Below are 72089 nucleotides of genomic sequence, written 5' to 3' on the forward strand. Positions count from 1 at the left end.
TGCCTTTCGCGGGCAAGTGCTCTACCAACTGAGCTACCCAAGCACGACTCACGCCCCCTCCTCATAGCTTTACTTTTGCCAGTACCTCGTCTCCTACCTTCCGAACTTCACAGAAGCTCTCCTGCGAGCCTTGCAGAACTAGCACTCCTGAAAGAAAGGATATTGCGGAGACATGGCTTAGCTACAGCCTGCGGGATGTTTCCTGAATGAGATTTTCACTCTGCAGCGGTCCGCAGGAGAGCTTCTGTAAAGTTTGGAAGGTAGGAGACGAGGTACTGGCAGAAGTAAAGCTGTGAGGACGGGGCGTGAGAGGTGCTTGGTTAGCTCAGTTGGTAGAGCACTTGCCCGCAAAAGGCAAAGGTCCCGAGTCTCGGTCCGGCACACAGTTTTAATCTGCCAGGAAGTTTCATAGTCTGATGACCTCAGCAGATAAGTCCCATAGAGCTCAGAGAAGTTTCACATCAGCGCACACTCCGCTGTAGAGTGAAAATCTCATTCTGAAGTAAACAAGTTAAATTCAAATCGGCTGAAGGCCGAAGACTTAAAAATTCAAAATTTTTTTAAAATGCCAAAGGGCTTACAGGAACCAGTACTTTAAACTCAGCTGAAGGCCTTTAAGAGTAAAGCAACTTTAATTTAAAACACAAAACGCGTATTTGTGTGTGAATAAGTGCGTAACACGGCGTCAGTATCGTACGACCAGCTGTATGGATGCGAATGAAAATATTCGTATCACTACATCCACGAAATAAAAGGCGTGCAAACTTAGGATATTACCCTTCTATAGCCACTAACACCCGTGGACGTGTTACTGCCCCCAACTACAACTCCTGAAACATCTAACCGCTGTCTAACCCTGTCTCTACGGGACCTGTCGGCGATGAATTCATTAGTGGCGGGGCAAAAAGTCAGGAGGTGAAGGGATGGGAGAAATTGTTATTACTTTTTTAAAGTAACCATCACGGCATTACCTTTCGATTTAGGGGACCAATAAAAACAAAAATATCGGATCGTCCCATAAAATTTTGGACGTGCAGCCGCATAAATTCAGCTTCTTCTTCTAATACTTCGGCTGAATACCGGCCAGCAATCTTCTGAGTGAGCCGAGGTGACAAACACTGCAGCACTTGCTCCGTCCTTTTAAACCCGAGGACCGGACTACCGCGTTTGCGGCCAAAGATACACAAGGCGTCAGAGACGTTGATAGGTGGCGTAGAGGTCTAACACGCATGGAAATTAAATCTGTGGCTGCGCAGTCGATCCACGCGGTGATATCGATGTGTCACGGAGAGCTGCACCGTCGCGACGTCTTAGTGATTTAATTACAGAAATTGTCCGATTCCATGATTTCTCTAAGCTGAAGCCTCTACCTCTGTTAATTAATTTCGTCGCCAACCGAATTTCAATTGTTGTTTCACTACTGAGTCCCAGAAAGACGAGGCTACATTATCGTAGCCCTCGGCTCACTCTGAAGATAGCTGGACGGCATTCAGCGGAAATATTAGAAGAAGAAGCTGAATTTATGCGGCTGCACGCCCGAAATTTTATGGAACAGTCTTTACGCCGCAAAAACATGAAGATGCACAAAAATATCGGAAGTTGGAGAGGTATTCGAACCATCGCACTCAGCAATCTGTCCTCTGCAATACGAGGCTACTATCCCGTCCTAGCGTCCCATCGTTCGCTGTGTCAACTGGAGGAACTGATGTGATCTCGAGTGCTGCTAGGAACTTCTGTTCGTTGGGAGAGCTCGAACGGGTTCCATTCGGTCTCGTGTCGTCAGTTTAAAGCAGAAAGAATAACATCAGATTCAAGTAGTAACCAAACGATTATTCCGACTGATATGTAGAATTTATCAAACCTTCGGAAAAATATAATCCACGTGTTGTTGTTATTGTGGTCTTCAGTCCTGAGACTGGTTCGATGCAGCTCTCCATGCTGCTCTATCCTGTGCAAGCTTCTTCATCTCCCAGTACCTACTGCAGCCTACATCCTTCTGAATCTGCTTAGTGTATTCATCTCTTGGTCTCCCTCTACTAAATTGGTGATCCCTCGATGTCTCAGAACATGTCCTACCAACCGATCCTTTCTTCTAGTCAAGTCTTCTCCCCAATTCTATTCAATACCTCCTCATTAGTTATGTGATCTACCCATCTAATCTTCAGCATTCTTCTGTATCACCACATTTCGAAAGCTTCTATTCTCTTCTCGTCTAAACTATTTATCGTCCACGTTTCACTTCCATACAAGGCTACACTCCATATAAATACTTTAAGAAACGACTTCCTGACATTTAAATCTATACTCGATGATAACAGATTTTTCTTCTTCAGAAACACTTTCCTTGACATTGCCAGTCTACATTTTATATCCTCTCTACTTCGATCTTCATTAGTTATCTTGCTCCCCAAATAGCAAAACTCCTTTTTTACTTTAAGTGTCTCATTTCCTAATCTAATTCCCTCAGCATCACCCGACTTAATTCGACTACTTCCTTTATCCTCGTTTTGCTTTTGTTTGTGTTCATCTTATACCCTCCTTCCAAGACACTGTCCATTCCGTTCAACTGCTCTTCCAAGTCCCTTGCTGTCTCTGACAGAATTACAATGTCACCAGCGAACCTCAAAGCTTTTATTTCTTCTCCATGGAATTTAATACCTACTCCGAACTTTTCTTTTGTTTCCTTTATTGCTTGCTCAATATACAGATTGAATAACATCGGGGATAGGCTACAACCCTGTCTCACTCCCTTCACAACCACTGCTTCCCTTTCATACCCTTCGACTCTTATAACTGCCATCTGGTTTCTGTACAAATTGTAAATAACCTTTCGCTCCCTGTATTTTACCCCTGCCACCTGCAGAATTTGAAAGAGAGTATTCCAATCAACATTGTCAAAAGTTTTCTCTAAGTCTACTAATGCTAGAAACGTTGGTTTGCCTTTCCTTAATCTTTCTTCTAAGATGGGTCGTAGGGTCAGTATTGCCTCACGTGTTCCAACATTTCTACGGAATCCAAACTGATCTTCCCCAAGGTCGGCTTCTACCAGGTTTTCCATTCGTCTGTAAAGAATTCGCGTTAGTATTTTGCAGCTGTGACTTATTAAAGTGATAGTTCGGTAATTTTCACATCTCTCAACACCTGCTTTCTTTGGGATTGGAATTATTACATTCTTCTTGAAGTCTGAGGGTATTTCGCCTGTCTCATACGTCTTGCTCACCAGACGGTAGAGTTTGTCAGGACTGGCTCTCCCAAGGCTGTCAGTAGTTCTAATGGAATGTTGTCTACTCCGGGGGCTCTGTCCTACTCTTCACGCAGTATCGTATCTCCCATTTTACCTTCATCTACATCCTCTTCCATTTCCCTAATATTGTCCTCAAGTACATCGCCCTTGTATAGACCCTCTATATACTCCTTCCACCTTTCTGCTTTCCCCTCTTTGCTTAGAACTAGGTTTCCATCTGAGCTCTTGATATTCATACAAGTGGCTCTCTTTTCTCCAAAGGTCTCTTTAATTTTCCTGTGGGCTGTATCTATCTTACCCCTAGTGATATGCGCCTCTACATCCTTGCATTTGTCCTCTAGCCATCCCTGCTTAGCCATTTTGCACTTCCTGTCGATCTCATTTTTGAGACTTTTGTATTCCTTTTTGCCTGTTTCATTTACTGCATTTTAGTATTTTCTCCTATCATCAATTAAATTCAATATTTCTTCTGTTACCCAAGGGTTTCTACTAGCCCTCGTCTTTTTACCTATTTGATCCTCTGCTGCCTTCACTATTTCATCCCTCAAAGTTACCAATTCTTCTTCTACTGTATTTCTTTCCCCCATTCCTGTGAATTGTTCCCTTATGGTCTCCCTGAAACTCTGTACAACCTCTGGTTCTTTCAGTTTATTCAGGTCCCATCTCCTCACATTCCCACCTTTTTGCAGTTTCTTCAGTTTTAATCTACAGTTCATAACCAACAGATTGTGGTCAGAGTCCACATCTGCACCTGTAAATGTCTTACAATTTAAAACCTGGTTCCTAAGACTCTGTCTTACCATTATATAACCTCATACCTTTTAGCATCTCCAGGGTTCTTCCATGTATAAAACTTTCTTTCATGATTCTTGAACCAAGTGTTAGCTATGATTAAGTTATGCTCTTCACAAAATTCTACCAGGTGGCTTCCTCTTTCATTTCTTAGCCCCAATCCATATTCACCTACTATGTTTCCTTCTCTCCCTTTTCCTACTCTCGAGTTACAGTCACCCATGACTATTAAATTTTCGTCTCCCTTCACTACCTGAATAATTTCCTTTATCTCATCATACATTTCATCAATTTCTTCATCATCTGCAGAGCTAGTTGGCATACTGTAGTAGGCGTGGGCTTCGTGTCTATAATCCATAGACTTCTGAAAATACCCCGGTATATAAGTGTGAGAATTGTCACACAATCAGTATAACAGTTTATGCAACCCAGTTTCTGGCATGAATAATGTTCCGAAGACTGGTAAAGAAAATGAGGGTCTCTTAGGTGATTATCAAAATGATTCAAATGGCTCTGAGCACAATGGGACTTAACTGCTGAGGTCACCATTCCCCTAGAACTTAGAACTACTTAAACCTAACTAACCTAAGGACATCACACACATCCACGCCCGAGGCAGGATTCGATTCTGCGACCGTAGCGGTCGCAAGGTTCCAGACTGTAGCGCCTAGAACCACTCGGCCACCCCGGCCGGCATTGACTATCAGTTGACTTTAAGAAAGATAAAGACAGCAGAGAGACAGTTCAGACATTGTGCCTGACAACAGAAACAAGACTTAACAAAATCAAATCACGTTCATAGGATTTGTCGACACAGAAAAGTATTCGCTAAATTAAAATTGTAAGGTGGTCATATCATTTTGGTTTTTGTATGTTATCGATGTGCACGTGAGAGAGAGAGAGAGAGAGAGAGAGAGAGAGAGAGAGAGCTACATTACTCTTAAACAATCTTTGGTCTTGTTGAGGCACAGTCTTTGCCATCGCGCAGTCTAATATATTCTTAGTTGAAATTTCTTAGGTGATTGGCGTCTTCAGTAGTGTTGCGTTGATTTGTGATTCTTTGTGTTGGATGAAGAATACTGTAAAGGACGGCAAGGACGAATAACACAGAAATTCTAAAACGTGAAAAGAATACACATTTTGAATAATGCTATGTATTGAAGAGAAGTAGTTTGAGGTAAGACTGTAGCACTGCGCAGCTTGGAATGATTACTGTTGGCTAGTCAAGTTGCTCAGAGCTGAGAGAGAGACTACACCACTTCGCTGTGTCATGCATTAACATAGTAACTGATTAAGCTGTTCGATTTTTATGAAACTCTCTGTTAATATTGTACCATTTTTAAATCGTTGTTCACTTTGTTAATCATAGTACTGTTCAGACGGATGTTATTTGTGAAGAGCGTGCGAAGTTTTTTTATTTTATTTTAAATACATATATCATTCTAAAATCGTTGCTTGGAATACCATTTCATAGGTATTGTTACTCTCCCCTTCCTACTGTTTATCATTGCTCATTATCACATCTCACAGTTTGTATGTAGTTTGGAAATTTTATTTAGAGATAGGAATCTACCTTAGCCGCTGCCTGCTTGCTATTTGCTGTTGTACTTTCGAGAAATCAGCAACAATATTGTCAAGACGGGAGGTAGGTTGAAATTTTGATTGGGGCCAGACAATTGTTTTACTTCAGTTGCGCATTTAACATAAAGAGAAATTGCACTCACACCAGTTACAGTTCACTTCATATTACATTCTGTTTCGTCACTGTTTAGCATACGAGTTTAAGTTGAGTAACAGTTTCTGGGGACAGAGTTTTCGGTAATATGTAGATTTTATAGAGTGGGAGGTAAAGTTGGGCTAAATTCCATAGAGAAACAATATGTACTGGGGAGCGCAAGTTATTCGAAGTTCTCAGAAAAACTGGTTACGATACAGCGAAGGCCATATCATGTAGAAAACGTACAAAACTTAGAGGGCACAATAAGTATGGAAAGGGTGTGGGACAGGGATGTGGTCTTCCTTCCTTACTCCTAAATCGCTGTATCAAACAAGAAAAGACAGAAATACTAGAATTGTTCAGGAGTAGGATTAAAATAACAGAATATCAATGATAAGATCGCTGATGGCACTGTTCTTCTCATTTAAAGTGAGGAATAATTACAGCACACAGTCAGGAATGAACAATTTACTGAGAGTAGTATACGGATTGAGAGTAAACCACGGACGATGAAAGTAATGAAATTAGACATACCATCAAGAATGGGAACCACGAAGTAGACGAAAGAATTCTGCTATATTGGGAGAAGAATACTCAATGATGAGCGAAAGAAAGACGACGTAAGAAGCAGACTACCACAGTCAGCGTGAGCATTCGTGGCCAATAGAAGTTTTACTAGTTTCAAACATTGGCCTTAATTTGAGGAAGAGATTTTTGAGAATGTATGTTTGGAGCACAGCAATTTATGGGAAACCGGAAAAAGAAGAGAATCGAAGCGTTTGGCGTGTATGAAGAAAACTAGGTGGATTGATACGATCGGAAATGAGATTCTCTACTGCACTGATGAAGAAAGAAAGATAAAGAAATCAGTGAGGAGAAGAAGACTCGGGATGACAGAACATGCCTTACGACATGAGGAAAAAGTTGCATAGTACTACAGGGAGCTGTAGAGGGTAAAAATTGTAGGTCGAGAGACAAGCTGGAATACATTCAAAAATTACTGACGACGTTGGGTGCAAGGCTACTCTGAGATGAAGAAGTTGACAGTGGCGAACCGCGTTAAACTATTCGGAGGACAGGTGACGAAATGATATTAATAGTAATAATAAAGGACTCACGCAGTGAGGTTCTAACAAATTTAATTATGAATATAGGTAGTTCATCTACTTTGGGAATCGAGAATCTCTTATCGATATTGATACTAGTAATATATCGGTCCCAGAGATTCCAAGACTTTCGACAAAATTTAACTTTCAAGTTCACGGCCAGATAACAAATGGCAAAAGAAATTTTGTTTATGGATTCTTCTTGGTAGAACAATTTATTTGCTAAGGATGGCCCAATAATCCGAAAACTAGTTTGAAATATACAAAAATCAGTAGAACAAACACAGTGAACTTATTATCCAAACTTAAAAACAGACAAGAGAAATATTCTTTCCGTGTGATATAAATACAGAGAAATGATTTCCTCATTTCTTTTCCTTTACTTGTTCTGTAAAACCTTGCTTCTTGCCAAATTTAATGATTCTACGTCAACGGGAAGTACACTGGCCGATTCGATCAGTGAGATTGCAAATATCACAATATGCGACATAAATGGTCTTATCTTCTGATGGCATTGACTTACAAACTTAAATTTTTTGCACTACCAAAGAAATGTAGGCCTTTAAATGTGACACGAATTTCAATTTGTTACGTCTACCGGTTCCTGAGAAAGAGGATTTAAACGGTGGGACAGACAGACAGACAGACAGAATGAGAGAAAGACACACCGACAGCCAAGTGATCCTACACTACTGGCTATTAAAATTGCTACACCAAGAAGAAATGCAGATGATAAACGGGTATTCATTGGACAAATATATTATACTAGAACTGACATGTGATTACATTTTCACGCAATTTGGGTGCTTGATGCTGAGAAATCAGTACCCAGAACAACCACCTCTGGCCGTAATAACGGCTTTGATACGCCTGGGCATTGAATCAAACAGGGCTTGGATGGCGTGTACAGGTACAGCTGCCCATGCAGCTTCAACACGATAACACAGTTCATCAAGAGTAAAGACTGGTGTATCGTGACGAGCCAGTTGCTCGGCCACCATTGATCAGACGTTTTCAGTTGGTGAGAGATCTGGAGAATGTACTGGCCAGGGCAGCAGTCGAAAATTTTCGGTATCCGGAAAGGCCCGTAAAGGACCTGCAACATGCGGTCGTGCATTATCCTGCTGAAATGTAGGGTTTCACAGGGATCGAATGAAGGGTAGATCCACGGGTCGTAACACACCTGAAATGTAACGTCCACTGTTCAAAGGACCGTCAATGCGAACAAGAGGTGACCGAGATGTGTAACCAATGGCACCCCATGCAATCACGCCGGGTGATACGCCAGTATGGAGATGACGAATACACGCTTCCAATGTCCGTTCACCACGATGTCGTCAAACACGGATGCGACCATCACGATGTTGTAAACAGAACCTGGATTCATACGAAAGAAATGACGTTTTGCCATTCGTGCACCCAGGTTCGTCGTCGAGTACACCATCGCAGACGCTCCTGTCTGTGATGCAGCGTCAAGAGTAACCGCAGCCACGGTCTCCAAGCTGATAGTCCATGCTGCTGCAAACGTCGTCGAACTGTTCGTGCAGATGGTTGTTGTCTTGCAAACGTCCCCATCTGCTGACTCAGGGATCTAAAAGTGGCTACACGATCCATTACAGCCATGCGGATAAGATGCCTGTCATCTCGACTGCTAGTGATAGGAGGCCGTTGGGATCCAGCATGGCGGTCCGTATTACTCTCCTAAACCCACCCATTCCATATTCTGCTAACAGTCATTGGGTCTCGACCAACGCGAGCAGCAGTGTAGCGATACGATAAACCGCAATCGCGATAGGCTACAATCCGACCTTTATCAAAGTTGGAAACGTGATGGTACGCATTTCTCCTCCTTACACGAGGCATCACAACAACGTTTCACCAGGCAATGCCAGTCAACTGCTGTTTGTGTATGAGAAATCGGTTGGAAACTTTCCTCATGTCAGCACGTTGTAGGTGTTGCCACCGGCACCAACCTTCTGTGAATGCCCTGAAGAGCTAATAATTTGCATATCACGGCATCTTCCTCTTGTCTATTAAATTTCGCGTCTGTAGCACGTCATCTTCGTGCTGTAGCAATTTTAATGGCCAGTAGTGTATAAGGTGCCGTTTTTACCGACTGAGGTAGGGAACCCTAAAAATTAAGAATATCGCCTTCTTAAATCGACATTAACCGACGCGAAAGCGGCCATCTAACAGTGCCATAGCACGGATGTGGTAGCGATCCATTATGATCGAAATGTACTTTGGGTCTCATCGCATATTTACATACCGGTCTACCGATTGATCGCATTAATGGATGACATTTAAGTTTTGTTACGAATGTTTGTAGAGATACGGCTAAGTCGCCACAAAAGGACTCTGACTGATCTCGTTGAGGAATTAGACTGTGGCACAGCTGTCGACAATCCGAAGAGGGACCACGTTCAGCCAATGAGAGAACTGTTGTGCTAGATAGCCGCTGGCATTCCAGAAAGCTGTGCGTCGCCAAACTGGGTCGTTACCCCCGCTTTTTCGCCGCCGGCTGCTGGATCCTTCTTCAGTGAATTCCGGAGCAGTCGTCGTAATTTGCGGCCGCTGCAACAACGCCAGCGGATGCCGCCGGCGCCGACCGCGGCCGCTCGGCTGGCGCTGCCGGTGGCTTCCCAGAACCGCGGGGGCCAATTTGGGCCGTCGATTAGCTGGGTCGGTCCAGTGGGCGCCTCGCGCGGCGGTCGCGGGTCCGTCTGAGAGGACTGCGCCAAAAACTCAGCTCGTCAGCTGGCTGAGGGACGGCACGCCATTATCAGCTGACAGCACAAGGGCCGACAGGTGCGTGCTAATCGCGACACAGGACCGCCGACGCCCAGCTACGGTTCGGGAGCAGCTTGGAAACTGGTCCGAGAGTGAGGAGATTTTCTCTTTTACAATGAGCGTAATACCTTTATCCCTGACTCAGGAGTTTCATACAAGCTCAGCTCAAATTTAAAATGTGTTTTCTTTCTGTGTGCAGCTGCTATATCCAAATGTACAGATACTGTATTACACGTACCATCAAGTAGAAAGTGCTTTGAACCGGTATGGTAAAGCGGTTTGAGGCCGACTGGTTTCACTCACCACTAATTCCCTTTCATCACTGAGTAGCACTTGCAACATACGTCCTCAATTGTTTGCTTGACGTATTTCTGACTGTACCAGCCCTTAGAGATTTTACTCGCTACAGTTCCCTCTAGTACCACGGAAGCTCTTCCATGATGTCTTAACGGGTGTTCTACCATTCTGCCCCTTCTTCTTGTCAGTGTTTTCCGTACTTTCCTTTCAATGACGATTCTGTGGAGAATATCCTCGTTTCTTACAAGTCATCGAAATAAGTGTCCAACGAATAGAAAAGCAACTGGAATCACTCAACAGAGGAAAGTCCACTGGACATGATGGGATACCAACTCGATTCTACACACAGTACACGAAAGAACTTGCCCCCCTTCTAATAGCCGTGTACCGCAAGTCTCTAGAGGAACGGAACGTTGCAAATGATTGGAAAAGATCACAGGTAGTTCCAGTCTTCAAGAAGGGTCGTCGAGCAGATGCGCAAAACTATAGACCTATATGTCTGACGTCGATCTGTTGTAGAATTTTATAAAATGTTTTTTGCTCGCGTATCATGTCGTCTCTGGAAACCCAGAATCTACTCTGTAGGAATCAACATGGATTCCGGAAACAGCGATCGTGTGAGACCCAACTCGCTTTATTTGTTCATGAGACCCAGAAAATATTAGATACAGGCTCCCAGGTAGATGCCATTTTCCTTGACTTCCGGAAGGCGTTCGATACAGTTCCGCACAGTCGCCTGATAAGCAAAGTAAGAGCCCACGGAATATCAGACCAGCTGTGTGGCTGGATTGAAGAGTTTTTAGCAGACAGAACACAGCATGTTGTTCTCAATGGAGAGACGTCTACAGACGTTAAAGTAACCTCTGGCGTGCCACAGGGGAGTGTTATGGGACCATTGCTTTTCACAATATATGTAAATGGCCTTGTAGATAATGTCGGAAGTTCCATGCGGCTTTTCGCGGATGATGCTGTAGTATACAGAGAAGTTGCAGCATTAGAAAATTGTAGCGAAATGCAGGAAGATCTGCAGCGGACATTCACTTGGTCCAGGGAGAGCAACTGACCCTTAACGTAGACAAATGTAATGTATTGCGAATACATAGAAAGAAAGATCCTTTATTGTATGATTATATGATAGCGGAAAAAACTGTGGTAGCAGTTACTTCTGTAAAATATCTGGGAGTATGCGTGCGGAACGATTTGAAGTGGAATGATCATATAAAATTAATTGTTGGTAAGGCGGGTACCAGGTTTTCATTGGGAGAGTCCTTAGAAAATGTAGTCCATCAACAAAGGAGGTGCCTTAAAAAACACTCGTTCGACCTATACTTTAGCATTGCTCATCAGTGTGGGATCCGTACCAGATCGGGTTGTCGGAGGAGTTAGAGAAGATCCAAAGAAGAGCGGCGCGTTTCGTCACAGGGTTATTTGGTAAGCGTGATAGCGTTACGGAGATGTTTAGCAAACTCAGGTGGCAGACTCTGCAAGAGAGGCGTCTGCATCGCGGTGTAGCTTGCTCGCCAGGTTTCGAGAGGGTGCGTTTCAGGATGAGGTATCGAATATATTGCTTCCCCCTACTTATACCTCCCGGGGAGATCACGAATGTAAAATTAGAGAAATTCGGGCGCGCACGGAGGCTTTCCGGCAGTCGTTCTCCCAGCGAACCATACGCGACTGGAACAGAAAAGGGAGGTAATGACAGTGGCACGTAAAGTGCCCTCCGCCACACACCGTTGGGTGACTTGCGGAGTATAAATGTAAATGTAGATGTAGATGTAGACTTTCAACATTCTTCTGTAGCACAACATCTCAGATACATAGATTCTCTTCTGTTCCGGTTTTCCCACAGTCCATATTTTATAGTCCATGTTTCCAACGCCAGTGCCAGTGCTCGCCTTATTCTTTGTCCTCCTTGCTCCGTCCATCATGTCTACATAGCAAAATTCCTCGACTTCGTCTACTTCATGATCCCCAATTCTGATGTTAAGTTTCTAGTTTTTCTCATTTCTGCTACGTCTCATTAGTTTTATCTTTCTTTGATTTAATCTCAATCCATATTCTGTATTCATTACACTGTTCATTCCATCCGACAGTTCCTGTAATTCTTCTCCACTTTCACTGAGGGAAGCAATGTCATCATCGAACCTTATCATTGATACCTTTACACCCTCAATTATATTCTTGGCTCAGTATCTTCCTTTTATTTACGTCACTATTTCTTCGATGTATAGACTGAACAGGGGAGCGTAGGACTACATCCCTGTCTTACACCCTTTGTAATCCGAGCACTTAGTTCTCGGCCTCCCACTCTTGCTGCCTCTTTCTGTTATAAGTTACCCATCTTTCCCCATAGCTTACTTGTACTTTTGTTAGACTTTCAGCCATCTTGCTCGATTTGACACTGTCGACCGCTTTTTCCAGGCCTACAAATCCCATGAAAGTGTCTTGATTTTTCTTTAGTCTCTCTTCCATTGTCAACCGCGACGTCAGAATTGGCTCTCCGGTGCCTTTACCTTTCCTGAAGCCAAACTGATCGTCATGTAACACATCTTCAATTTTCTTCTCCAATCAACTGGGATGCATGTGCTGTTTATTGAGCGGTAATTACCGCACGTGTCAGCTGTTGCAATCTTCCTAAATGTGTGGATGACGTTTTTTCCAGAGTGGAATGTTATATCCCCTACCTTATACATTCTACTTAGCACCGTGAATAACCGTTCTGATGGCACTTCCCCCAACGATTTTAGAAATTCCAATGCCATTTTATCTATCACTTCTGCCTTGTTTGATCTTAAGTCTTCCTAAGCTCTTTTAGTTTCTAGTACTGGATCCCCTATCTCTCCCTATTTCTTCTTCTGTCACGTCATGAGACAAGTCCTCCCCCTCAAAGTAGCATTAAATGTACTCTTTCCACCTATCAGTTCTCTCTTCTGCATCTAAGATTGGAATTCCCAATGCATCCTTATTGTTACCGCCCTGGCTTTTAATTTCATCAAGGGTTGTTTTGGCTATCTATATGCTAAGTCAGTCCTTATTAACACGTTTTTATTAGGCAGGACCGGCTGTTAAGAGGGGGGGGCCGGGTGAGGGTTTGGGGAGGGGGTAGGAGAACAGTGCCTCAACTCACGGGGGTAGATTTTTGGAGGTGGTAATATTTTACATTTTAATACGGTTAAAGATGGATGAAATAAACAAGGCAATCCAAGTTTTGTATAAATGAAAAAGTGTGAGAATAGGTTGGAAATATATACTTCGTTCATAAAATATAGTGTCTTACTGAAAATTATCTAGGTTGCAGTAAAACAGGTGACAAGCAATGAAGCTGGTCACTCTACCAGAATGGCAAAGCTTTCTACTGTCATTTTACTCAACTCAGTTTCTACTTTATCCTGGAACAACGCTTAAAATATACGTACATCGGATTCGAAGCCCATAAAGAAGCAAAAAACTTTATGATAAAGAAGTAAAGATCAGTATACGATGGCCTGACAGTTCCTACACAGCAAAGTCAAACACAAACAACAGTATCGCCGAGAAACACACTTGCGAGGTGCCGGGGTGGAGAAGAGTTTGTACCTCTTTAATTCTGGCTAATTTTGCATGAGAAATAGACATGCACTCGACCCCCTCCTTACGCGCCACGTAATTGATTATGTGCAGTACGGTAAAGAAAGGAATTGATGGTGGACCCTGCTAGTTGGTAAAATAAGGAGTGCACACTCACAATTATTTAATAAAAATAATTACCTACTTAGTAAAGAAAAAGGAAATTTTATCATAATAAACGACAGGAAACGGGATTCTACATCTATCTATGAAATGACATGCGGACTAAATATTAAAATGCGATTTATCATAAATCAGAACACAAAGGTACTTGATTGTCAATACAAACTGTATGCTAAAGGGTACGTCATACTTAACTATTATGAGAATAAGAATGGGCTCAAGAACAAGGGCTCCTACTCTCTGTGATGCAACAGATTGACGATAATGACTGAAGGTCCTAATAAATCAAATATTACTCCCCCGACTATGTTGCAGTATCACGATTAGTAGTGAGAGCTCAAATGCGATCACATGGAGAAACAAGCAAGGTGGGCTTGTAAGAAAGCGAGCGCGCGTGCTGCTGAGGATTTCAGTATAAAAATGATAGGTTCTACAATGCCGGAGCCGTAAAATAGTTCACCAATCCTGAACCGTGGGTCACGTCGTCGCTAGGCAGCGTTCTGGTGATGTAGGCGCCGACTTCTGCTGTGCAGCAACTCTGTGTCAACCCCTGGCCTCGAAGGCTGTCCGAGAAATCTAAGCTCCGCCGAAAAAAAAAAAAAAAAAGCGTCTAAGTCGCAAGACCTACCGACTCTGACGAAGATCAGACCCCGAATGCCCTGCACCCGCACAGTGCAAGAGCGAAGCCAACATTACTCAACTCCCCATTACCCTCGAAAACATTCAGGGCTGATTCCAAAATCTCCCACGCAATCTCAGAGCGTCATTCGTGCCAATAGCGACCATTCTCTCCAATTTCGAGCAGGGATTTATGACGTCAACTGGCCTCAGTTTAAGTTGACCAATCATGCCTCTGCTATTTAGCTCGGGGCACTGAACTTGTCGTTTGATCGGCTACGAAAACAACATGCCTAGACCACCGGCCATCCAGCGGCAGACGGTCGCGCCCAGCAGGGCACGATCCACAAGTATGCTTAGAATCATGAGGACAATGCAGTCAGTCTGCGCCAGGAGTCTTCATTCCAGACGCGCCGGAACGGTAAACACATAAACTGCGGCGACACTCAGTCGGCTCGCATGTCATTTCGCCCTGCCTCGACCGAGGTCAGTCATCCCGCCGGTTGCTCAAGCCCATTGATGTACGACCCTCTCGCATTCGCGGAAGTGCAGCCCCCCACCGGAAACGCAGTGTGTCGCGTCCTCTGGTGCTCTTTTCGCACAGGCCACCCAGGGAAGTAACAGAGGCAACTAATACCAAGACCACATACAGCTCCCAACCTGCATAGCAATCAAGTGAAAAGTATTTTGAGCTCTCAGTACAAATACTCTCATTAGAATAACCTTATTTGGCCTGTTACCACCGGTCAATGACAAAAAATATTAATAAAATTCATGAAATCGAGAGGCGACATGCAAAAGAGGGCGTGGAACATCTCACACTTTGTAATAAACCAATAAAAATAAGTAAAATCTGCACTGCCCATCAAATGCCATAGTCTTTTTAAGCGTTTCATTGTCATTAAGCGGCGCTTAGACGTGGAAGGAGGTATGGTGTCGTTTCTTAACTACTCAGTCTCCTTTGTATCTTCCATTAACACCATTTAGATTGCTTCTTCTAGCCACATTCCTCCAAACTAGTTTTTTTCTGCGTCCTCGGCGACTTTTTTCAGGTCTTCCTTCATAACCTATCATCAAATCATAATAAGTATATTGTAAAATTAAGAGTATACGGAAGAAACCTGTGAAATTTTTCTTAGAAGATGTAGCATCTGCACGAACTGTTTACCCATTTCCGTCGTATTTAACACCGTTTGCCTTCCAATAACTTTATGATGAACCGACCACGGCATAACAGCCTCGATAATTATAATGGACTTAATTGTTACTGTTAGCTATATTAACTGAAAGTGGTATCAAGACTACTTGTTTTGAGACCAAAATCGTGGTCGTGGCATGTAGGAAAGCGTGCCTTCTCGATATATGGCCATTGCCATTTTGCCATTCTATTACGGGCACACTAAGTAGGCAATGTACTTGTGGTATCGATAGCTACGTTGCCAAGGCGTAGGTGCGAGTTCTTAGGTTGGCACTACGACACCGACACCGACACCGACGACAGCGCCCTCTAGCCGGCTCTGTGGAGATCTACGAGCTCTGCTCCAGATTCAGCCCATTTGATTCCGAGGAGACGACCTAGCAACATTGTTTCTACTTCATAGGGGACCAGTACTGATTTTGTTACTTCAATGATAGTTTGTCCTACTAGTGGCTATTAGCGTTGATGCCTATCCAGTTTCGCACCTACGGGCTCTTCAGTGCAAAGTTACGTATGTCATTGACTAATATTCTCTATTAAATGTACTTTCACGTAAAAAGCTGTACCGAGAATCTTACCTCACCTGCTCCTACTCACTTCCTACATTCGGCGTACCCATTCAGTTTACAGGAGCAGACCCAGGCGCGGCCTTCCAGGCGGGATACAAAAGTACTTTTATACATTTTTTCCGAACACATGAAGCATGTATATATAACTTACTTGCTGTCCTGTGACCTTCCACTTTGTACAGCAGAAGCGGCGAAGATACCGCCGACAGAGGAGTATTCTGCCTCTTCTGGTTGTTACATCTCCCGCTCCCTTCTGGACAGGAAAGAAGAAAAAGTGAACAGATTTTAGTTACATTCACGTCGAGGGACATAACTCAATTTTCGGTGATATAATTAATCTTGGAATTACTACTCAAAATGTATTACACTGTAAACATTTCAATTTTGTTTCACTGATGGGGGCCACTGGTCTCAAAGACATTCACGTCAAATACACATATGATTAAGTGTGATGTGTGAAAATAAAACGTTATGGATGAATGACATTGCGAAGAAGCTTTATTATGTCTGAAAATGCAAGCAGAGGGAGGGGAGCGGTATTTAAGATTTTCGCACGAGGCGGTAAAATCCGTGGACCCGGCTCTGTTATTATATCACTGTCTTCTTTGTCTGTGTGTTCGGTACAAGTTTGATTAAACAAATATTTCGTCTCCTGCAGGCTGAAGTAGTATTAGCAGCAAGATGAATATTACAGTGATAAATGTTTAGTATCATATACGCATCCACTCATCAATCTTCCAAGTTACGCTTTCCATAGGTATATAATTTACAAACCACATGCTGTGAGACGATGGTCCAATACACGAATCTAGCAGCTGGCATAAAAAGTGATGAACTCTTTGTCTCCCTGTGATAATAATGCGTACTAGTGTTACCACTAAAAAGACTGCGAGCCATCTGCAGGACCTGAAACTGCATCCTATGGCCTGCTGGTAACTGCAGATGGAAGTATTACTGGACAGCTACAGAATAGTGCATGGGGGCTTAATTAATTACAATGCAAATATTGTTAATTTTAGTCGCTGTCTGTCCGGTTACGCAGTCTCGTAAACGGTTGGCCCTGATTAGTATTAGTACGCAATCTGACTGCATACAATAACAACAAAGAATGAGAGAAAACTTCCGTTAACACAATTAATCAATTAAGTCCCCAGCAGCTATAAAACCTACGAAACAACAAAACACAAGTGTAGCTGTTCTGTGTGTGGAAGGGTGATTCAACGTACACATCTGGCACGTTTCTTCCTCAATAAGACCAGATATTTTAAACATCATTTATACTGAAGTAATAAAAAAAACCAGAAATACTATAATTGCACATAGAAACCAGAAATACAGTCTAATACAAGAACACGAGCCAGATGCTTTGTTGACTGAACCTGTAACCAATAGGCATTATTGTTCAAGACACTGAAATAATACAAAAAAAGGAATTTTTTTACCTTCATATATATTGACGAAAAGCACATTACTGCATCCCTAATCCAACAACATGTGGTGTCTAGCCGGTCAAAACAATACTACAAATTCTGAACAAGCACTCACTACCGCAACTTCTCAACTGCGACTCGCTACTGCAACATCTGAACAAGCACTCACCACCACGACTTCTCGACAAGAACTGCCTACTACGACTTCTCGACAAGCACTTTCCACTACCACATCTCAACAAGCACTGCCGGTAGAGGCGGCTGAATAATACTCTTTGGCGCAATCTCTGGCGCTATGGCTCAGTGTATCCACCTTTCATATGCCCCTCCTCCACGGGCTAGAATTTGATGGTATTTTTGCCAGAATTGGTGGTGAAAACACCACCAAATTCGTCCAAAGAAGAAAAAAAAATTACAGACAAAAATAAAAGATAATAATAATTAAATATCAGATAACTAGATAAAATTTTGGCTTTGCACTGACCGTTCCATATCTTAATATATAAAATACAGTAAGGAATACAAATGTTTTCATACATGTGACTTTACATAATAGTTTACACAAGTATCATGTGGTTAAACCATTCAATCAATAGCGTCAGCAGTGACGTATATGTACCGGTAAGAGTCTCATAACATTTCACAAACAGTAAATACACAAAAAAATCAGTTTATACAAATATTCACATAAAATGCTTTCCATAGTTCAATAAACAAGTAGTTGACAGTTCCAGCAGTAGCACCCAGCAATGGTCAACAGGTGCAGACACCAACGAGTGACATTACTTTAGTAGAAGCAGTCCATCAGTGGCACCCAGTAATGTTGAGAAGGTGCAGACAGGAACACATGACACTATCTCAGTAGAAGCAGTTCCACCAATGGCACCCAGTAATGTTGTACAGGTGCAGACAGTAACAAGTAACATCGTTTCAGTAGAAGCAGTCCATCAGTGGCACCCAGCAATGTTGAGCAGGTGCAGACACCAACAAGTGGCATTATTTCAGCAGAAGCAGTCCATCAGTGGCACCCAGCAATGTTGAACAGGTGCAGACACCAACAAGTGACATCATTTCAGCAGAAGCAGTTCCATCAGTGGCACTTAGCAATGTTGAACAGGTGCACGCACGTACAACAGTTTGAAGGCACACACAATTGCTTTTACAAAATTATTCTCAATGCTCTTACACTAAACATACAAATAATAATAAAGACACAAATGATATCAGATAATTGTCATATTAACTATTACAATACACAAATAACAGTAAACCTATAATATTTATGGGTGTCAGTGCAAGCCGCAACAAACAAGTAAAATAATATTTAGGAGATTGGTACCGACCTATTATTTGGGATTAGGAAAGGAAAACACACTCACTCATCTTTCATCCACATTAAGTGCTACTGTGTAATTGAATAGTGTTAACTGTGTAAATGTAATTCTGTCCAAAATTTTATGTTCCACTTGTGTATCAAGTAGTAGTGGCAGCAATGTATAACAGTCAATATTAGTTAGTCAACGTCGTAGTCATCATGTCAAGACCAATGTTTGCCAAGCCAAATCAAATGTACGGTTGCTGAACAACTGTCAGTGAGCCAAGATATGCAATTACTTCCTCTCTCCAAAAAAAAGTATATACTGCTTATTGATTTAACAAAGTGTGTGTGTAGACAATCTTCTTTCCACTTGAGTATTCTAGTCTGCCATCTTCATCCTCCTTGTTCCATATAAACCAACAAAAAAAAAAAAAAAAAAAAATGCTCCTCACTTACTTTACCTCTTATCCACCAAAACTCCAATAATCATCAACTTCACACAATCTCAATACCTCAATAATACCTCTTCAATACGTCGAAACATATAAACCCTATCTTCAATACCATTTCACTTCCATAACAACTCTTTCCTCTAGTCAGTCTCCTCGAGCAAGTACAGATAAAATCCTAGTGCAAACTTCAATTCATCATCCCATGCAATCTGAAGACACAATGTCCACACACAACCTCTGTGTAGTCCACCTGAGTCAAATCTTCTACTCATTATGAATTATAAAATATATTTTGGCTACCTTGTCCATCATAAAATAAAAGAAATGCATACATGACCTCTAACAGCCTTTAGTTCGAATAACTTTCAGTAAGTAGGTGCGAGTACGTAGTATGAAAGATCACATAAGACTTTGAGTGAATAAATCGTAATATTTCACAGTGTGTACACCACTTCAAGAATCATGGCAAAACAGAAGCAAACATGTGGAGTATTTCTTGTGTCAAGTGTCACTTACTATTTCAATTGCTCACGAAAAATGCAGTGTAATGACTGTCAATGGTCTAAACCTAGTGTTGGTATGTCATGTCGTTAGTTTCCTTCCTAGTAACATAAATTTATACAGCTTCCATAAAACCTCCAGCTCATGTGACTTCTATAAAGTTTCTTGTACTAATGTCGTTCGTCGAATTACAGCAGTTCATTTTCTTGTCTTAAAAATGTAAGGCACTGAGTGTTAGCAAAACATGCAACAGCGAGTAAATATACCAGTAGAGAACAGAATGTCAATGTCAACAAGTGGATGCAGCACAATCCCTACAACGAGGCTCTGCCAAGCAAACAATCTGTAATTAATACCATAGTGTAACCTAAACTCCATGTTCGTACAGAGTATATCAGCATTTCTATATACCAAATAAAGAGTAGTTACGACAACAAAACAGAAATGTGTAAACATGCAATCCATACGAAAAGCAGCAAATATGTATCTTACATAATAAACAGGTCATTAGCATCATATCAGCATAAGCAAAAAATGTTCATATGTAATCTTAATAAGTAAACATGAAGGCGCAAGCAGATAAATCACAAAGTGTAACCTACATACCCAACCACATCAGCACAATTAATCAGGTGACAATTATAATTCAAATAAATAAGCACAGCAGGCACATAGTAAAAGTGACATCAGTGAAAAAGCATAGCAACCAAGCGATGGATAATATACACAAGTAACAACCCTGTTTTTTAATCAATCATTGTCAAAATCAGTTAATGTACGCAAGCACGTCGCTTCACAAGTAAATTCATAGAACATGAAGTATAAATCACGTAATCGCGAGCAGCAAATTACGTCTAAAGTACGTACCTAAGCGGAAATATGTTACATGAAAAATAAACTCAATTAATAGTTACCTTTTTAGTTTATTACTTTCTTCTTCGAAATTACATTCTTCCTGAAAATTTCTCGATAGCAAGTCCTCTTAACGTCGGACACACACAGAATTTACCTGAAGTTATTAGATATTTTATACAACCGTATCCTGAAAAATACTGAACGTTAATAACATAATTTATCTAGTCACTATAGCTTTATACTGAATTTAATCAGAGATATTAGACTGTGTATTTGTTTACGGCTGTCAGTGCATTCGCACTGAGCGCTCGATCAGCTGTAGGCGCGTGACGTAGGAAGTAATTGTTTGCGGTCAACGACTGCGTCGTGCGGCGCGCAGACTTGACTGTTGCTTTGAGTATGTGCCGCCGCCAAAACACAGCGCGGTATCCTTGTATTCTCTTCATGTTTACGTATAACTGTTAGTTTCTCAAAAGTATGTCATTCCACAAAAATTTTAACGTTCGATATATGATGTACTCCCTTAGAGCGCCGAGATATAAGAGTTTCTACTTCGACAGTGTTATCATGAATAATTTTGCGAACTCTATATGGACCGTTATAAGGCAGAAATAATTTGCGACACAAGCCTTTTCCTTTATGAGACAAATGATGAGACTTAATTAACACTTTTGGCCAACTGACAAGGTTTTTAAACGACCAGGACGTTTGGCTGATTTCTCTCTTCTAGCAGCCGCAGATGCATATTTCGTAGAGCCAGGTTGACAACTTCAGAATGCCGCAGTTTCCGTGTAGGCGGAAAAGGAACGATTTCAGAAACGCGATTTGTCGGTGCTTTATTTTTTAATATCAATATAGGCGGTAAAGAAGTTGAATCATTAGGGAGTTCATTCAGAATGTTTTGAAAAATATGAAGATACTGATGCCAAGTTCTGTGATTCTGATGACAATAAAGTCGACACAATTTATTGATTTCCCTCATCCATCTCTCTGAAGCGTTAGATTTAGGGTGAGAAAGTGAAATGAAAATTGGTTTAATCTTACGACGCCGTAGAGTACGAAGCCAAATTTTAGAACGAAACTGTGATCCATTACCTGATATAACCTTATCAACATGACCCACTTCTTTAAGAAAATGTTTGATGATAGCGTTAGATACTGAACGAGCTGTTGCTTTGCGTAAAGGTGTAAAACACACATATTTTGATGTCAATTCCACTGCTACTAAAATGTACGCAAAACCATTAGTAGAACCAACCACTGGACTGAACAAATAGACTGCAGCCATGTCCTTTAATTTCGCTGGAATGATAGGAAACAACGGTGCTCTGTGAGAAATACACTCCTGGAAATGGAAAAAAGAACACATTGACACCGGTGTGTCAGACCCACCATACTTGCTCCGGACACTGCGAGAGGGCTGTACAAGCAATGATCACACGCACGGCACAGCGGACACACCAGGAACCGCGGTGTTGGCCGTCGAATGGCGCTAGCTGCGCAGCATTTGTGCACCGCCGCCGTCAGTGTCAGCCAGTTTGCCGTGGCATACGGAGCTCCATCGCAGTCTTTAACACTGGTAGCATGCCGCGACAGCGTGGACGTGAACCGTATGTGCAGTTGACGGACTTTGAGCGAGGGCGTATAGTGGGCATGCGGGAGGCCGGGTGGACGTACCGCCGAATTGCTCAACACGTGGGGCGTGAGGTCTCCACAGTACATCGATGTTGTCGCCAGTGGTCGGCGGAAGGTGCACGTGCCCGTCGACCTGGGACCGGACCGCAGCGACGCACGGATGCACGCCAAGACCGTAGGATCCTACGCAGTGCCGTAGGGGACCGCACCGCCACTTCCCAGCAAATTAGGGACACTGTTGCTCCTGGGGTATCGGCGAGGACCATTCGCAACCGTCTCCATGAAGCTGGGCTACGGTCCCGCACACCGTTAGGCCGTCTTCCGCTCACGCCCCAACACCGTGCAGCCCTCCTCCAGCGGTGTCGCGACAGGCGTGAATGGAGGGACGAATGGAGACGTGTCGTCTTTAGCGATGAGAGTCGCTTCTGCCTTGGTGCCAATGATGGTCGTATGCGTGTTTGGCGCCGTGCAGGTGAGCGCCACAATCAGGACTGCATACGACCGAGGCACACAGGGCCAACACCCGGCATCATGGTGTGGGGAGCGATCTCCTACACTGGCCGTACACCACTGGTGATCGTCGAGGGGACACTGAATAGTGCACGGTACATCCAAACCGTCATCGAACCCATCGTTCTACCATTCCTAGACCGGCAAGGGAACTTGCTGTTCCAACAGGACAATGCACGTCCGCATGTATCCCGTGCCACCCAACGTGCTCTAGAAGGTGTAAGTCAACTACCCTGGCCAGCAAGATCTCCGGATCTGTCCCCCATTGAGCATGTTTGGGACTGGATGAAGCGTCGTCTCACGCGGTCTGCACGTCCAGCATGAACGCTGGTCCAACTGAGGCGCCAGGTGGAAATGGCATGGCAAGCCGTTCCACAGGACTACATCCAGCATCTCTACGATCGTCTCCATGGGAGAATAGCAGCCTGCATTGCTGCGATAGGTGGATATGCACTGTACTAGTGCCGACATTGTGCATGCTCTGTTGCCTGTGTCTAGGTGCCTGTGGTTCTGTCAGTGTGATCATGTGATGTATCTGACCCCAGGAATGTGTCAACAAAGTTTCCCCTTCCTGGGACAATGAATTCACGGTGTTCTTATTTCAATTTCCAGGAGTGTAGTTGGCGGCTTAGCCTTTTGACATAATGTACATTTGACAAGAACAGATCGAATACGTTTTCCCATATCACTGAAGTAGCAACTTTCTCGTAATTTATGAAAGCATTTTCTGGGACCAAAGTGTGCATAACTAAAATGTGTATACCGAATCTATTTATTGACCCACTCATCAGGAATACAAACTAACCAAACAGAGTTGTCGACCGATTTTCGTTTAAAAAGAATATCATTGCGAACTAAATAATACTGTCTGATAGCTACGCTTTCCTTTCTCCTCCACTTCTCCTTAATGTCCTTCCAGATTGGATCTTTATTTTGCTCCTTAGCGATGTCCTGGAGCGAAGACGAAATAAAATTCTCAAACGCAACACCTTGAATATACATCAAAGAATAATTGTTTTCTTTGCAGTCCTCCTCAGCACTTTGTTTCAAACCAATAGGTGCACGTGATAAAGCATCAGCAACAATATTTGAAGAACCCTGTATGTAAACAATACTAAAATCAAATTCCTGTAGGTACAACGCCCATCGTGACAATCTGCCATGAGTTAATTTTGTTGACATAAGAAATTCCAGAGCTCGATGATCAGTGTAAACCTTAGTATGCCTGCCATACAAAAAGATGCGAAATTTTGTGGAAGCCCGAACAACAGCCAAGGCTTCAAGTTACGTAATCGAATAATTATTTTCTGATTTAGAGAGAACACGACTTCCAAATGCAATAGTTTTCTGTGCTACAACGCCGTTTTCCTCTATCTCTTGAAATAAATGTGCACCTAGACCTTTGTATGATGAGTCCGTCGCCAAACAAAAATCTTTAGATAAATCCGGATGTGAAAGAAGTGGAGCAGCAACTAAAGCATCACGAAGTTGTTCAAATTCTGATTGAGCTTCCGCATCCCAACACCAGTTAGAATTCTTTCCAGATAGTTCACATAAACGAGGTGTGGTCAAATCGTCCAATTCAACAAAGCGTCTAAGAAAATTACAGACACCAAGGAAACTACGAACATCACGTTTTGTGGTAGGAACAGCATAATTACGAATAGCGTCAAGTTTCTCTGGATCAGGAAGAATACCTTCTGTAGAAATAATATGACCAAGAAATTTCACCTGAGAACGACCAAATTCAGATTTTTCCAAGTTCACTGTAATGCCAACTCTTGCAAAAATACGTAATAATGAATCCAAAATGTTGTTGTTCTCACTCCAAGAACGTTTAACAATAAGAATATCATCAACATACGAAGTAATATTGTCACGAAGATAAACAGGTAAAATTTCGTTTAAACCACGAATGAATGCTGCAGAAGATACAGTAAGTCCAAACAGTAATTTCCGAAATCACTTTTGGGTAAAATAATCATATCCGGTTATTTTTTACTGACTCTCTAGATAGATTGATAGTCGAGGAGTAGTTTTGATAGATACAAAGAATAGTAAAAGAGTAGGCAGCAGTGCAGAAAACTAAAAGGGAAACAGCACTACTACAGCTCGGGGCCCTGTGCATGCTACGGCACATATTCACTTAGTGTAGTGAATCCCCTGAGGACATTAATAGCCGCACATAATTTCCAGTTTGTGACTTAGTGGCCAATTTGGTGGAAGTGCGTACATAAATTGATCTAACCATGAACATGGATGTATGTCGTTCTTAGAATTGCGAAAGATCTTAAATTTCCGAACAGTTAAGAAGTGTTTATAGTAAAAGTTTTCTCCTCGTGGCGACAAAAACCTACCGCGTCTGTCCCAGTCCCAATGTCCATTATTGTCAAGTTCGCGCGCCTGGCGCTCTCTTGTTGCATCTCGTAAATGAAATAAATTATTTTCTTCAAACCCCTCTGCTATCTGTGATTCTAAATTTCTTCTGCTGTCTTTTCCTACGATTTCGCCTTCAATTTGTTTGACTTGCTTTTGTAATGCCTCAAATTCCCTTTTGACGCGTTCATTAAATTTTCCCTGATTTTCAACATGCTTATTTATGTTCTGGTACTCTTCGGTTCCTGCAAATGGCAACGGAGCTGTATCATCTGAATCTTTGTCCCTATTTAAACTAAGACTTGTCAATCTATCTGAAATCTCCTCAACTCTTTCTGATAAGTCACCTAATTGTTCTTTCTGTTTATTTACGTCTTCCGTAAGTGTCGCGACTCGGGTTTCAGTATTGACACATTTAGTAGTTAACTGTTCATACTGTTGTGTTAGGTTATTTATTCTGTCATTTGGTACGGATTCCTCGATTCTTTCAAGTATTTCTTCCTTATCGTGTGCACGTTGTAAATTTAACTCTGAAAATTTTTGTACTATCGCGCGATATCTTTCTTCCTGTTCTCTGGCTTGTTCCTCTTGTCTAATTTCTATTGAAATTAAACTATTATTGTGAGCATTCAAAATCGGTTGTACTTCTCTAATTTTTTACTTTGATTCATCATTCATGTTTTTGAAACATGTCCTTATTTGTGAGCTTAACCGTGTTGCCATTGCTTCCATTTGTGATCCCAAATTTAATATTGCACTCATTAACTGCTCCATATCTTCTGTCGTTAATCTCGTATTCTGAAAATTTTTTGATTGAGAAAAATTTTTAACTGTTTCCGGACTATTTTCCCTGCTTATTAAGTTGTTTTCAACTCCATTATTCATCATACTGTTGTCCTGTGTTGGCGAGTTCACCATGTCAACAATTTCGTCATTCTGACTACACATCATTTTTGCCTTTTTCATCGATCGCATAATCATTTACAAAACATACAAAACTCGTTACTATATGAAAATTACACACAATGACACTTTATCTCCAACAATACCATTCACATGAAATGTTTCCCGACAAACACGCCTAACGAACAATTAGAACCTTCACAATTGCACAAAATTGTCAGAGCTGTGTACAAGACATCAAAAATTAAATTCTGCAAAAAATACCATTAGAAAAATGACAATTATCAAATCTACACATGCAATATAGACTACAATTACTAAACTACAAATTACTACAACAATACTACTGTCTGCTATTTTTACAATCAGAAGAATTCCAAGGGACGATCCTGGCAGGGTCGCCTCGTGCATGGGGGCTTAATTAATTACAATGCAAATATTTTTGATTTTAGTCGCTGTCTGTCCGGTTACGCAGTCTCGTAAACGGTTGGCCCTGATTAGTATTAGTACGCAATCTGACTGCATACAATAACAACAAAGAATGAGAGAAAACTTCCGTTAACACAATTAATTAATTAAGTCCCCAGCAGCTATAAAACCTACGAAACAACAAAACACAAGTGTAGCTGTTCTGTGTGTGGAAGGCGTGATTCAACGTACACATCTGGCACGGTTCTTCCTCAATAAGACTAGATATTTTAAACATCATTTATACTGAAGTAATTAAAAAAACTAAAAATACTATAATTGCACATAGAAACCAGAAATACAGTCTAATACAAGAACACGAGCCAGATGCTTTGCTGACTGAACCTGTAACCAATAGGCATTTTGTTCAAGACATTGAAATAATACAAAAAAAAGGAATTTTTTTACCTTCATATATTTTGATGAAAAGCACATTACTGCATCCCTAATCCAACAACATCTGGTGTCTAGCCCATCAAAACAATACTACAAATTCCGAACAAGCACTCACTACCACAACTTCTCAACTACGACTTGCTACTGCAACGTGTCAACAAGCACTCACCACCACGACTTCTCGACAAGAACTGCCTACTACGACTTCTCGATAAGCACTTTCCACTACCACATCTCAACAAGCACTGCCGGTGGAGGCGGCTGAATAATACTCTTTGGCGCAATCTCTGGTGCTATGGCTCAGTGTAGCCACCATTCAATATTTAAACGCGGTTTTGCCGCTAGAGGGAGTGGTAGGACAGGGTTGAGCTGTGAGTGGTTCTTGCTCCTTGCTAAAGTATTTTTTATTTTATCCAAATAAATTCTGAATATTTATTTTCTCATAAAAACAGCACAATTTATAAATATAAACGACAATAGCAGACAAATCAGCTATGCTTGTATACAAGAAGAAGAATTTACTCAACATCAAAATGCTCACGTAACAGAATGAAATGCCACTACAGTGAAAAGACATTATGTATTAATGCTGCCTCGTAACAAAAAACTGATTTAAAGTACATACATACTAAAGTTACATGTAAAACAATTACATATGGAGCAGATTCTGCTTCAAATCTTTAAGAGAATTTTTATAATAAAAATACAGTCCAAATAAACATCACCTGCAAAGTGACAATTAAATAAGATGCGATTTAATTCCCTAGAACGTAACGAAAAATCAAAAGACATTAAATCCACTGGCCAAAAGAATATGCATCTGAAAAATGTAGGATATCGGGAGCTGACAGATATGAGGCGCAATTACAAGGAAAGTATGGGTTTTGTAATGTGTGCTTATCAGGCTGAATTCACTCAGTCCATGCAGCAGTGAACACCACTTAATAACATCTGAAGACCTCCAACACAAAGAGCAGCCCTCCCTAGTAACACACTCACGTACGTAATTCCGCTGTCTTCAGGTTCTGCTTCGGCAGCAGCCAGCCAGATAGCCCTGACACAAACTACGTCCCGTCTTGCCATATCGCAAGTCTCCGAACAACATCCTCTTTCTGTTGCTGACTTCCATCACGGCCGCCACGGCGTGCAGTTAAATCCACGGCGTCTGCTTCCACTACTGAGCTCTAACAGTGGTTGATACTGGCTCGCCGTCCAAACCCAGACTCCATGTACTGCCATAACCCGTTCATCATAAGAATAAACCTGATGTAAGCAACACAAACGCAAAAATTGGTCAGAAGCTGTAGCACACATACACTGGTGTTCTTACGCCCTTGGAAGTAGGTCCTACTTATGTATTATGTACGAGGGTTGTCCAGAAAGTAAGTTCCGATCGTTCGCGAAATGGACACCACAATGAAAACCCGGTGAAGCTTTAAACAAATGTGTTGGGTAGTGTCTCTTCTATGACCGTCGATCATATCAAGATGACCTTTTCAGTTGTGAGCACAATGTTAGCTAGTAAAGGTGCCTAGAACAACGATGTCTCGCGTCAAGTAGGAGGGCCCGCTGAGAGGCTTCGCCTTAATGCATGCAGCCCACCTAACATAACTGCCACGCACTTCCTTCTTCATGGCAATTCTCAACCGCACTCTGCAGGGGCAGTTAAGATGCTCCTGCAGCATTTTCGATGGGAAGTGTTCGATCACACACAACACAGCTCTAACTGGTTTGTCCTGAGTATCATCTCTGTTCACATGAAATGCTGGATACGAAGACAACGCTTGGGCACAGGCTGTGCACTATGGACCAGAGTAGAGAATTATCGGAAAGCAAAGGCGGCTGCCTTCTATGACGATGGTGTTGGAAATTTGGTATAACGTTCCTACAAATGTCTAAGTCTGGTTTGATGTGGCCCGCCACGAATTCCTTTCCTGTGCTAACCTCTTCATCTCAGAGTAGCACTTGCAACCTACGTCCTCAATTATTTGCTTGACGTATTCCAATCTCTGTCTTCCTCTACAGTTTTTGCCCTCTACAGCTCCCTGCAGTACCATGGAAGTCATTCCCTCATGTCTTAGCAGATGTCCTATCATCCTGTCCCTTCTCCTTATCAGTGTTTTCCACATATTCCTTTCCTCTCCGATTCTGGGTAGAACCTCCTCATTCCTTACCTTATCAGTCCACCTAATTCTCAACACTAGTCTATAGCACGACATTTCAAATGCTTCGATTCTCTTCTGTTCCGGTTTTCCCACAGTCCATGTTTCACTACCATACAATGCTGTACTCCAGACGTACATCCTCAGAAATTTCTTCCTCAAATTAAGGCCGGTATTTGATATTAGTAGACTTCTCTTGGCCAGAAATGCCTTTTTTTGCCATAGCGAGTCTGCTTTTGATGTCTTCCTTGCTCCGTCCGTCATTGGTTATTTTACTGCCTAGGTAGCAGAATTCCTTAACTTCATTGACTTCGTGACCATCAATCCTGATGTTAAGTTTCTCGCTGTTCTCATTTCTACTACTTCTCATTACCTTCGTCTTTCTCCGATTTACTCTCAAACCATACTGTGTACTCATTAGACTGTTCATTCCGTTCAGCAGATCATTTAATTCTTCTTCACTTTCACTCAGGATAGCAATGTCATCAGCGAATCGTATCATTGATATCCTTTCACCTTGCATTTTAATTCCACTCCTGAACCTTTCTTTTATTTCCATTATTGCTTCCTCGATGTACAGATTGAAGAGTAGGGGCGAAAGGCTACAGCCTTGTCTTACACCCTTTTTAATACGAGCACTTCGTTCTTGATCGTCCACTCTTATTATTCCCTCTTGGTTGTTGCACATATTGTATAGGACCCGTCTCTCCCTAATGCTTACCCCTACTTTTTTCAGAATCTAGAACAGCTTGCACCATTTTATATTGTCGAACGCTTTTTCCAGATCGACAAATCCAATGAAAGTGTCTTGATTTTTCTTTAGCCTTGCTTCCATTATTAGCCGTAACGTCAGAATTGCCTCTCTCGTCCCTTTACTTTTCCTAAAGCCAAACTGATCGTCACCTAGCGCATTCTCAATTTTCTTTTCCATTCTTCTATATATTATTCTTGTAAGCAGCTTCGATGCATGAGCTGTTAAGCTGATTGTGCGATAATTCTCGCACTTGTCAGCTCTTGCCGTCTTCGGAATTGTGTGGATGACGCTTTTCCGAAAGTCAGATGGTACATCGCCAGACTCATATATTCCACAAACCAACGTGAATAGTCGTTTTGTTGCCACTTCCCCCAATGATTTTAGAAATTCTGATGGAATGTTATTTATCCCTTCTGCCTTATTTGACCGTAAGTACTCCAAAGCTCATTTAAATTCCGATTCTAATACTGGATCCCCTATCCCTTCTAAATCGACTCCTGTTTCTTCTTCTATCACATCAGACAAATCTTCACCCTCATAGAGGCTTTCAACGTATTCTTTCCACCTATCTGCTCTCTCCTCTGCATTTAACAGTGGAAGTCCCGTTGCACTCTTAATGTTACCACCGTTGCTTTTAATGTCACCAAAGGTTGTTTTGACTTTCCTGTATGCTGAGTCTGTCCTTCCGACAATCATATCTTTTTCGATGTCTTCACATTTTTCCTGCAGCCATTTCGTCTTAGCATCCCTGCACTTTCTATTTATTTCATTCCTCAGCGACTTGTATTTCTGTATTCCTGATTTTCCCGGAACATGTTTGTACTTCCTCCTTTCATCAATCAACTGAAGTATTTCTTCTGTTACCCATGGTTTCATCGCAGCTACCTTCTTTGTACCTATGTTTTCCTTCCCAACTTCTGTGATGGCCCTTTTTAGAGATGTCCATTCCTCTGCAACTGTACTGCCAACTGCGCTATTCCTTATTGCTGCATCTATAGCGTTAGAGAACTTCGAACGTATCTCGTCATTCCCTAGTACCTCCGTATCCCACTCCTTTGCGTATTGATTCTTCCTGACTAATGTCTTGAACTTCAGCCTACCCTTCATCACTACTATATTGTGATCTGAGTCTATATCTGCTCCTGGGTACGCCTTACAATCCAGTATCTGATTTCGGAATCTCTGTCTGACCATGATGTAATCTAATTGAAATCTTCCCGTATCTCCTGGCCTTTTCCAAGTATATCTCTGCCTCTTGTGATTCTTGAACAGGGTATTCGCTATTACTAGCTGAAACTTGTTACAGAACTCAATCAGTCTTTCTTCTCTTACATTCATTGTCCCAAGCCCATATTCTCCTGTAACCTTTTCTTCTACTCCTTCTCCTACACGTCATACAAATGCTGAAATTTTACATTTGCTTCTGTACCACTACAATATGAACCCAACAGAACTTATCTGGAGCCAAGCTGCGGGGTCTGGCCCGCGAACTAATTTTTCTGGAAATGTGTGGTAAGGTGTTACGGGACCAAACTGCGGAGGTAACCGGTCCCTAAGCGTACATACTACGTAATCTAACTTAAACTATCTTACGCTATGGACAACACACACACAACAATGCCCGAGGGAGGACTCGAACCTCCGACGGGGGTAGCCGCGCGGCCGAGATGTAACAAGACTGTTGCGCTGCCACACTACTGTAACTAACGACGCAGTTTATCCACATGTCACTGCCGGTCGCTGGCTGGGTATAGAACGGCTTATCATAAAAGAAGAGGAGAATATCCGGCGCCTGGTTGGCTTCGCGGATTCTGTTGTTGATAGGCTCGTTATCTACGTTGCAGATGACACTTCCAGAATTGAAATGTATTTCTCGGATTCGGATAAGGAAGGAGCTAAGAGATAATCAGAATACTGACTGTAATTTTTACCTTCGGTGGCTTCAGTATTCAACAGTATGGACAAATCCCTGCAATATGCTTTTGCATTACACACAGCTCACTCAGAAAAATTACCCCATGTCTAAGTTGGAAATTTTCATTACTCTTGCTTGTAATTAGAATACTATGTCAGGTGAGAACGAGTGAATTTCATGTTTCCCGTCTGGTCACGTAAGAAGCGCGCGGTAGTGCTGGAGTTTCTCCGAATATTATTTCATTCTCTTTAAAAATTAAATGACATTCGAAGCTATATTGTTTCTCTGCTCTTCTCTTTTTACATCTGAACTGCAACTGGTCACATTATTGCAGGTTAGTTGAACCGCCGGCTGGCCAGTGCTGTCCAAGTTTAATGCGCCGGTAAAGCTTTTGTCCCGCATTATCACTCAGCATAAAACGCATCCTTATGATCGCACTTGACTGTACTTGTCACAGCTTCGCTTCCGCTCCGCGTGAAACGAAATCCAATGAGATTCAAGCAAACGCGGAAGAATACACGGCGTAATGTTTACATCAGGTTTATTCTTATTATGAACGGATTATAGCTGTTCTGCGAAGGTTCGCTAGCCGGAGCCCGTGTCGCGATGCAGGCGGCGTAGCGCCGCCCACTAGCTGCTCAAGCATGTATGCCGCGTTATGGCACGAGTTTTAACGTGTGGCGGCTGCATAGCGTCTTGTGACGGCACAGAGTTCTTAGAGAACGTAGTTAACCCCCCAGTCACTGCGGCTGTGTATAAAGTGCGCCAACCGCAAATAACATTGTCGTGCACAGTGAACCTACAACAGAACTTCTCACTGTGGAAGCTCAAACAATCATGCAGGAATATCCTCTAACTATTCCTGCACGATTGTTTCAGCTAGCAAAGTTGTGCTGCCAGAGGTTCAAGTGAGCTACACTAATTTAAAATAAACTGCGAGTGTGTCATCTTAGTTTACAAAGTAAGCCACGCGCCCGGTCGTGTAAGTAATTTTTCCTGCGCTTTTATTTCGTAACAAGCGGGTGTATCACTGAGCAATGCGAGATCAAAGCTGACAGAAAACGATTGGTGACTCAACGAGGTTCCACAGTTCATCTCTGTACCAGTCAACGAAAACGATGACGTCTCCGAAAAACAAGAGGAATTTAGCACACGAAGTGACTACGATTCAGATTCTGAGCAAGTCAACGATTCAAATGTTGACTGTGAAGAGCTGCTCTCCACTGGTGGTATTTTTATTGGGAGGGACAAAACGTGTAAATAAAATAAAATATATCCTAATGTGACTTCGAAAACAGAACGAAAGAATATTGTGAAAATATTCCCTGGGCTTACACGTGTTGCCAGAGGGGTCACAAGTGAAACAGAGGCTTTATGGACAATACTTAGCCTGGAAATTATAGATGAAATTGTAAAATACACGAACATATTCATTCAGTCTAAGAAAGAATGTGTACAATATTCCACAGAAAGGGACCCTGAGGATACTACAAGGTGTGAAATAATGGCGTTGTTGGGATTGCTGTATCTCACTGTAACTAAGAAAGGTAGCTACACAAAAGTCATCGAACTGTGCACAGCAGAAGGTACTGGTATGGAGATTACGAGAGCTGTGATGAGCTACAGAAGTTTTCTGTTCCTTTTACGATGTATCCGTTTCGACGAAAAGAGTAAACGGCAAGCAAGAAGAGTAAGTGAAACTTGCTTCAATAAGGCAAATATAGAATGCCTTTATGGTGAACTGCAAGGACGCTTACACTGTAGGACGGTTTGTGACACTAGACGAAAAGCAGCAAGCTTTCCGGGGTCGCTGTTCTTTTGTTCAGTACATCCCCGAACAAACCAAAGAAGTACCGGATAAAGATTTTTGTTTTAGCAGATGCTAAAATATTCTTCACTAGTAATAATAATGAGCGTATGGCATTGGTGGCCGGGAGACCACTCGCGGGGCGGTTCGGCTGCCGCTCCACAAGTTCTTTCACGCCACTACGGGGACGTGCGAGTGAGTGAAGATGACATGGTGATGAAAGACACACAACACCCAGTAATCTCGTGGCAGAGAAAATCCCTGACCCCGCGGGGAATCGAACCCGGAACCCCATGCGTGGGAAGCGAGAACGCTACCCCAGGACCACGAGCTGCGGACATTCTTCGCTAGTAATATTGATGTGTATTGTGGAAAACAAAACTTCCTAATTCTCCTAGTGATATTGTAGGATGGGTAGTAACTCACACTGAAGGCTCAGGGAGAAACGTAACAATGGATAACTGGTACACTAGCTATTCCTTAGCCAACATCCTTTTGAAAAAGCGATTAACCTGCATCGGTACATTGAGAAAAAACAAACGCGAGATCCCACAAGAAATTTTAGTTGGGAAATGTAGGGCAATCCACTCATCTTTATTTGGTTTTCAGAATGATATGACGCTAGTTTCGTATATGCCGAAACGAAACAAGGCAGTTATATTACTTTCAACTATGCACAATTTTGGAACCACTGACAAGTTACAGGTAAGCCAGAGATAGTTTTGGTTTACAGTGTAACAAAGGGAGGAACCGACACACTCGATAACTGGGGGGGGGGAGTACTCCGTCACAGGGGTGACAAGAAGACGGGCATTGGTTGTATAATGGATATAACAGGAATCAATGCTCAAATAGTTTTTCATGCAAATGAGGAAAATCCAAAAGACAAGACAAGAATTTCCTTGAAAGATTAAGCACTGTCTCTTATGATGCCTCAGCTAGTGGAAAGAGCTAATATTGCTTCACTTCCAACCGACATTGCAACTTTCCACGTGAAATACAAAGATCAACGTACTGAAATAACTGAAGTGCCAGCAAAAGAGGTCGGAGTGTGACATGTGGACGAGCAAGAAACACATCTACTACCATAAGGTGTAACTTATGCCATAGCTTTGTTTGCAAGGGACATGTAAAAACAGTACATATGTGAGAAGTGTAAAGCGTTTCCCGAAAATACGCAAGGCAAATTAACTGTGTAGATGGAAAGAACTTTGTGATAACTGATACTTCTTCAATATATAAAGCCATTGTCCTTTTGGATTGTAATGAAGGAGTGTTTTCGTTCAGTATGTGCTCAAATGATACGTCAGCTGCGGCAATAGAATGATATGAAAGTTACTCATTTCTTTGATCAAATAGTAAATTAGCGACATAATATATGTTACATTTATGTATAAATAAGTTAAAATGAAACTGTGATTTAGGCCATACATGATTCCCTTGTTAGCATAATGACAGCTTTTGACTACATGTGTACAAAGTGTACCGCGTTCCCGCTCGTGTTACGAAAATCGACGCGCGTGCTCGAGGGTTAACTGAACAATAATTTCGATACAGAAAAAGCCAAAGTTGTAAGATTTACTTTTTATTTAATTGATGACTAGCTTCTGGATACCTGAACTTGAGTTGAATGTTTGTTATGTCACTGTTCACGGTAAAATTTGATGTTGTTCAAATGGCTCTGTTCACTATGGGACTTAACTTCTGAGGTCATCAGTCACCTAGAACTTAGAACCACTTGAACCTAACTAACCTAAGGACATCACACACACATCCATGCCCGAGGCAGGATTCAAACCTGCGACCGTAGCGGTCGCGCGGTTCCAGACAGAAGCGCCCCGAGGTTCCAGACTGAAGCGCCTAGAACCGCTCGGCCACTCCGGCCGGCTGTGGTTGTTATACGTATATGCATTATGTTTACATGTCCTATACGATATTTACGAAAATATTGTTTTGTCTTTCTGGATGATTTGAAAATGAACTGAGGTAACCCAAAACTAGCCATCAATTAAATAAAATCTTGCAACTTCGGCTGTTTCTGTGTCAAACTGGCTAACACAAGCTGCTGTCCAGCAATATATCTAGCATGCTGGAGATCCATTAACAATATTTTGTTGTTTACAACGGTATCAGTATAACAACAACGTGAAAAAGGCAGTGAACCAATGAACAGTAATAATATTAGATATTCAATTGGTTGTGATTCATTTATATAAGCTTGAAATCAATTAGGTAATTAAACCCTTTCAGCTGAAAACTTATGCTAATAAACCAAAATCCAAAGTGAAATACACCGGCGAAGTTTCAAAACCGCTCACAACCAAAGCTGTGGTCAAACAAGGAGACAGACTCCGTCTATTAAGATTCGACTGCTTGTCCATTATATTAATGTAAACTGGTTCACAGCCTTTATAGCCTGTTGAGCGGAGGTCAATAGCTATCAACGGTTTTCTTTCTTCTATTTCAATTTCGGTCGTTATTCCATTATCAAGCCAAACACCTTTGTACTATGTCATGGTATCTAGTTGAATTGTGTCCCTTACAAACAGCAATGGAAGCAACAACAGTGACCTAATTACTTCACTATTGCTAGTTCTCATGCGAAAGTAATTCAATCTGTCTAACACCTAGAACGAATAAAGTAACTGTGTTACTTATATCGTGAGTCACAACTCTCGCGTCCGTTGTCATAAAGTTGGCCATAACCCGGCAAGGTTACCACTATGAATAACTTCCGCAGAGAGGCGTAAATACCTAATTTCCATAGCAAAATTAAAACCCTTGATACCCTTTACTGAAATGTAACGTCCTCTGAACATTTCAACTACGTGCTAGAGAAAGTAGTGCAATAAGCATTGAGCTGCCTTCAAAATTAGCCATCGAGTCTCATTAGGCAGACACGGAGGAACGTTAGACCGTCTTACCTTTCTAGATGCTCTTGCAGTCTTGGTCAGCGGCGTTCTGCAAAGCCCAGACAAAACTGAAGTCTCATTAAAACAACTTAGAGAAAATTAGGCTCACAAATTTCATTCAAAAAGATAAAATGTGTCACTTGCAACGGAACACAGTGAAACAAAATATGGCCAGAGGAAGTGAGCCTCAATATTGAAGTGCATCAACGAAACGATTCAATAAAAAGAAACTGAAAAAACATAGCCAATGAATCTACAACGAGTGCATTTACAGAAACATTGAAGTGAAATATTACAATTCCGTCATTAAACTATGATGCTTCTCTGCTTCGAAACTCTCATTCTGGACAGAAAAGTAAATAATGAAATCACAAAACATTACAAGAAAACTGCTCAAAGCAAAATGCAACCAAGAATCAAAAAACACAAATATTTACGATGTGATTAGCAAATGCACATTAAAAATTTAAGACTATATCATGAGTACGGAAACAGAACGACTAACAAGACAAATAGTTGAATGATATGTAACAAAAAGAGTGAACATGTAATGGATAAAATACATATCAAATTGACAGTGACCACATAAAAAGATATCCAGAATAGGGAAATTTTTCGAAGTGCAATAGTGTTAAACTGACCGGGAAGAATAACCAAAGGAGAAGACCAAAACAGCTTGATCTGAAGCGAGATCAGAGTCGTATGGCGAAAGTGGCGAAAGACTGTTGTGCATATCTACAACTAAGATGACGCAGGTCATGTACTATAGCCGAGAACAAATACTGAGGATAGCAGACACTAAGAGTAACCGGTGAGGGAAACAGGGTGCATGTAAATCACGTGGTCCATACTATCGTGAGTGCTCCGACGCTTACAGATACGTAATTTGGGCAGTAAGTATGTCAAAAAAGCGCTTTCAGTTTCGATTCTACGATATATGCAGGCGCTCGTTACCTCCACGCGTCATTTATATTTAGCTGATCGACTCGAGGCCAAAATACAGTAACTGAATTGCGCAAGGAAGGACCGAACGAAGTGATGCAAACGCATTCGGTCGAAGCGAGTGCCGATCACATTTGCCCGTCAGGCACTGAGTAAACGTAATTTTAATTATTCCTTTGGACAGAACACAGCTGGTTTTCCTTCTCCACTCTTGTCCTCTCTGAGGTTGTCCTCCATCTTTAATCATTTCGCCGTCTACCGGAAATTAATCCCTTTTTCTCACGTAGAAGACGGAGCTAGAACCCTCCTCAGCATACGTCTCTTCACTGCAGTTTACATACAAGGCGGAACTTGCTTCTCAAAAGTCATATGTTAGTATTCAAGCAAAGGTTTACAGGTTTCACATGAAGACATAAAGATAAAGCTGCAATCGATGGAGGTTGATCTGACACACAGTCAGGCAGTCGGTTTATAGACGGACCAAGGGCTTAGAAAAAGACCGAGTAGAAGAAGAAGTTGAATGGATGACGTCACAACATGACCAGGAGTAATATAAATGCGCAAGGCTCAAAATCGTATTGGTTCGAGAAATCTCACGACACGACGACGACGACACTGCTCGATACTGATCGTCGATAGTTTTCACCATTCGGCACTAAAGAAAGCGGTCCTGAATACGCTAGTACACAAAGTAAGTACGATTTCTGGCGACGATCACCTGCAGCCAGAATTGCAGTATTTGAGACACTTGTTCAGAGAGAATGATTATAGTAACGGAGACACTAAAGACGCTTTTATGAAGGACGCCTTGTGAATCTGTAGAAGGGCCCAAGCTGGTTGCTTCCCTGCCATACCGTGGGGCAATGAGCAGCAAGATAGGACGTGTGCTGTACAGCTGTGGACTTAGGCCAGTGTTTAGACCAGCTCTAAGATCTGCTGCACCCTGTTATACGAGGGTTATTCCAAAAGTAAGGTCCGATTCGCCGTAACTATTGAAATTTGGCGCCAATGACAAAACACGCATGCGCGCCGACTCCCGGCAAGCCTTGCGCGTCAAACGCCGCCATTCGCTTTGTTACTGTTGCTGAGTGTAGATCACAGTGTCACTTTACAATGTTTAAGACAATTGATCAGCCCGCCGATTGTGAAGTAAGGGCAGTGATACGGTTTTTGTCTGCAAGAAACAATTCAGCGGCGGAAATCCATCGGCAGATTACTGAAGTGTACGGTCCTAACATAATGAGCGACAGTAAAGTGCGCAAGTGGGTGCGAGCTTTTAATGAAGGACGGGATAATGTGCACGATGAACCACGGTGTGGCCGACCGTCAGTGATTTCAGACGATTTGGTCAATGCGGTTGACAAAAAAATTCGTGAAGATCGCCGATTCACTATTACAGACGCAGACATGCATTTTCCGAATGTGAGTAGAACAACTTTGTACAGAATTGTGTCTGAACATTTGAAGTTTCACAAATTGTGTGCCCGTTGGGTTCCCAGGCTGCTTACTGAGCCCCAACGAATGAAAAGAATGGCTTTTGCTCTTGATTTTTTGGAGCAATATCATAAGGAAGGTGACAGTCTTTTAGACAATGTTGTCACAGGGGATGAGACATGGGTTTCTCACATCACTCCAGAGTCTAAACGTCAGTCAATGCAATGGCGTCACACGTCATCGCCAGTCAAGGTCAAGGCAAAGCAGACAATCTCAACACGTAAGGTTATGGCGACTGTGTTCTGGGATAGACGTGGAGTATTGTTAGTCGACTTTATGGAGAGAGGAACAACGATTAATAAAGCCGCCTACTGCGCTACCCTGACTAAACTTCGACGTGCAATCCAGAATAAGCGACGTGGTCTTTTGTCGTCTGGAATCTTGTTGTTGCATGACAATGCCAGACCCCACACTGCAAATGAAACGCAAGCTCTGATAAAGAAATTTGGATGGGAACAGATGGACCATCCTCCTTACAGTCCGGACCTGGCGCCAAGTGATTTCCACCTGTTCCGTTACTTAAAGGAGTTTCTCGGCGGCAAGCGCTTCGACACAGATGATGAAGTGAAAGAAGCAGTTAAGGACTGGTTATCGTCACAGGCGGCCGATTTCTATAACATGGGCATTCAAAAGCTTGTTGAACGATGTGACAAATGTTTAAATAAGTATGGAAGTTATGTAGAAAAATAGATAAAGATGTAAGGAATGTAAATAAAACAATTGTTTTGAAAAAACATTTTAGTTTTGATTTTTTTTTTATAACCGGACCTTACTTTTGGAATAACCCTCGTAGATGACATTGCTCTTCGAGTGCCCAGTATGTATGGTGTCCCTTGTTAACGCAGCAGCATCTATATAGGTCAAACGATTCGCACCGCTGCAGAGCGTTGTACCGAGCACAAGCAACATATTAAACAAAGGTATTATGACAAGTATATCATATCTGAGCACTGACTGGAAAATAGGCGGTCTTAGTTCGTGCATCAACGTGTTGGGACTCCCTTATGAAGGAAGTAGCTGAGAACAGAACTAACAGCAACAATTTTAACAGGGACCAGGATATTGAAAGAAAGTAAAGACGAACGCTTGACGATTACAGGGAGGCACGAGCGGCAGTCCCAACGTGCCTGCATCAGCTTCTACACTAAGATTTTGGATGATTACCTCCAAGTAAGGACCCTCTGGTTTACACAGGAAGGAAAACGCTCGAGCACACGTCTCATGTCGACACCTCAAGGTTCTGTGTTGCCACCCATCATCTTTAACACTTATGTTAATGATTTACCAGTTAGCCCTTACTGCCACCTGGTGTAACATGCCGACGATACAGCGCTGTACACGACTGACCGCAACGCTGACCCATTCATTGATCGTCTCCAGAGGCAGGTGGACGCATTGGTCACCTGGTGTCGTTCCAACAAGATTCCCCTCAATACCACCAAAACTATAGCGGTCTGCATTACCAGATGGCGCCCTCTCCTCCACCACATCACTACTGGAGGCGTCCGTTTCACATGGCCCCAGACACCAAATGTCTAGGAATCTGAATGGATAACAAACTGCCCTTCCATCGACACACGTCACCCAAATGGGCAGAAGCTGATAAAAGCATTGTACCTGCTCTTCAACTGCAGGGGATTGACCTTGAATAATAAGCACCGCCTATCGACCCTTCTCTCACCCAAACCTCCATGACGTGGGCCAAAACAGTGCCTCAGGGACGCACCCGTCCAGTGCCTGCCTAATGATCTTCAGTGGAGCCTGCATGCCACTCCACTAACGAGGATTTTTATCCAGCAAGAGGAGATGAACATGACCCTCTAAAGATGGCCATTGGAGGAGGGGCGTCTGTAAGACAAGTGGACGCCCTTCGCGACACAGTGAGTGGCTTGCAACACATATGTGCAACGACTCCCTGGCACTGGCACCGCCATACTGTTCCTCTAACCATCCTCGTGGACTCGCATTCGGACCACAGATAATGGTAGCCCTGGTACGACCCTTCGTAACGTGACAGTATTAGATATGGCCCTCATTAGGTGCAGTCATAGGCACGGCCTCCACAGTAGCTGCCAATGTAGTTGTGTCACTTCTTACCGATAACATGGAACTCTCACAATTGGAGGGTGGTCCCAATGCCACACCTTCAACGTGCAATAGTATGATGTCATTGTAAGATAGGAACATTTTACTGTTACAGTAAAACAGGTTTTCTTTTGAGTCATTAGCAACCCGCGACCTCAATTATATGATGGAAATATACCAATCTGTTGTCTTCCTCTACAGCTCCCTCCAGTATAATAGAAGTAGTCTTAACAGATGTCCTACTGTCCTGCCTCATCTTCTTGTCACTGTTTTCCATATAACCCCTTTCCTCGCCGATTCTCTGGAGAACCTCCTCATTCGTTACCTTATCAGTTCATTTAATTTTGAACATTCATCTACATCACTACATCTCAAATGCTTCGATTCTCTTCTGTTCCGGTTTTCCCCACAGTCCCTGTTTCACAACCACACTACCTCAAATTAAGGCCTATGTTTGATATTAATAGACTCCACTTGGTCACAGATGTCCTTTTTGCCAATGCTAGTGTGCTTTTTATATCCTCCCACCTCCGTTCACCACGGGTTACTTTGCTGCCTAGGTAGCAAAATTCCTTAATATCATCTACTATGTTTGATCACCGATCCTGATGCTAAGTTTCTCGCTGTTGTCATTTGTGGCACTTCTCATTACTTTAGTCTTTTTTGGAATTACTCTCAGTCCACGTCCTGTACCCTTCACTTTGTTGAACAAATCCTGTGTTATGGCGTAAAGTCAAGCGCCGGCACGCCAGTAGGGACTGATAGAGAAAAGATGGCTGTGAGAAGACGTCAGCCGACTGCACGCTGACCGACCCCTCTCCAGGACGACAACGCTACAGCAGCGGCCCCCATGTGGAGAGAACATAAGCGTTGAGCCCGACTGGTCACGGCCGAGATGAAGAGTAGCTTCAAGATTAGCGAGTTCTATAGCAGCATCGACGCTAGCTAATTTGCTTGTACAATCTATGTAACTCGGACTTGGGACTGAAGAACGTTGCTTATCTTGCATGTCGCCCTGTGCTTGCAACACATCTGTCTAATAGTCAAAGTTCAGTATTGAATACTTTTGCTTTTTTAATAAAACTCATTAATGCGACTTGTTTCAATGTTGTCTAGCGATCCGAGAAAGCAGGTTCCCTGGACGTCCCATATTTGACAACGCTGGATTTAGCATCCTGTAATTCGTTTTCACTTTCACTAAGGATAGAAATGTCATCACCAGATTTTATCACTGATATATTTTCACCTTGAATTTTAATTCCACTCGCGAACCTTTCTTTTGTTTCCGGCATTGCTTCACCGATGTATAGAGTGAACAGTAAGGGCAAAAGGCTACTTCCCTGTCTTAAATCGCTTTTAATACAAGAAGTTCGTTCTTGGTCTTTCACTCTTATTGTTCCGTTTTGGTTCTTATACGTATTGTATATTACCCGTCTTTCCCTACAGCTTACCCCTATTTTTTCTCAGAATTTCGAACATCTTGCACCATTTGATATTGCCGAACCCTTTTTCCAGGTCGACAAATCCTATGAACGTGTCTTGATTTTTCTTTAGTTTTGCTTACATTCTTAACCGAAACAGAATTGCCTCTCTGGTGCCTTTCCCTTCCCTAAGGCCAAACTGATCGTCACCTAACACATCCCCAGTTTTCTTTTCCATTCTTCTGTCTATTATCTTTGTCAGCAAATTGGATCATGAGCCGTTAAGCTGATCGTGCGATAATTCTCGCACTTGTCATCTCTTGCAGTCTGCGGAATTGTTTATGATACTTTTCCGAAAGTCAGATGGTATATCGCCAGCCACATACATTCCACACACCAACGTGATTAGTCGTTTTGTTGCCACCTTCATCAATGATTTTAGAAATTCTGGTGGAATCTTATCAATTCCTATTGTCTTATTCGATCTTAAATCTTTCAAAGCTCTTCTGAATTCTGATTCTAATGATGCATCTCTTCTATGTCGCTCCTGTTGGTTTTTCTATCAAGGTAACAGACAAGTCTTCGCCCTCATAGAGGTCTTCAACGTACTCTTTCCACTTATCCGCTCTGTCCTCTACGTTTAATAGTGGAACTCCCATTACATTCTTAATTTTACCACCCTTGCTTTTAATTTTACCAAAAGAGTTAGGCCCCTTTAAATCGGAAAGAAGAAAAAAAAACAGCTTCGGCAGCCATTGGTTTATATTCCTGACAGCGATGGCCCTGATATTTCCGGGATCCATTAGATTCCTGATGGGCCGATCTGATCCAGCCAAAGAAGGTTATTATCGAACTTCGTACGCGGGTTACTGTCCATCTAACCGAAGGTGCTGCTGTGCGAATTCTAGTGAGCACTCCTCCCGCTCATCAGGCACAAAATGATTATTTAAATGCAACTGAGGATGCGCCTTTAAGAAGCGAAACCGGTCCTACATCTTTAAAAGGATTACAGTAAACAGCTAATATGGACTTTCGTTTGCTTTAACTTTAATTAGCTAGTAACTTATTGCGTACTATTACGATATGAAAGTTCCAGTTACATGAATCATGTAATTATTTCTGTTAATTCCATGCACCATCTGGTTTCGCCGGAATTATATTATCCTAATAATACGTTGTATTCTAGAATTTATTTTATCTTTTCTTTTTTGGAGAGGGTTCAGATTGCATTAAAATATTCTGTGTTTGATTTTCATGGCACTTTTGTAATGGAAGCTGCAAATATTGCACATTATTCGGAGACTACTATTAAGCTTCAATACTTTTCTCACTAGAAGTTACGTCCTTCAGTAAGTATCTATTGCAATAAAATTTCTTAAATTTAATGAATCCTACAAACGTTAACAGATTAACAGTATAAAGAAACGCACCCCCTACAAACGTCCAATGTAATTACGGTCTGACATACTACAAACCAGGTGGGCCAAATTCGTGATAATTACTAATTGACATCGATACAACAAAGAGATCACACGTTTATCTACCGAAGCGTCCATGACTTGGGACAGCATCACGAGGAGCAGGGGAGGCGGATATTTGAGATCATGATGGGCTAAATTAAAAATCAGTCACGCATCAATTCACAGGTATAGTAAGAGTAGAAACATCATTCTTCATTAGTAAACACACTTCTTCAGTAATTTCAGCAGATAGAGTAAGTCACCATTCGTTGGCTGTAAAACACGCCAAGACCTTTAAATCGGATTACGAACAAGTGAAGAAAATTATACAGCCACATGGGTACTCTTTCGAAGTGACACACCGCGTATTATTCGCCGAATAAACAGGTTTAGGTGCACACTGGCGAAATCGAAAGTCGTGCACCATTCTCTTCGGACGTTCCACATATAAACGGGAAAATTGTGGCACCAAAATTCACAGTAGAGGTTCTTTCGCTTTGTTTTCATTAGCGTTATATCATCCAGCTTTAGAGATAAACTGTGCATGATAGACTCGTGATCGCACTTTGTGGCCATGAGGAGAAAAAAAAATCTTTCGCAAAGATTCACGAGACTCGATTAAAGATCATGTGTAAACGCTTTGTCAAATAAGCGCAGAAGACACGTGACACTAAAATTTACTGTACAAGCTGTTAGCTTAGACTCCCGTCGACACCACCTAGGAACTAGCTGAACAAATCAAAAGGTCTCTGACACTACTCGAATCCGACTACACGGGGTTAAAGAGAACTAACGTTCAGAACCATAACAGCAAGAATTAGCCTAAAGATAAATTTAGACAAGCATGACCGCACTATTCCCCTAGTATGGTGGTGGCACTTTAGCCGAGGACAAATAGATCTCGCACTAATTTTTGACACTTCGGACACTAAAAAAGAAGTGTCAGTATTCTACTCTCACTAACATTACATTCCTGAAAGGAAAATGGTTACCAATATGATTACTCAGAAATGAGACATCCAGGTACCTGTATCCAGAAACAATATGGAGTGCTCATAAAAACACAACGTTCATGCTCATATCATGTGGGCACATGCCGCTCTGCCAGAGTTTCGGGTAAAAAGGTGTTGGGGGTTAGGAAAGAGGCACTTAAAAGCCTCTAAACGAAACGGTATGAACACAAAAACTGTACTCTGCGATCCATAAAGATGGAGAAAAACCTCTCTGCTTTCTTCCATCATGACCTCAAGTCTGCACAATTACCATGTTATGATGAAGGTTACAGTTATCCGTGAAAGGTTCAAACGAAACCTAATGATACAATCATGAATGCATGGTTCATACACAGCATGGGTAAAGACGCAAAAATGTATTCATACTAACTGGACTTGCTTAAAAGTAATGCCTCCGAGATTTTTATGTGAAGCCTGTTAGCGAATTTTAAATAAAACTAACATTATTACCTCTGCGTTTCTATTGTTCGCGTCTACACACTTGCAGCCATCTGCCGCTAGAGGATTCATGACGATGTATAATCTAACTATGTCGATGCGTGAGAAACAGAGTGCTGTAATCGAGTTTCGAACCCCAAGACCACATCCGCATATGGAGCACGCTCTCCTTCAGCATGACAATTCCAAAACACACATGAGCACTACGCCATCTCCAATAACCCGACGCCTTGGATTCGCTGTCATCTATCATTCTCCATACAGTCCCGTCTAGGCCCTATCCGATTTTCATCTATTTCCAGGTCTTAAAGTACACCCTCGAAGATTTCACTTTGATAATGATGAAGTAGTAAAAGTACAGGTGAGTTTGTGCCTCCATCAACAAAGTCAGACATTCTACTGTGATGGTATCAACCAACTGGTCTCTTGTTGGGATAAAATGTGTTCGTCTCCGGGGCGACTGTGTTGAGAAATAAATATGCAGACTTGAAGAATAAAGATGTAGAAAAATGTTGCAAATGGCTCTGAGCACTATAGGACTTAACATCTGTGGTCATCAGTCCCCTAGAACTTAGAACTACTTACACCAAACTAACCTAAGGACATCACACACATCCATGCCCGAGGCAAGATTCGAACCTGCGACCGTAGCAGTCGCGCGGTTCCGGACTGAGCGCCTAGAACCGCTAGACCACCGCAGCCGGCTAAAGATGTAGAATGTTAATAATGTTTGTTTCGTTCAAAAAGTCTTACGAGTTTTCGCGTAAAAAATTGGGGGACATTACTTTTCAGAATGACTTCGTAGATAGTCATAAAAGCTCCTGTTTGTCCCAGAGGCATGGTACGACCATATACAGGTAACCTGGAGCGCCATCAGCAGATAATGCTCACAGGAACAGCCTTTGTGTACGAAACGGTCCAATCACCCATTTCAAAATTACCATTTAACTTAATTCAATAACGATAGTATAAAACAGTAGTAACTAGCAGTTATGAAAGAATGCTTCAAGTCAGATTTATGTACATCTATCACTGTGAAAAAATTAAATACATCTGCATTAATAATACTACGAACTGCTACTATTAATAATAATAAACATCTGACGTGAAATCGAAGAAGGATAAAAATCTGGAAGAGGGGGACATTATTTCTACTTTAAGAACTGCAGGTATGAGTAGTTGGCCCTTATTGTGAGGGACATCCCTCTAGAGTCGGGTTCTTGCAACAGAAAATGATTTCCAGAAAGTGATTACGTGATAGAATGAGAAAGAAATGGATTTTCTCTCTTGAGAAAGATTATTTTTGTTGTACCGTTCAGACAAGTGTTAAGTCGTGGTGAGATAGCAATCACTGTTGATGAGTAAGTGCAGCCAGACCGTAAATTTATCGAGATACAAATAATATGATGGATAACCATTAGGGTGAAAAGTATTTCGTTTTAATATATTTCTCTTTTCTGTTGTGTTCTGTGGTCTGTAGGCTAATACCACTAACGCAAAGAGTCATCAGTGGCGTACATCAGGCGAACTGCTGCATCCCGACGCGGTTGATCGAACAGCGCTTCGTCGCTGATTACACGTGATGGGGCAGCTTACTATAACTGGCAGAGCAAAAGCTATCGACCCGTCGCCGGCCGAGCACGCCTGGCTCTCCAGTTCCGCTTCAATTAGGCAGCAACCCTGCGCATCCCGTCCTCGCCCTTCGGAATGCTGACAATGTCGTCCTATCCACCGAAGCATTCCATTCCCCTGGACACGGCCGCAGCCGATGGAATTCCAGGGGGCGACACGAGGGGTTCTTTCTTCTGGCGTTCCACTGTCTTAGCATTATCAGCCAGCTATCCTTGCTACCAACGATTAATTTTCGGACGCTGTTTAAGATATCGCGACGTATATGACGTAAGAGTAGTGGATGTTTTCTCCCCTCCCTCCTCCCTCCGCCGTCTCCACACCACCAATAAATTTCATTTATACAAGGTGCAACAAAGTAAAAATGAGACTACAATTATATGTAAAGAAAGGTTAAAAACAATGTCGTACTTACAGTTGATCTGTAACAGTACAACTACACATAAATGCCACTGGCACTGACACACCGATTCCTGCGCCTAGAACGGAAGTGGATAGCATCAGAGTAGAATCTCCTGGTTTGCTGAAGGACTCAATTTTCAAAATGGCTCTGAGCACTATGGGACTTAACAGCTACGGTCATCAGTCCCCTAGAACTTAGAACTACTTAACCGTAACTAACCTAAGGACATCACACAACACCCAGTCATCACGATGCAGAGAAAATTCCTGACCCCGCCGGGAATCGAACCCGGGAACCCGGGCGTGGGAAGCGAGAACGGACTCAATTTTCTACGGTGTCCTGCACTTCCTTACGACAGGTGAACCACTCATCTTTCAGAGATTTTTTTAAGGTGCTGAAGGCACATGAATCACTTGGGAGAGTATTAAGGTGGTAAGGAGGATGTTCCATGACCTCCAATCGAAATTTCTGAAGCCGGTCGAGAGACTTCTTGGCCACATGTAGCCTAGCGTTATCCTGGAGAAGCACTATCTCATTCGAGAACTTGGCTCTCTGCTTGTCCTTAAAACCTTAATGACCTGTTTGAGCCTCAGCAACGTATTGTAGTAATCATCAGCGTTAATGTTGCGCCCTGTAGAACCCATTCGCTGAGAAGAGGTCCTTCTTCATCGAAAGAAAAGTGACGTATTATTTTTTTGGCCTTGGGACAGAGTGGGCTTTTTGTGGATGAGGAGAGCCGTGATGCCGCCATACCACGCTTATCCGTCTGGAGGCCGAGTCGAAGTTTTCGCACCACGTTGTGTCACTGCCACAGTCTGAACAATGAAATCCGTTCCTTGCACCACGTATCCAAAGAGATGCGTCTTCGTATTCTCTGAAAGATGCTTGCCCATCGTGCACAAACATTGCCATATCGAAGCTATTCGTGGATGATGTGATGCACAGTTCCTTTGCTTACCGGAAGTTCAACAGTGAATTGTAGTGATTCCTCCATAAGAGCTCCTCAACAGCTGAAACCGTGGCACTGCTGGTGACAATGTGCGCCTGCCCAGGGCGTGGCGTGTTCTCGTTGTTTACAGGTCCGCCTTCATAGCCCTGACTCCTTCGGATCCTTGTGCACCGCCCGAGACAGTGCTCTCCGTTCACCTCTGTCGTCCTGCGATAATTTTATGGAGAAAGCTTCCTTCCTGCGCGAATAAACTGGATATAGCCCTTTCTGCTTATCGGGAGGAATCCGTTATGCAATGGCCAGCGAAACAACTGTCCGGAAATGAGGAACTAGCTGCGTAGCCGTTAACTGCACTTGTGAAACTGGAGATACGACCACGCCATATCTCGGCAAACATAGAACGTCGCAAAAGCGAAGTCTCTTTTTCCTTTGGACCGAACTTAGGTCTGCCATTCAGCACCAGATGGCCTGTTGGGTCTTAAGAAACAAAATGCTAGATACCCTAAAGTTAACCAGCAGCAAATGTTCCCACTATTCCATTTTCGTCACAAGGACTTCGCCTTAATGTTGATAATTTTTTTTTCTTCGAGAGTCATCGATCTTATGACTGATTCAATGCGGTCCGAAGCAGCTTTCCCTCCTTTGACAAACTTTGCATGTACACAATGTGATCAAAAGTATCCGGACACTTTGCTGAAAATGCCTTCCAAGTTCGTAGCGCCCTCCATCGGTAATGCTGGAATTCAATATGTGCTGGCCCACCCTTAGCCTTGATGACAGCTCCCACGATCGCAGGCATACATTCAATCAGGTGCTCGAAGGTTTCTTGGGGAATGGCAGCCCATTCTTCACGGAGTGCTGCACTGAGGAGAGTATCGATGTCGGTCGGTGATGCCTGGCATTAAGTCGGCGTTCCAAAACATCCCAAAGGTGTTCTATAGGGTAAAGGTCAGCATTCTGAGCAGGCCAGTCAATTACAAGGATTTTATTGTGTAACCATTCCGGCACAGGCCGTGCATTGTGAACAGGTTCTCGATAGTACTGTAAGATGCAGTCGCCATCCCCGAATTGCTCTTCAACAGTGGGAAGCTAGAAGGTGCTTAAAACTTCAATGTAAGCCTGTGCTATAATAATGCCACGCAAAACCAGGGGTAAAAGCTCCTCCATGAAGAACATAACCATATCATAACACCACCACCTCCGAATTTTACTCTTGGCGCTACACACGCAGGCAGATGGCGTTTACCGGGCATTCGCCATACCCACACCCTGCCATCGGATAGACACATTGTGTACCGTGATTCATCACTCCACACAACGTTTTTCTGCTGTTCAGTCGTCCAATGTTCACGCTCCTTACACCAAGCGACGCGTCGTTTGGCATTTACCGGCGTAATGTGCGGCTTATGACCAGCCGCTCGACCATGAAATCCAAGTTTTCTCGCCTCCCGCCTAACTGTCATAATACTTGCAGTGGATCCTGATACAGTTTGGAATTCCTGTGTGATGGTCTGGATAGATGTCTGCCTATTACACATTACCACACTCTTCAACTGTCGCCCGTCTCTGTCAGTCAACACACGAGGTCGGTCTGTACGCTTATGTGTTGTACGTGTCCCTTCACCTTGCCACTTCACTATCACATGGGAGACAGTGGTCCTAGGGATGTTTATGAGTGTGGACATCTCGCTTACAGATGTATGACACATGTACACCCATTCACCTGATCACGTTCGAAGTCCCTGAGTTCCACGTAGCGCCCATTCAGCTCTCTCGCGATATCTGATGACTACTGATGTCGCTGATATGGAATACCTGGCAGTAGGGGTAGCACAATGCACCTAATATGAAAAACGTATGTTTTTGGGTGTTTCCAGATACTTTTGATTGCATAGTGTAAGAGTAGCATTTACAAACGACGTTTATATTTATTTCTTGCGTTAATATTCCAGTCTCCATCTTCCCTTGTAATGTCTACTCTTTCCACTCCCCCCATCACAGTGATAATCATTCCCTGTTTTCTCAACAAGCATCATCTTCCTGCCCCATAGTTTCCATATAGTCTTTTCCTCGCTGATTCTGCGGATGACATTCTGATTTCGTATCACTCCACTTCATTTAACCATCCTTCTGTAATACCATTTCTAAAACTCTCTGATTGACCTTACCTGTTTTCCGGCAGTCTAGCATCCACTTCCTTACTGTGTTACGTTCGACACACATTTCGCCCGCATCTCGTGGTCGTGCGGTAGCGTTCTCGCTTCCCACGCCCGGGTTCCCGGGTTCGATTCCCGGCGGGGTCAGGGATTTTCTCTGCCTCGTGATGGCTGGGTGTTGTGTGCTGTCCTTAGGTTAGTTAGGTTTAAGTAGTTCTAAGTTCTAGGGGACTGATGACCATAGATGTTAAGTCCCATAGTGCTCAGAGCCATTTGAACCACCATTGACACACATTTCAAAAAATTTCCTTCCATTACGGTCTGTATTTGACGCTAGTGCTCTTTTACCTAGTTTGCTTCTTGTATCCTCCTTGGTTCATCCATCATACGTTACTTTACTTCCAACGTAGCAGAATTTTTCCACTTAGTCTTCTTCGTGGTCCCAATTTACATGTTATTTTTGTCGCCAATTTCATTCCTGCTACTCCTCATTATTTTCGTCTTTCTTTGGCTTGCCCTCAGTCAGCAATATATGCCTAGTAGGGGACTTATTCAATTTAGAAGGTCTTGTAGTTCCTCCTCATTTTTGCTGGAAATAGCAATGTCTGCAGCGAATCTTATGATTTATATCTTTGTGCTCTGAATCTTTGATTTAGGTAACTGTTGCTCCGGTATATAGTTTGAACAGTATGAGAAAAAGATTACGTTCTGGGCTTACGCTCTTTTCAGTTTGAGCACACCCCTCTTCGTCTTCTGTACTTATTGTTCCCTCTCGGCTCTTGTGCATGTTGTGTATTATCCGTCTTTGCCCTAGTAACTACTTTTTTTCCAAGAATTCCGGACATAGCGCAATATTTTAAGAGGTAGAACGATTTTTGTAAGTTGACAAATACCGCGAAGGTGTCTTGATTTTTCTTGTGTCCATTATCAAGCTCCAAGCCTGTTACCTTTCCGAAAGCCAAACTAATCATCATCTGACAGATTAATTTTCCATTTTCATTTATATTATACTTAAATGCGAGGTCTTTAAGTGATTATGCGATATTTCTCTCATTTGTAAGCCTTCATATCTTCTAATTGTGTGGACGGTAGTTTTTTTAATGTAAGATGGAACGTATCAATTATCATAGATTCCACACACCAACTACTTGAATAATAGCAAGGTTGCCGCTTCTCTCAGTTATTTTAGAAATTCTGAGAGACTGTCATGTCTTCTACCTTGTTTAATCGCATGTCTTCCGAAGCTTTGAAATTCTAACTCTTCTAAATAGACAACACATGAGACCTTACAATGAAATGAACACCCTTAGCTGCTTACAGGCGTTGATATACGTCAACGGGGACAGATAAAAATGTGTGCCTCGACCGGGACTCGAACCTGGGATCTCCTGCTTGTATGGCCAATGCGCTATCCATCTGAGCCACCGAGGACACAGAGAATAGCGCGACTGCAAGGATTTATCTCTGGCACGCCTCCCGCGAAACCCCCATTCTCAACATATTGTTCCTTACTACATTCGTAGTACATATACATGAGACCTTTTCGTACCACCTACCTGCTAACCCTTCCAGATGTCAGTACATTTCCAGATGTCTGTACATTTCGAGATGTCTGTACATTTCGAGATGTCTGTATATTTCGAGATGTCTGTATATTTCGAGACGTCTGTATATTTCGAGAGGCTGATATTTTTCAAAAGGATGATATTATTTCCAGCTGATAAATGTTAGCTTACCTGGGAGAAAGGCTAGCAATGTGAAATTCTGGCATTACGTTACTATGAAAACAAATGACAAAAACGGGAGGTTTTCTTGCGTTTTTACTACAAATTAAAACTTCTCGCATTTTCTTGTGTAATGTGGTTGCTAAACCTAGTCTTGTGCAATATCTTAAGGTGCTAGCTCAACTGCAAGGCACTTCAAGCAGTCAGTAAATGAAGATTCGATTGCTAAAACATGACCTGTAATATGGATTATGTGTCTATTGCATTAACCTAGAATCTTAGATTTTGTACAGAATGTAGAGCCTGGAATTAACAGTACATAATATAAATTTACAGCTGATAAATGTAAACTTTCTGAAGAGAAAGGCGAGAAATTTGATGTTCATCGTGAGACCAATATTTTTTGAGAATCTATATTTTTTGAACGATCTATATTCCTTGAGAAATCTATAGTTATACTTCGTATATTAATTGCTGTTGTAATAAAGTTTACTGCACCAAGAACTGATGATACATCTGCTAAGTGTAGTGAAAGTGTAGATCTACAGATGCCCCCCCCCCCCCTGTGTGCAATAGCTCCTGCTAGAGGGGGTAAACCGTTCATCCTGTACCAATACTGTTATCTACTATAGAAGACTTAAGAAGAAGGGTTAATAAGGGCAGTAGTAATCAAAAACTTAAATTATTTATTCGTGAGAGTGCTATATCCAGTTGCACCAATTATTAATTGTACAAGTCAATTACCAAATACCCCAATTATAGTAGTCATTACTATGAAGAAAATTATAACAAATGTGGGGGCTGTAATAATAACATTACAAATCTGGTCATCTCCAATTAGAGATCCTGGTTGACCTAATTCAGCATGAATAAGTATTCTTATTGATGTTCTTACTATTCCAGCCCAGGCTCCTAATAGAAAGTATAAAGTACCAATGTCCTTGTGGTTTGTTGAGACTGTAAATCTACTTATGAGATGTTTTCTCTCTTGCCATACTCTGGTCTTATATTTAATTATGATTCTGGAGGTGTAAACTTTCACTAAGGCCTAAAAGATAATTCTTTTAATTATAACTTTGAAGGTTATTAGTTTAATTAACTTAAGTCCTTAGTATAGTGAGGTTAAGGTTGATGTTGAAATCAATTCTATTGTTGAAATTATTACAATCATAGGAAGAATAATTCTTGTTATTTGAAACTTTCTCTTTATAGATCATAAATTTATGGTATATGATATAATTAGGGCCAACCATCTAATATGTGTGTAATAATAATGTGTAATTGTGGTTGGTACAACTATAATAATTATAATGGTTGTTATGTTGTATTCTATTAATGACTATTACAATTCATTTTGGTAGGAATCCAAGAAATTTTGGTAAACCACCTAGAGATAGTAGGGATAAAAATATTATGAATTTAATTTCAGTTTTTATGTTTCTAGCTGAGTAAATCTGATTTATAAACAATAAATTTATTTGCTTGAATAATAAGACTATGATTAGTCTTAGTAATGAGTAAATAATAAAGCATAGTTCCCAGATGCTTTCTCTGACTGTTATAGCTTTGATTATTCACCCCAAATGTCTAATTGAGGAGTATGCTAGAAGTTGTCATAATGATGTTTGATTTAAACCTCCTATTGCCCCAAAAATAATTCTAAAAATTATAATGCTTCAAATAAAGATTCTTAGCTGAATACAATATGATAATACCATTATTGGGGCAATTTTTTTTTTCATGTTACTAGTATTAAACCACGCGACCGCTACAATCGTTGTTTCTAATCCTGCCTCGGGCATGGATGTGTGTGATGTCCTTAGGTTAGTTAGGTTTAAGTAGTTCTATGTTCTAAGGGACTGATGACCTCAGATGTTAAGTCCCATAGTGCTCAGAGCCATTTAAATCATTTTGTTATCTATCTCTCGAAAAATACCGATCTCACGAAAAATACCGATCTCACAAGATTGACATTTTTCGAGAGATAGATAACAAAATGGTTTAAATGGCTCAGAGCACTATGGGACTTAACTTCTAAGGTCATTGGTCCCCTAGAACTTAGAACTACTTCAACCTAACTGACCTTAGGACATCACACGCATCTATGCCTGAGGCAGGATTCGAACCAGCGACTGTAGCAGTCGCATGGTTCCAGACTGGAGCGCCTAGAACCTCTTGGCCACTGCAGCCGGCCTTCATTTAACAATAGTTGTTGCAAAGTCAATAGGCGAACTAGTGGTTGCCATGGTTAGCATAAATTCCAGTGCAAAGGTATGGCAGAAGGATTCTTTCTAATGAAGTTGTTGCAAAAGTGGAATGGCAAAGACTGTCAAGTCTTACTATTGAGTAGCAACATGTCTTTATTGAAAGAATTTTCAATGAGAAGGCTGCAATAGTCTTTCGCTGACAAGTACAGTGCATGCTGCACAGATATGATACGACGTAGTTGTACATATGTATGAAATATTGTCTATGAAAATCGTATTTAGGTTCCATATTTTTTAAACTAAATTGCATGTGAATATTTTAAAAAGTCATTGCCATTACTTATGTTGCATGCCTGTCTTATAAACAAATAAAAATAATGAAAATGGAGGAATTTAAAATTACAACACTATGGGCCATTGTGTCAAAAATAAAAGGATATGCAGTCTAAAGGCATATAAGCAAACATACTAAAAAGAGAAAGTCTTTACAAACTAAAGATAAAATATTCCCTAAGAGTCTTAATTTTACAAACGAAGGCCAGAAGAATGATCAGTCTAAAACATATCATCGAAAAGCTCAAAGAAATGTTTGTCGTTGAATTGAAGTTGTTCATTTAAAACAGATAATGGATTACTTTTGTGAAGTGAAAAGATTTCAATTTCTTCTAAAGTATTGAGCAGTAGTCCTTTTGGAACAGTATGTAATATTTTCAAATTGTTAGAAATGCAACTCTCAGAATGTGTCTCAGCAGGAGTAAAAGCAATTTTGCATAGATTGGTTATTCTTGGATAAACGTTATGTACATTTGGTGAAACATCTTGAGAACACACATTTTGTTGAGTAACAATGGCATGCAGCTTTACTGAATGGTTAAATTATGAATGCGTCCTCTTGGGTAAAACATTACGGAGGTAAAATAGTCCTCCATTCGGATCTCTGGGTTGGGACTACTCAAGAGGATGTCTTTATCAGGCGTTCTACGGATCAGAGCGTGGAATGTCAGATCCCTTAATCAGACAGGTAGGTTAGAAAATTTAAAAAGGGAAATGGATAGGTTAAAATTATATATACTGGGAATTAGCGAAGTTCGGTGGCAGGAGGAACAAGACTTTTGGGTAGGTGAATACAGGGTTATAAATACACAATGAAATAGGGCTATTCCAGGAGTAGGTTTAGTAATGAATGAAAAATAGGAGTGTGGGTCAGCTGTTACAAACAGCATAGTGAACGCATTATTGTGGCCAAGGTAGACATGAAGCCCATGCCTACTACAGTAGTACAAGTTTATATGCCAACTAGTTTTGCAGATGATGAAGAAATTGTTGAAATATACGATGAGATAAAAGAAATTATTCAGGTAGTGAAGGAAGACGAAAATTTAATAGTCATGGGTGACTGGAATTCGATAGTAGGAAAAGGAAGAGAAGGAAACGTAGTAGGTGAATATGGATTGGGGGTAAGAAATGAAAGAGTAAGCTGCCTGGTAGAATTTTGCACAGAGCTTAACTTAATCATAGCTAACACTTGGTTCAGGAATCGAAATAAAGGTTGCATACATGGAAGCAGCCTGGAGCTACTGACAGGTTTCAGATGGATTATATAATGGTAAGACAGAGATTTAGGAACCAGATTTTAAATTGTAAGTCATTTCCAGGGGCACATATGGACTCTGACCACAATCTATTGGTTATGAACTGTAGATTAAAACTGAAGAAACTGCGAAAGGGTGGGAATTTAAGAAGATGGGACCTGGATAAACTAACTAAACCAGAGGTTGTACAGAGTTTCAGGGAGAGCATAAGGGAACAATTCACAGGAATGGGGGAAAGAAATACAGTAGAAGAAGGATGGGTAGCTCGAGGGATGAAGTAGTGAAGGCAGCAGACGATCAAGTAGGTAAATAGACGAGGGCTAGTAGAAATCCTTGGGTAACAGAAGAAATATTGAATTTAATTGATGAAAGGAGAAAATATAAAAATGCTGTAAATGAAGCAGGCAAAAGGGAATACAAACGTCTCAAAAATGAGATCGACGGGAAGTGCAAAATGGCTAAGCAGGGATGGATAGAAGACAAATGTAAGGATGTAGAGGCTTATCTCACTAGGGGTAAGATAGATACTGCCTACAGGAAAATTAAAGAGACCTTTGGAGAAAAGAGAGCCACTTGTATGAATATCAAGATCTCAGATGGAAACCCAGTTCTAAGCAAAGAAGGGAAAGCAGAAAGGTGGAAGGAGTATATTGAGGGTCTATACAAGGGCGATGTACTTGAGGGCAATATTATGGAAATGGAAGAGGATGTAGATGAAGATGAAATGGGAGATACGATACTGTGCGAAGAGTTTGACGGAGCACTGAAAGACCTACGTCGGAATAAGGACATGGGAGTAGACAACATTCCATTAGAACTACTGACAGCCTTGGGAGAGCCAATCCTGACAAAACTCTACCATCTGGTGAGCAAGATGTATGAGACAGGCGAAATACCCTCAGACTTTAAGAAGAACATAATAATTCCAATCCCAAAGAAAGGAGGTGTTGACAGATGTGAAAATTACCTAACTACCAGATTAATAAGACACGGCTGCAAAATACTAACGCGAATTCTTTACAGACGAATGGAAAAACTCGTAGAAGCCGACCTCGGGGAAGATCAGTTTGGATTCCGTACAAATTTTGGAACACGTGAGGCAATACTGACCCTACGACTTATCTAAGAAGCTAGATTAAGAAGACGCAAACCTACGTTTCTAGCATTTGTAGACTTAGAGAAGGCTTTTGAGAATGTTGACTGGAATACTCTCTTTCAAATTCTGAAGGTGGCGGGGGTAAAATACAGGGAACGAAAGGTAATTTACAATTTCGACAGAAACCAGATGGCAGTTATAAGAATCGAGGGACATGAAAGAGAAGCAGTGGTTGGGAAGGGAGTGAGACAGGGTTGTAGCCCCTCCCTGGTGTTATTCAATCTGTACATTGTGCAAGCAGTAAAGGAAACAAAAGAAATATTCGGAGTAGGTATTAAAATACATGGAGAAAAAGTAAAAACTTTAAGGTTCATCGATGACATTGTAATTCTGTCAGGGACAGCTAGGGACTTGAAAGGGCAGTTGAAAGGAGGATATAAAATTGAGATCAACAAAAGCAAAACGAGGATAATGGAATGTAGTCGAATTAAGTCGGGTTATGCTGAGGGAATTAGGAAATGAAACACTTAAAGTAGTAAAGCAGTTTTGCTATATGGGGAGCAAAATAACTCATGATGGTCGAAGTAGAGAGGATATGAAATGTGGGATGGCAATGGCAAGGAAAGCTTTTCTGAAGAAGAGAAATTTGTTAACATCGTGTATAGATTTAAGTGTCAGTAAGCAGTTTCTGAGAGTATTTGTATGGAGTGTAGCTATGTATGGAAGTGAAACATGGATGATAAATAGTTTGGACGAGAAAAGAATAGAAGCTTTAGAAATGTGGTGCTACAGAAGAATGCTGAAGATTAGATGAGTAGATCACTTAATGTGGAGGTATTGAATAGAATTGGGCAGAAGAGGAGTTTGTGGCACAACTTGACTAGAAGAAGGGATCGGTTGGTAGGACACGTTCTGAGGCATCAAGGGATCACCAATTTAGTACTGAGGGGCAGTGTGGAGCGTAAAAATCGCAGGGGGAGACGAAGAGATGAATACACTAAGCAGATTCAGAAGGTTGTAGGCTGCAGTATTTACTGGGAGATGAAGCAGCTTGCACAGGATAGACTAGTATGGAGAGCTGCAACAAACCAGTCTCAGGACTGAAGACCACAACATCAACAAGGGCTGCAATTTTCTTACTGTGCTTATTAAGAATAGTTTCTCATACTGCATTAATTTTGTCATCTGTAAAGTTAAGTAACTGTGAAAATATTAATGTTGACAACTGATTGCTAATTTTTAAATGTAAATTGTAGGTTTCAAGACTTAATGCATCTTGTTCTTTTTATGCATCTTTAATTTCAGATCTAAACCATAGAATGCTACTCTTCTGTCATAAAACTTTTTCTATATTTGATCTGATATTAAAACTAATTTTTACATAATTAGGAATTACATGATTCATTAGGCATTGTTTGTTAAAAGATATTTTGGAAATAAGTTTCATAATTTTATTGAGTAACCCTCTAAATTTCTTGTAATCACTCAACACATGACTTGGCAATAAATTAATTACTTTTGAATAAGTTATGGGAGGGGCAGTGATCAATGTGTTACAAACATTTACTATCAAAAACAGTCTTCATTAGATTTTATTTACTATGGTGACCGGTTTCGACCACTACTGTGGTCATCCTCAGACCTACGAGTTGTATACTAAGTACTAACTAGAGGGCTACATGCATTAAAGAAAATATGTAAAGTTATAAAGCTATGGAACGATGAATTACCAGTAAGTAAGAACCTCCTTCAGCTGGAGAATCACTAGTGGAGAAACCAGTGCAGGTCCTACTATATATAATGGAGGCTCCGCCCATTTCTGACGGTATGATGTTATTGCTGACCAATGAGTTATAAGTCGAATAACAATGTAAAATTTCTTAGTTAAAAGAACACTGTCAAGAAATAAATATAAACACACACTAAACATAGCTTATTTAACAGCTATTCTCAATTAAGAAGCGTCAAAAATATTTAAAGACGTAGGACAAATCAACTTCGTTTTCACAGTACATGGGTTGCCATCTCAAGGCCTGTTAGTGAACCATTTGGAACTACTGGTTGCCATGGTGAAGTTGGACGCCGTTCCAAAGATGAGGCAGCACGCTTCTTTCCACTGAGGTTGTAAAGTCGATAGGCAAGCTAGTGGTTGCCATGGTGAGGATAAACGCCAGTGCAAAAATGTGGCAGCAGGCTTATTTCTAACGAAGTTGTTGAAAAAGTGGAATGGCAAAGCCTGTCATGTCGGGTGACGTACTATTGAGCAGCAACATCTTTATTGAAACGATTTTCAATGAATAGGCTACAATAATCTTTAGCTGACATGAGTAGTACATGCTGCACAGATACGATACAAAGTAGTTGTGCATATTTACGAAATTTTGTGTATGAAATTCGTATGTAGAACCATTTAAAAAAAATGGAATTAAATGGAAGGAATTTAAAACAGGCTCTGCTAACGGCATACTACGCCTTCCACATCGCTGGCAACGGGTTCTACACAACGCTGGTGACTAGTTTCAAAGACAGTAACAGGTGCAAACATGTAACCTTTTTGTATGGTTGTGAATAAATAGTTGTCACTATTTAAGTTCCTACTTCGAAGGACAGCAACAGGTAGTAAACATGTAACTCTTTTGTATCGTTGAGAATAAGTAGTTGGCACTATTTAAGTTCCAACCCTCGTATTTTGTTACATTTCTTTCTTTCCCGAATATTTTTGTATTATTGTTGCGAAGAACTGTTGTTTTAGGAAGTCTGGTTCATTTCCGCTGATTATCTTCTGTTGTTTTCATAATCACAGCATCTACAGCCTCAAGAACTTCAAACCAACATCGTTATTTTCAACACTTTAGTTTTTAGGATGAATTTCCTGACGTAATCTCTTATATTTCAGAGTACTTACTGATAATGTTAAGATTCAAGGACAATAGTATGATGTATCTGTTGTGTAGTGTAGACAATCTATGGCTCAAGTACGTCTCTTCTAAAAGTAAACTATGTTTCACAGATGTATTGCTACGACTACGTTAGATTTCTTCAAGAGACGATCTGGGTAGGTAAACCGGAACATCAAAGAGAAACAGGCTTTTTGGCATTTTGTTCGGGATAGTGAGGCTACCACATAATGCCCTTGAATGGTTTGCCGCCAAAAATATTTGTTCACGAGACGGACCGTTATGTCGGATGTTGTCTTGTAGAGTTAAATCACCATGTATTACACTGTCGTTAGGGCGAAGCTAAACGATATTGCCTCTACATGTTTGAATATGCAGTTACGCGTGGAAAGAAATGAAGAAGTCAGCGTCCAGCTAAACACGTACCACCTCCCGCATAGGTATTGACTTCTATTAAGCAGTCCATGAGTGTGTGGTGGATAGCATTTGATTATGACTTTCGTCAAATCGATACACCTCTCCTGTCGATTTGCAAGGTAAACAGGGGATCATCTGCAATGAGATCTTCCAGTGACCTGCAATCTGATGTGACCACTGCAACCGCCTTCTCGCTGCAATGAGCGGTGTGTCATATGCACATGGGCTGCTGCCTCGGATACACACCACCTGCGTAAAAATTCTGTGTGCAGTAATCGGTAATAACAAGTTCTGTAAGGAAGCTTTCGAGACACGTTGTAGTTGCGAATGTCACTGGTTGGCACACAGCTTGGTCTTGTACCTGGTTGAACATTCCGCACGACAGCCTCTACATTTGTTCTCTGCAAGTAACAGTGCGTTGTATGGGGAAGGGTTCCCCTCTCCGATTTTACGCGTTGTTGTTGTTGTTGTTGTTGTGGTCTTCAGTCCTGAGACTGGTTTGATGCAGCTCTCCATGCTACTCTATCCTGTGCAAGCTTCTTCATCTCCCAGTACCTACTGCAGCCTACATCCTTCTGAATCTGCTAATCTGCTTAGTGTATTCATCTCTTGGTCTCCCTCTTCGATTTTTACCCTCCACGCTGCCCTCCAATACTAGATTGGTGATCCCTCGATGTCTCAGAACATGTCCTACCAACCGATCCCTTCTTCTAGTCAAGCTGTGCCACAAGCTCCTCTTCTCCCCAGTTCTATTCAATACCTCCTCATTAGTTATGTGACCTACCCATCTAATCTTCAGCATTCTTCTGTAGCACCACATTTCGAAAGCTTCTATTCTCTTCTTGTCTAAACTAATTATCGTCCATGTTTCACTTCCATACATGGCTACACACCATACAAACACTTTCAGAAACGACTTCCTGACATTTAAATCTATACTCGATGTTAGCAAATTTCTCTTCTTCAGAAACTCTTTCCTTGCCATTGCCAGTCTACATTTTATATCCTCTCTACTTCGACCATCATCAGTTATAATAGCAAGACCCCTTTACCACTTTAAGTGTCTCATTTCCTAATCTAATTCCCTCAACATCACCCGACTTCATTCGACTACATTCCATTATCGTCGTTTTGCTTTTGTTGATGTTCATCTTATACCCTCCTTTAAAGACACTGTCCATTCCGTTCAACTGATCTTCCAAGTCCTTTGCTGTCTCTGACAGAATTACAATGTCATCGGCGAACCTCAAAGTTTTTATTTCTTCTCCATGGATTTTAATATCTACTCTAAACTTTTCTTTTATTTCCTTTACTGCTTGCTCAATATACAGATTGGATAACATCGGGGATAGGCTACAATCCTGTCTCACTTCCTTCCCAACCACTGCTTACCTTTCATACCCTTCGACTCTTATAACTGCCATCTGGTTTCTGTACAAATTGCAAATAACCTTTCGCTCCCTGTATTTTACCCCTGCCACCTTCAGAATTTGAAAGAGAGTATTCCAATCAACATTGTCAAAAGCCTTCTCTAAGTCTACAAATGCTAGAAACGTAGATTTGCCTTTCCTTAATCTTTCTTCTAAGGTATGTCGTAGAGTCAGTATTGCCTCACGTGTTCCAACATTTCTACGGAATCCAAACTGATCTTCCCCGAGGTCGGCTTCTATCAGTTTTTCCATTCGTCTGTAAAGAATTCGCGTTAGTATTTTGCAGCTGTGACTAATTAAACTGATAGTTCGGTAATTTTTACATCTGTCAACACCTGCTTTCTTTGGGATTGGAATTATTATATGAGTATTCTATATCCTTATACGTCACTGATATTTATTATTTTTTGATAATTTTTTGTTAACTTGATTCATTCGTGCAATGCATATTAAGGTCTCACGTCTGAGTAGTTATGCAGCAACAGCTGTTCAAAATATACTCAGAATAACAAATAATTTTTGCCTGTGGAAACGCTTTCTAGATTATCGTTGTTGGCGCTTTGCACGCGCTGGGCGTAAGATTTAAATTCTTTCAGACGTTCTTGAGTGCAAGTGTTTTTTGTCAAGGCATTTCATCAGCTTAGTTACTGTTTTTGATAGGTTGCAAGATGGTAGGCTAATATTCATGTCAGCTTTTGACGCAGTTCTAATTTTAAAGAATTTCTTAAAGATCGTGACGTACCCATTTTTCAGCTATTGTATATTTTCGGTTATTGGTGATCCTGTAACAAACAATTTAGTTCGAATCTATATAGGTTTACCATGCATCAGGAATTAACCCAGACAGTCCTTTTTAATTTCAAGTTTTATATTTTATTTATTTACTTTTAGAACTGACTGGGGTAATAGCCGGGGTTGCAAATGCGTCAAAGGTTTGAGAATTTTATGACTGGCAAGAATTCTTTTTATTGTAGATCGATATTTTCGACCTCACGTTGTTAAACATTGTCTTATGACCGTGCATCTCTCAGCCGACCTTAGAATAAGCGGTGAGGGTGTGTGACTACAGGTTCCCCGACATCTTTTCGCTCAGTCGCTTGGCAACAAAAGGGTCTGTATATTTTTATGTCGTCTTCGTTTGCTATGTGATTCGTCCATACGTTTCTGATCACTTTATCTCTATTCGTTTTGTGTTTAGTTGTTTAGAAATGGGAAAAAGAAAATGGTGCTAACCTGCAACAGGAATAGAAATTTTTGAAGTTGTGGGATGACAGTAACAATAACTGTGTTTACAGCACATTATAATTTTTGTGTTATTACTTAAACGAACCATGAAACTTCCTGGCTAACCGACTGTGTGACTGGCCGAGCGGTTCTAGGCGCATAAGTCCGGAACCGCGCTGCCGCTACGGTCGCAGGTTCGAATCCTGCCTTTGGCATGGATGTGTGTGATGTCCATAGGTTAGTTAGGTTTACCTTCCCAACTTCACAGAATTTCAACTGCAGACTTGCAGGACTAGAACTTTTGGGAGAAAGGATACTGTAGAGACATGGCTTAGGCACAGATTGGGAGGTTTCCAAAATGAACGTCTCACTTTGCTCAGCTTGGTTTCGGTCCGTTACGCAGTTCTAATCTGCCAGGAAGTTCCACATCAGCGCACATACCGCAGGAGAGAGGAAATTTCAATTTGAACAGAAACCATTTCTAAACAAGTCAGGTCTAGTGAAAAATACCACTAAATGAAGCACAATGTTTCAGTAAATTACTAGCAATTTTAATTATTTTCAAAAATATGTCGCGGCTTGGAAAGCATAAAATATGATATTATCTTCTGGGCTGGACCCAAAAAACTTTGTAGGTCCAAATCGTTGGATTCGCGTGTGTCCCACGCGATTTAGTCCATAGACGCTCGGGCCTGTAGGGTCGTAAAGCCACACCATGTGCCTTACGTCAGGAAATACGCTTCTTTGCAACAAGGCAAGCATTGACAACACCAGCATGTGGACTTCTGGATCACCACGGCCACCACACGGAATGTCAGCACAGCAACAACTGTTGCGGCTCTCCATGACGTGGCAGAAAATAGATGTGTCCTGGCTGTGGTGCAACCAACTCCAACACTAACGCTGAGACAGGTGCGCTGTCAGGCGGTGGGTTGTCAAGGAAAGCGAGTTGTTTTCGAATCCCGACCGGGTCGGAGATTTTCTCCGCTCGGAGACTGGACGTTGTGTTATCCTTACTTTAATATCGTCATAACTGACGTTCCAATATTGAGATGGCTGAGTAGGCACGCTGAGAAAGCCGTTAAAAGGAAAAAAAAGCTCCAGCACTGCGCGCCAATACTCGACAGCCACTGTGATTTGTGAATTCTGTCACAGAGCTGAGGCAACACGGAATGGTGAATCCGTCTGTGTGTGCTGAGCTTGTCTCGGTGCACGGCTTGGTTAGAGCCAATGTTCGAGCCCGATGTGGTAGCTCGCTGTACCAAATACCATATCTTGTGTACACGCAAATAACCTACAAATTTAATCATGCATTCTTCGTAATTTCCTTTACACACACAGTAAGTAATATTTTTTTCTATCCTACCTGGTGTTCTAATTTTTATGGTCAGCAGACTATATCGTGGACAGTAGAGGCCCCATCAAGCTATCTTGAGGCACGCGAGGCTCTACCTCCACTTCTCACATGACTTCTAAATAATATGACGTGCTGAGCTCTGTTTTTTATTTTATTTTTTTTTTTTTTTTTTTTTAGAAAAACAAAATCTTTATTCCAAATATATAATACTTATACAATCTTAACCCACTTCCTTAAATGATTAGTGGGTCCGAATTTTATCCAACATTTATTGAAACTAGATACAAATTTAATTAATTAGTGTGCTACAGCTATAATTAGATAACAATGGGCAACGAATTTATTTATTGTTACTAATGTTAAATTTATATGACCTATGCTTAACTAAACTGTACTAACTGTACTGCCTACAGCGTCACAATTGTGTCAGTAGTTTATAAACCTACTTTTTAGAGCCTTGCTCATCGAGCTAATCCCGATGAGCGTGCCCCTGACACTGGGCAGGCCAATGATGTTATTCGCTGCAGGTTCCTAAATAGCTAATATCCTAGTCTAAGTCCTACTAACTAATTCTAATCTAAGTCAAGACCGGTGCTTTGTCCTGTATCGGTGGTGTCGTACCCCACTCCCCCTACTCCTGTAGGCGGCGGATTCCAGACTATGAGGAAAGTTCGCCTGTCCACGCACAGGCGGTATGGGAATAGGGCGCTAGATTCAGTGTTTGGTGTGTCTCAAATTGTTAATTTAGTTTATGTCCCTAATGTATTCTTTTAACACTTTTCGTGATACCTCGTCCGTCAATTGGTTAAGAGTTTGAAAAGTGTCTTCTTGTCTAAGTAAGTGGTATGTGTCATGGTAAGGTAATTGGTCACGTAATGTGGATGCTAAATCATTGAAAAGGGGGCACTCGTATACCACGTGATCGGGAGTACCTTCTGATACACCACATTCACATGCGGGTGTGGCCCTTTTCCCGAACCGACATAAATATGTCTGGTATGGCCCATGACCAGTGAGAAAATGGATCAGTCCTCGGATAGGTTCAAAGTATCTCATGCCCAGTCGTTCACTGACGTTAGGAAGAAGTTCAAATGTTCTGTGACCTCTTTCTTCTACTTCCCATAATTCTTGCTACAATTGCTAGCCTCTTCGCCTTATCTCACCCTTATCCTCAACCCCAGTGTCTAATATATCTTCTATCTTCGCAGTATTCCCTTTTTTAGCCCAGAACCACGCAGCCTGTTCTCGAATTTTGATGTCCAGGGAGCAGAGCCCCATTATGACTAATAGGGTTCGCCCTGGGGATGTTCTGTAAGCCCCCACTGATCTCAGTATCATGTTTCTCTGATCCCTTCTCACTGTCATGGCGGGCACAACCTTCGTGAGCCTGTGTGCCCAGACTCCCGAGCTGTAACCCACTAGACGTTAGGATACTGTTGTGATATAGTTTTATGAGATGAGGGGTAAGATGAAATTTTTTATGTCCGATGGAGATGAGATTGCTTTGTGTTTGGAGGGCTTTCTGGGTTATGGTGTCAATGTGTTTCCCGAAGTTCCACCTTTCGTCAATGATGATTCCCAAGTACCGTGTCTCACGTCGCCGAACGACAAGTGAGCCCTCGCTTCTTACAGTTGGGTTGCTAATTAGCTGTCCTTTTAGTAATAGGTATGTTGACTTACTTGGTGATATTTTCATTTTGGTATTTTGGCACCATAGTTGCAACTTATTCACGGCCCTTTCTATTTTGGGCTCTATGTCCTCACGACTACGGCCGCCAACCAACAGGAGGAGGTCATCTGCGTAGGCTATCACCTCTAGCACTTCTTCACTTTGTTGTAAAGTATCCAGTAGCGGCTCCGTGTGGATGTCCTACAACAGGGGTTTTAATACGGAACCCTGGGGGTATCCCCTTGTTATTTATTTTCCAACTCTCCCGCTAGGGGATAATAGCCAGACTTCCCGATTCTCGCAATAGCTCCTCAGGCAGCTATATAGCGGCCCTGGACACTCGTTCTCCTGTAAGCAGGAGAAGAGTGCGGGCCACCACAGGTTGTCGAAGGCGCCACTGGTGTCTACCATGATGCCAACTACTTACTTATGCGGGGTAGAGCCACAGATCTCAGCCGCCAGGGCGACTGCATCAGATGCCGATCGCCGCCTGAAGCCAAACTGCCTGCTGCTCATCCCAAACAGCACTCGGTGTGCAGCCGGTCTGTCAGCCAGTAGTTTTTCTAATATCTTCCCAAGTATGTCCAGTAAACACATGGGTCTATATGATTTTGTTTCTGTTGGGTCTTTATCGGGCTCTTTTCTGATGATCACAACATACGCTGTCTTCCAGATCTTCAGGAACTTCCATTGTCTGAGACATTTGTTATACAGGTGAGTCATTGGTGCAGTTAGCTGGGGATCTAAGAATTACACCACCTCCGCCACAATGCCTTCTGGTCCGGGAGCTTTACCCCTCTTTAGTGATCTTATGTGGGCAGCCACCTCCTCTTCTGAGAAAGGGTGGACTGCCGTGTTATTGTTGTATTCTTCGAGGTCATCATGTCGTAGCTGCCACTGTCCTTCAGATTCCCCATCCGCGCTATCGTCAGGCAGCAGGGACTGGAGGAGGACCTCAGCAGTCTCCTGCCAGGATTCCGTCATCCTGTCCCCATGCCTGACTGTTGACAATTCCATAGGAGAGTGGATCTTTTCTTCTAATAATTTATATGGTGTGCCTCAGGAGTTTAATGCTAATTGATTCTGAACAAAAGTGTCCCAGCTTCTTGTCCTTACGGCTTTTAGTTCCTTTTGGAACCTGTGTTTGGCCTCCAGATACTGCAGCAGCCACCTTTGCCGTTCCAGCCAGACGACACTGCGCTGGTAGTGCCTCCTCAGCCTTCTGACAGACCGGCGCATGTCTTCGAGTTCGGCCTTCCTCCTAGTTGGTACGGCTTCTTTCACCTCTCTAGTTATTGCGGTCACCAGTTCCTCTGCTCTCTGATTTATGTCTATGTCCAGGTGTGTGTCGCCCTCGGGCAAGGCAGGAATGTTGCACTCCCTCGCTAGGCGTTCCCAGTCAGCTCTTTTATAGTTTAATTGGTCCTCCCACCCCATGGCCCAGTGGCAATCTCTATCACCTAGGGTGAAAGTTATGAGATTGTGGGCGCTAGTAGTGGCATTTTCCTCCATCTCCCATTGTTGTATTATGTTAACTACGTTTGGTGTTACTAGGGTCATATCAATGTTTGTGCCTGGTCCTCCACCCACAGTGTAGGTAGGAGGGTTGCCGGGCTTGTTTTCCACCACTAGTTGCGAGGCCATGATGAAAACTTTAACCTTTCCTCCGTTTGTGTCCTTTGTACCGCTGTACCATAGGGGGGATTTCGCATTGACGTCAACAGTAATTGTCATTTTTCGTCCCTGCAATGCCGTGGTTACTGTGACCAGGTGGTCAAGATGTCTTTCGATGTTGTCACTGTATTTTTCAAAGACATGTTAATTAGTGTTATTACTCCGACGGGAGATTGCAACTCCACGACATTGCAGTGACTAGTCGTGTATTGTGAGAGTATCGTTGCTCTCAGGACTTTGTTCGTAATTATTACCGCCGCTTTCGGGTCGTCCCTTGTCTGATAACCTGCCAGGTCGCAGCTGCAAATGCTATTATTCCAGCTTGGAAATACGACTCCTGTAGGCAGAGCACACCCAGCCTCCTCTCCTCCACCTCCTTACGCAGCTCCTGCATCACTATTCTGCTGTTGTGAGTGTTAAGTTGGCCAATGGTAATTTTAGTCATTAAGGAAAGTAGGTATGTATGTGATCGTTAGGCCACGTCTTACTCCTGTCAAACGTAATCCGTCCATTTGCCAACACAGATTGTTCGTAGATGTCATTTGAGGTTTAATTTCTGTCCTCGTCTTTCCAAAACTTTCTTTAGTAGGTCGCGCAGGGCTCCGAACTCGGTGGGGAGATCCACTGACTTCAGCTGTATTCTGTATACAGCCTCCATTACCGAGAAGGTGACTTTTCTGCCGTTTTCGAGTCCCACACGAACCACATGTCGTAAGGCAGTGGTCAGGGCAGCCGGCTGCTCCAACTTCGCCAATTGCAATGTATATTCAGTGTTAGGATATACTCTGATCGGCTCCACTGGCGGTAGCCCTACTACAGAGGTATCTTGTGAGGTCGTTGTTGTACTTTCTTGGACTGGTTTCTGTTATTTTTGACTGATTTCATCTTTCGGGATTGCCACTACCACAGGATGCCCTTGCCGCTGCTGGTCTTTAATCGGTCTCGTTCCCAGGGTGTGAGAGGAGGGAGTTGTGACAATGAGGGTGGTCTCAACCTGAATGCCTTTGTATATCGTTGGGAGCTCATTTTGAACACCTTTATCGACTGTCTCAATTTTCGGGTCGCTCAAAAAAGACCTCAAGAATTTTTTAAACTTGTTCGCCCTTATGGCATCCCTTCTCCTCTTGCTCGAGGATTTCCACTTTGGCATCCCGTTCTGTTTAACGTACTCAACAATAATCGATCCTGGAAATCAATCTTTGCTCCAACATCCGGTATGTAGGGCCGTTCCGACCTGTGACACCACAGGATTTCTGGCCATGTCTCTTGCACAGGATACAGACACCCGCAGCCCTACAATCTTTTCGGGTATGACCGTCTTCACCACACTTGTAGCACTAGTGTAGTGCTTTAGAATGTGGTCCAAGTCTCCGCAATTGTGGCAGCGAGCTACCACGAGATAGTCCCTAGCGTTGACCGCATGAAAGCCAACATATAGTCTGCCCATGGTCATCACGTTTCTCCACATAGGTGCGGTAACCTCGGCAACGTGATGTACAACGATCCCGGGGCCCCGTTTTGAATCTCAACTTGAAAGAGTTTTTGAATTCCTCATCGTTGATTTGCTTAAAGTTCTGTTCTTTAATTGTTTCATAAAGTTCCTCATTTGTCATTGTTGTGGGAACATCGTATAGTATGATCAGAGGGTTTCTTTTTCTCGGTGGTTCACACTTGACCACAGAGTTCAGCTTAGGGTTGTTTAATAATTTATCCTTATCTTCCTCGGTGGCAACCTCCACAATCACCGAGTTGCTACTTGGTTTGACTTTGTTTATTTTGATCTGAGCTCTGTTCACTATGACGTCTTCAGTCACGTATCTGTTCAGATCTCCTGTATGCACATACGTTGGGTTATTCGGAAAGTAAGGAACGATCGGTCGCGAAATGGAAACCACAGTGAAGATCCGATGAAGTTTTGCACACGTGTGTTGGGCAGTGTCTCTAGTATGCCCGTCGATCGCATTACGTCATCCTTTTTAGTTCTGAGCATACAAGGAGCACATACCTACAATAATAGTGTCGCGCGCCAAGTACGAGGGCTTGGTGAGAAATTTCACCTGAATCTATGCACCCAATATTACATAACTGTTGGGCGTTTTCTTCTTCAAGAGAATTCTCAGCCGCATTTTGCAGGGGCAATGAAGATGTACCTGCATCGCTTTAAGTTGGAAATTTTTGATTACCCACAATACAACCCGTGATTGTCTCCCTCTGAGTTTCATCTCTGTTCACTTGAACCGCTGGCTATGAAGAGAACATTCTGGCAGAGACAACGAGCTGTAGGACAGCGTAGAAAATTGGTGGAAAGTACTGGCGGCTGCCTTCTATAACGAGGGTATTGGAAAGTTGGTACAACGCTGCGACAAACGTCTAAGTCGGGTCGGCGACTATAGAGATAAGTAGCTGGAAGCTGTAGCCAACTGTTGCAAGTAAAACAGTTTTGATTTTCACTGTGGCTTTCATTTCGTGACCTACCGTTCCTTACTTTCCGAATAGCCCTCGTAGTTTCTAAGCTGTGAAACGCGGCCTACCGTTTGATTGTCTCTGGGATGGAAAGACTTGGCAAACTAGGCCTTAATACCATTTGTAACACACATAAATTTTAAACGCACTTCATTACAATGACCAAGTTCTTTGACAAATATATTGAAGTTAACAATGCAATGAAAAATATCAACTGAAGTGAACCAGAATAAATTTCAATTCCGACTGTATCGCGTAATCGGGATGATTCACATGCCAGACTGCTCAAGGAACTTAGGCACCACGTCGTTCTAAAACAGAGACGTCAAATAACATTAAAATGTGTGTGATAACAACTGATCAGATTTAACCTTACACATTGTCATTAACCTCAAGAATCTCCTTTCTCTAAAAACATGTAAATTGAATCCAATGAACTCCCAGGAAATTCTAACAGAGCATGTGTGTTCGAAATGGAGAGCAAGTCGGGCGTCTCAAGGCCACCAAAGTCAGATAGCACAAACGGATACGAATCAAAATTTGATAGCAAGGTGTTCGAGATTTAACGCAAGCACACGCACTTAAACAAGAACTGAAAATTTTGTAAGTTGCTCTCTGTATCTTGTTTCTGCCTCAAATTTAGCCCAACTTTACAGAACCTAACATGAACTAAACTGTAAGTGATCTGAATGCAGCTTAGCTTTGTATTAAATGCGCAACAGAAGTAAAACAATTGTCTGGTATTAATTAAAGTTTCCACTTATCTCGCGTCTTGACAATAATGTTGCAGATTTCTCGCAAGCACAACAGCAAACAGCTAGCAGGGAGCGGATAAGCTAGATTTCCGTTCCCAAATACATGTTCAAATGGTTGCACGTGGTAATGCGTAATGATAAACACTGGGGTGGACAGAGTAACTATTCCTGCGAAATCATATTGCACCCAACTATCTTAGAATGAAAGGAGATTGAAATAGACACAGTAAAACTTCGCATGATCTTTAAACGTAACAGTGGGCTGAACAATACCACTCTTAACAAGTGGACAATGATTTATAAAGGGTACAAAGTTAACAGAGAATCTCAATAAAAAAAAAATTAAACAGCTTAATCAGTTATATGCAAACCCATGACTCAGTGAACTGGGGTCGTCGTCCTCTCAGCTCTGAGCAAGTTACCTAGCTTGTAAAACAATAAAATGGTAGCCAAGATCGAAGGAATTCTTTTCATTCCACGATTACCGGTTTCGGCGAAACTAAAGCCGCCATCATCGGAACTAGGGAGGACACTTGTATAACACGTGTACATATAAATTTAGTTACATACCTTAGGACAGATACAGGTTACAACATCAGGGCAAACAGTGGTGATATTAATAGTTGCCTATAACACGCAGGCCTTACAAAATTGTCGTACGTAGCACATAGGCGTCCAAGAGAGATGACATTATAAATGTTAAGTGTCTCCATCACATACAAGCGCAAGCCAGGTACTACCGCAACTCCGGCTCTGTTCTTACACTACATGCCGCGTCGCGAGGTGGCGCTAGCAGAAGAGGCACCAATGAATGTCACAGCTGCGTCATAACAGGCTCTGCGTGTGTGATAAACATACAAAAAAACTTGTGAAAGCTGCAGACCTACACAATTGTACATCTGCCTGATCACATATACGATATACCGAAAAGCAAATGCAAATTTAATAACTGCGGAATTACAAAAATGTATATCTGTCTGGTCCTACACGTAATAAGATACGGTCATACAGAGATATTTTAGGGGATCTGCAGAGCTATACACAGCACATCAGTCTGGTGATATGTAAAATCTGTCGAGAGTATATACAAATTTTAAGAACATTACAGGGCTACACAGTGTATACCCGTATGGTCGTGTA

Source organism: Schistocerca serialis, chromosome 1 (genome assembly GCF_023864345.2).
Source record: "Schistocerca serialis cubense isolate TAMUIC-IGC-003099 chromosome 1, iqSchSeri2.2, whole genome shotgun sequence".
Lineage (NCBI taxonomy): Eukaryota > Metazoa > Arthropoda > Insecta > Orthoptera > Acrididae > Schistocerca > Schistocerca serialis.